This window comes from Bufo gargarizans, chromosome 1, assembly GCF_014858855.1.
Source record: "Bufo gargarizans isolate SCDJY-AF-19 chromosome 1, ASM1485885v1, whole genome shotgun sequence".
Taxonomy (NCBI): domain Eukaryota; kingdom Metazoa; phylum Chordata; class Amphibia; order Anura; family Bufonidae; genus Bufo; species Bufo gargarizans.
The window spans coordinates 527,883,238-527,955,326 of NC_058080.1; the positions used below are offsets into that span (position 1 = coordinate 527,883,238).

Here is a 72,089-nt window from a genome sequence, read left to right on the forward strand (position 1 = left end):
TGGCTATTTGTACTATGTCCAGTGGGCCAGAGCTGATCCACAGTAACAAAGCCTCACCGCTACTGCGGTAACAGTGATCAAACAGTTTAAGTGGACAAGTAGCTGGCTGTTTGTACTATGTCCAGTGCGACAGAGCTGATCCACAGTAACAAAACCTCACCACTTATGTGGTAACAGTGATCAAGCTGGGACTCTAATTGTGTCCAGTCCAAGTGCTGTCACCCCCGTATTAGATAGCTAGCATCCTTAACCACTTCTGCCCCGCTAGGTGAAACCCCCTTCATGACCAGAGCACTTTTTACACTTCGGCACTACACTATTTTCACTGTTTATCGCTCGGTCATGCAACTTACCATACAAATGAATTTTACCTCCTTTTCTTCTCACTAATAGAGCTTTCATTTGGTGGTATTTCATTGCTGCTGGCATTTTTACTTTTTTTGTTATTAATCAAAATGTAACGATTTTTTTGCAAAAAAATGACATTTTTGACTTTCAGCTGTAAAATTTTGCAAAAAAAACGACATCCATATATACATTTTTCGCCAAATTTATTTTTCTACATGTCTTTGATAAAAAAAAAATGGTTTGGGTAAAAGTTATAGCATTTACAAACTATGGTACAAAAATGTGAATTTCCGCTTTTTGAAACAGCTCTGACTTTCTGAGCACCTGTCATGATTCCTGAGGTTCTACAATGCCCAAACAGTAGAAAACCCCCACAAATGACCCCATTTCAGAAAGTAGACACCCTAAGGTATTCGCTGATGGGCATAGTGAGTTCATAGAACTTTTTATTTTTTGTCACAAGTTAGCGGAAAATGATGTCAAAGTCTCATATTGATTGCAAGGTACTTCTCACACATTTGGGCCCCTAAATTGCCAGGGCAGTATAACTACGCCACAAGTGACCCCATTTTGGAAAGAAGACACCCCAAGGTATTCCGTGAGGGGCATGGCGAGTTCCTAGAATTTTTTATTTTTTGTCACAAGTTAGCGGAAAATGATGATTTTTTTTTTTTTCTCTTTTTTCCTTACAAAGTCTCAAATTCCACTAACTTGCGACAAAAAATAAAAAATTCTAGGAACTCGCCATGCCCCTCACGGAATACCTTGGGGTGTCTTCTTTCCAAAATGGGGTCACTTGTGGCGTAGTTATACTGCCCTGGCAATTTAGGGGCCCATATGTGTGAGAAGTACTTTGCAATCAAAATCTGTAAAAAATGACCGGTGAAATCCGAAAGGTGCACTTTGGAATATGTGCCCCTTTGCCCACCTTGGCAGCAAAAAAGTGTGACACATCTGGTATCGCCGTACTCAGGAGAAGTTAGGGAATGTGTTTTGGGGTGTCATTTTACATATACCCATGCTGGGTGAGAGAAATATCTTGGCAAATGACAACTTTTCCCATTTTTTTATACAAAGTTGGTATTTGACCAAGATATTTTTCTCACCCAGCATGGGTATATGTAAAATGACACCACGAAACACATTCCCCAACTTCTCCTGAGTACGGCGATACCAGATGTGTGACACTTTTTTGCAGCCTAGATGCGCAAAGGGGCCCAAATTCCTTTTAGGAGGGCATTTTTAGACATTTGGATCCCAGACTTCTTCTCACGCTTTAGGGCCCCTAAAAAGCCAGGGCAGTATAAATACCCCACATGTGACCCCACTTTGGAAAGAAGACACCCCAAGGTATCCAATGAGGGGCATGGCAAGTTCCTAGAATTTTTTATTTTTTTGCATAAGTTAGCGGAAATTGATTATTTATTTTTTTTCTCACAAAGTCTCACTTTCCGCTAACTTAGGACAAAAATTTAAATCTTTCATGGACTCAATATGCCCCTCAGCAAATACCTTGGGGTGTCTTATTTCCAAAATGGGGTCAGTTGTGGGGTGTTTGTACTGCCCTGGCATTTGAGGGTCTCCGCAATCATTACATGTATGGCCAGCATTAGGAGTTTCTGCTATTCTCCTTATATTGAGCATACAGGTAATGAGATTTTTTTTTCCGTTCAGCCTCTGGGCTGAAAGAAAAAAATGAACGGCACAGATTTCTTCATTCGCATCGATCAATGTGGATGAAAAAATCTCTGCCAAAAAAAAAAAATTGAGGGGAAAGGCGTCTGCCAGGACATAGGAGCTCCGCCCTACATCCATACCCACTTAGCTCGTATGCCCTGGCAAACCAGATTTCTCCATTCACATCAATCGATGTGGATGAATAAATCATTGCAGAGATTTTTTATATTTTTTTTATATATATATATACAAAGTGCTTGCCAAAGCATAGGAACGCCGCCTCCTCCTCAGCTCGTATGCCTCGGCAAACGTATCTGTCACTGCAGAGGAGAAAATCCCGTCTTGCAGCGCCGCATACACCGACTTGCGTGTAATCTGACAGCAGCGCAATGCTTCTGTCAGAATGCACATCGGTGCTGCAGCTAGTAGATCGGTTGGTCAACCTGGAAGGTAAAAAAAGAAAAAAAAAAAAAAAAGAAAAAACCAGGCCGCAACGCAATAATTTTATTAACTTTGCAACAGAACATATAAACTTTAACTTTTTTAACTGAACATTAACGTGTTTGCTTACTGGTGTGTTTTTTTTTTTTTTTACCTTTATAGAACAAACCTCTCCTTCCCCATGGGTCAATGTGCAAAGCGCAAATCGCCCAAAGATGTGGCGAAGTGCGTTATGCACTTTGTCCCATGTGAAAGGAGACGTTTGCAGCAGCAGTGAGTGAATGGGCCCTAATAGCCCTGTGTGCCTGTCCTGGTGAGATGATCCCTATGCTAATAGTGTACCTGTGAGTGGTACTTCCGGAAAAACTCTCCAAAGCATAGGGCAGGGTGGTCCGGACAGTCAGGACAGAAATAGCGGGTGTCACGCCTTATTCCACTCCTGCTACAGACACGACATCTTTTTCGGGGTGACTGTTGGGTTGAGGTACCAGGAACGACATTGGGGAAATGTCGCTCGTGTAGACGGCTAACTACACTGGTGGTTGGGGCCACGGAACCTCCTGGATACAGGAGGTTCTCGATGATCTCTTCCTGAAATTTGAGGAAGGATCCAGTTCTCCCAGCCTTACTGTAGAGAACAAAACTATTGTACAGAGCCAATTGAATTAAATATACAGACACCTTCTTATACCAGCGTCTGGTGCGTCGGGAAACTAAATACGGAGACAACATCTGGTCATTGAAGTCGACCCCTCCCATGTGGAGGTTATAGTCGTGGACTGAGAGGGGCTTTTCAATGACACGGGTTGCTCGCTCAATTTGTATTGTCGTGTCTGCGTGAATGGAGGAGAGCATGTAAACGTCACGCTTGTCTCTCCATTTCACCGCGAGCAGTTCTTCGTTACACAGTGCGGCCCTCTGCCCCCTTGCAAGACGGGTGGTAACGAGCCGTTGGGGGAAGCCCGCGCGACTAGTTCGCGCGGTACCACAGGCGCCAATCCGTTCTAGAAACAAATGCCTAAAGAGGGCCACACTTGTGTAAAAATTGTCCACATAAAGATGGTACCCCTTGCCGAATAAGGGTGACACCAAGTCCCAAACTGTCTTCCCACTGCTCCCCAGGTAGTCAGGGCAACCGACCGGCTCCAGGGTCTGATCTTTTCCCTCATAGACCCGAAATTTGTGGGTATAGCCTGTGGCCCTTTCACAGAGCTTATACAATTTGACCCCATACCGGGCGCGCTTGCTTGGGATGTATTGTTTGAAGCCAAGGCGCCCGGTAAAATGTATCAGGGACTCGTCTATGCAGATGTTTTGCTCTGGGGTATAAATATCTGCAAATTTCTGGTTGAAATGGTCTATGAGGGGCCGAATTTTGTGGAGCCGGTCAAAAGCAGGGTGGCCCCTGGGACGGGAGGCGGTGTTGTCACTAAAGTGCAGGAACCGCAGGATGGCCTCAAAACGTGCCCTGGACATGGCAGCAGAGAACATGGGCATGTGATGAATTGGGTTCGTGGACCAATATGACCGCAATTCATGCTTTTTTGTCAGGCCCATGTTGAGGAGGAGGCCCAGAAAAGTTTTAAGTTCGGAAACTTGGACTGGTTTCCACCGGAAAGGCTGGGCATAAAAGCTTCCCGGGTTAGCGGTGATAAATTGTGTGGCATACCTGTTTGTTTCGGCCACAACTATGTCTAAAAGCTCCGCAGTCAAGAACAGCTCAAAAAATCCCAGGGCCGAACCGATCTGAGCCGTCTCAACCCGAACTCCAGACTGGGCAGTGAAAGGGAAAACTACAGGTGCGGCTGAAGTTGGGGACTGCCAATCAGGGTTTGCCAGCACCTCTGGGATTCTAGGGGCTCTACGGGCACGTCTTTGCGGTGGCTGCGACGGGGTCACTACTGCACGTGCCACCGTACCAGCTTCAACTGCCCTTCTGGTGCTCGCTACTTCACCAGGTTGTACGGCAGTGCTGGTACTAGGTCCAGGGAGGGCTGGGCTGCTGGTGTATGCCTCACCACGTAATCCGACAGCACCAGCCCCACTCTGCTGCTCTTGAAGCGGATCCTGCGCAACCTGCGGTCTAGCGACACGGGGCCGGGTACGCCTGGTGGTATCAGGGACCTCAGCCTCCTCGTCCGAACTTTGGGTCAGAGAGCCACTGCTTTCTACAGGTTCGTATTCTGACCCGCTGGATTCATCAGATGAGGGTTCCCACTCCTCATCCGACTGGGTCAGAAGCCTGTAAGCCTCTTCAGAGGAATACCCCCTGTTAGACATGTGGGCAACTAAATTTAGGGGTATTCCCTGAGACTACCCAAGAAAAAAAAAGCAAGCCTGTCTTACAAAGGGGAGGCTAGCGAAGTACCGGAGGCCGCTGCGGTTGATAAAAAATATCAAAACTGATTTTTTTATCGCCGCAGTGCGTGTAAAGTGAATGTGCAGTGATCAAAAAAAAATTTTTTTTTTGTCACTGCGGTGGGGCGGGTGTGGGCGAACGCACGTGTGGGCGACCGATCAGGCCTGATCGGGCAAACACTGCGTTTTGGGTGGAGGGCGAACTAAAGTGACACTAATACAATTATAGATCTGACCGTGATCAGTTTTGATCACTTCCAGATACTATAAAAGTACAAATGCTGATTAGCGATACGCGAATAACGGACTGCGTTGCGGTGGGCTGGGCGCTAACTGATCGCTAACTACCTAACCAAGGGACCTAAACTATACCTAAAACCTAACGGTCAATAACAGTGAAAAAAAAATGTGACAGTTTGCACTGATCACTTTTTTCTTTTCACTTGTGATTGACAGGGGTGATCAAAGGGGTGATCAAAGGGTTAATTGGGGTTCAGGGGGGTGATCAGGGGCTAAGTGTGTAGTGTTGGTGTACTAACTGTGAAGCCTGCTCCTCTGCTGGATCCAACCGACGAAAAGAACCAGCAGAGGAGCAGGCAGCCATATAACAGATCATATTTACTAATATGATCTGCTATCTGGCACTTTGATTGGATTTTTTAAAAATCAGCAACCTGCCAGCCACGATCATTGGCTGGCAGGTTGCTGACGAAATACTGCTGTGCGAAATGCCGGCGCGAACTGCGCATGCGCGCGCGCATATTCGCGTCATCTCGTGTCTCGCGAGATGACGCGTATATGCGTGACTGTGCGCAGCGCTGCCACCTCCGGAACGCACATGTGCGTTAGGCGGTCCGGAGGTGGTTAAAGAGGACCTTTCACTAGAATAAAACTTCTAAACTAACTATACAGACATGGAGAGTGGCGCCCAGGGATCTCCCTGCACTTACTGTTATACCTGTGCGCCGCTCCGTTCTCCCGTTATTGCCTCCGGTATCTTCATAGTTAGGCTCCACCCAGGGGAACCTGCCGGCGTCTCATTCTCCCATGCTGTAGCGCTGGCCAATCGCAGCGCTCAGCTCATAGCCTGAGAGAGAAAAAAGCCTGTGCACGCCCGCCTATCTCTGCTGTTTAAGTAGGGACTAGGGTGTGCTTAGGAGGGAGGCTTGGCTAACCTAATAGAGGCTGCATGCCCTAACAACATCATATAATAATGTTGATCACATAGATGGCAAAGCTAGTAAGTGCATCAATATCCAAAATAAACGTTGCAGGGACAAACTGCAGAAAGATAGAGATATAGCTACAGTATTATATATCAGATCACGTCATTAATGTTTGCAGAGAGAATAAGGGGGATAGCTGACAGCTAGATAAAATGGGTATAGCTGCTCTGTTCATTTAGACCCCTTGGTTGTTCCGTACAGAGTCGGAAAATCAATTACAACTCCTGGCATCGCTTATCCGGAGACTATGGGGGACAGTTGATGGATATATAAGGCTAGATGAAACAGGTATAGCTGCTCCGTTCATTTAGACCCTTCGGTTGTTCCGTACAGAGCCGAAAAATCCCTTCAAACTCCTTACATAGCAACCGCTTATCCGTATCACCTCACCTGGGTGAGTGAGTGACTCTCCCAAATCCCTGAAAGCTGATTACCCCTCCATGTTGGTCCAAAACATGTCTGGCAAGGGTGGTATCCCTTTTATTCCTGATATCACCCAGATGTTTACCGACACGTCGTCTTAACTCACGGATTGTCTTCCCCACATATTGCAGGCCACAGGAGCAGGTGACAAGGTATATAACTCCTGTGGTTCTGCAATTAATGAACGTTCTGATTTTTGCACACGATGATGCAGATCCCTGAGATCTGGGGCGGCTCACTGTGCTGTGACACGCCCCTCTCCGGTGATTGACAGCTTCAGTCCAGCCTCCTTCCTCAGCACACCCTAGTCCCTACTTAAACAGCAGATATAGGCGGGTGTGCATGGCCATACTAGCGCCGGTGCTGCTGCACAACTCTCAGTGCAGCATCAATCGTCAGCTCTCTGTCTCTTAGGCTATTTAAACTACCTCTATCATTTATTCTCTATGAGCTCCTGATGAGCGGCCCGTCACAGGGCTATAAGAAACGCATCAAGCAGGGGGTATGATTATTAGCCATACTTAGAGCATAGCGGTAGCAAGGGTCCCGTGACATTATGGAATCTAATAAAGTACATGGTTCTCATCCTATGCTTTAGGGACGCTAGCTATCTAATACTAGCGCGACTGTTACCACATTAGCGGTGAGGTTTTGTTACTGTGGATCAGCTCTGGCTCACTGGACATAGTACAAATAGCCAGCTGACCTAAACTCTGGGGGTTGGAGAATTTTCCGCTATCACACCCCCCCCCCCCCTTCCCATCGATATACACTCACCAGAGCCTTTAGATTACTGCTTAATTATATCTTAAGTTAAAAATATCAACTGTATTCTGATAACTAGGTGGAGCCGTGGCATATTTGATAAACTCTAAGGTTTTTTCCCCTTACATTTTCTTTATTTGAACTTCGGCATTAGGTTGGTCGTATTGTATATTTGTTAAAAAATTTCTGCCGTGAAATCTATACCAAAGTAACACAAGTCACAATACAATCCAAACGAAAGGAATTAGTGGGTGTTCATTCAATGCAACCTACACAAATGATATCACAATGTCTCTCAAATAATATTCTAACAAAACTACTGCATAGCTCACAACATCAGGGAGCTTCTGATGTTCGTAGGAAAGTAATGACTGCAAGACTGCAGAACCTGACCACCTTTAGCAGTCACTTTTCCCAAGTCCTAAATAATAGCTCTTGGTACTCAGAAACTGAGTAGGGCAGAACTATATAACAACCAGACAGCTAGAAGGAAATATATATCATGTACATATCGGACAGGAAATTCAGAATAATAAACTCACTGATAAATTACAGCAACCTGGATGGGAAGCAATGGATGAGAAAGATGGAGTTGGTCAATGGAGCAGACGGCAGGAAAAAAAGGGATAGAGGTGGAGTGGGATGAAAATAGGTAAGCCTAGTAGAAACTGACCCTGAGCTGCTAAGTGTGACTAGATAGCAAGAAACAAAACCAAACAGGAACAGAAAGCTGAACCCACAACAAACACAACTACATTTCAGACAACAATAAAACCATAGAACCACGAATCCCAGAATGCATTCGAACAAATCAAATGGACAAACAACCGCACATAGTTTGTGCTATAGCCATCAAATAGTCACATAAGAGGTAAGATATCAATGTGGCTTGCAACATGATCAAAGCAAAATGAGGGCTACAAGCTCACTACCCGCCTCCCGTAACAGTAAGTGTCCAGCCCCAGAAAGGACATTTCCCCCTTACACACCCACAGGCACCTGCCGTTGAAGTCTGATAAGAATTTTCTGATAAAGTATTTCTTACAACCACAGTCATGAAAAGTATGTTTTAATACTAGCAACACAATTTAAATCTAGCAAAAATGCTGGATGCAATCTGGAGGCTAACATGGATGATTTAGGATTGAGAACTAAACACATGGAAATAAAATGTGGAATATTCTGCTGCTCAGAAAGAGCTTGTAAATGCTAAAAATTCCCCCAAAGATGAGGAAAAGTAGTTTCTACTAGAACTTTCTCCTACGACTAATGGGACTCATAGGTCAATTTGCTAGAATCTTCTACTATCTTTCCAACACAGCTAATCCCACTCCATAACAACACCATCAAATGTTGGCTGGTATTTAGCCTGCTATAACTATTATTTTAAACAACCTTCAATCAATTGCTCTTATTGATCAAGAACTAAATTTTTTCACTGTATAAATTCTATACCTTATTCCAACATGATTGCAAAGCCACGTATAGCATAAAAACTAACAGAATATTGCAAAAAAAATTTTTTAAAAAAAGCTTGCAAATTCATGCTTCGTACAAGATAAAAAAGTTTGAAATCAGAATAATAAAATAAGGGAGATCAAACTGGTGTAAAGTAGAACAGGCTTAGCTGCCTATAGTAACCAATGAGATTCCGCCTTTCATTTTTGGAAGTTCCTTTGGAAAATGAAAGGTGGAATCTGATTAGTTGCTATGAGCAACTAAGCCAGTTCTACTTTACACCAGTTTGATAAATCTCCCCCTAAATGTTCTATTCTGTTTATTCGCTTCATTCACGTGCAGATTGCACACTTCTCAATATAAGGCAGATTGCTAAGACATTTGAATTTCACCCTGGATGGATGGATGGATTGATGGATAGATAGCTAGATAGATAGATAGTCTGTGAGCTTCTGTAAGGGTAGAGCAACACGATCAGGATTCCTGTTACAGTTTTGGAAGCCAAAAACAGGAGTTATTAAATAAATAAATAAATAAAGAAGAGAAGTCATAGCTGTTCTCTTATTATATGATCCACTACTAATTTCGGCTTCCAAAACTGCATCAGGAAACCTGGCCACATGGCTGTACCCTAATATGGCAGACAATAATACATTTCTGTTAGTGAAAGAGGCCAAAAGCACCAATATCTGAGCTTTGAAGAGAAAGGCTTCACATAGGTGCTATACATAAGTGTCTAATAGCACTGTGAAGTGTTCTTCACTAGAGATGCACTTTAAGGCTGATTCCACATCATAATTTTATATTTTTGTTTATTTTTCATACATATAATATGGGCATTCAGCTCTAGTGCACACTGTTCTCATTCTCATTATTTAAAAAAAAAATTTGATTAAGGAAATCCTTATAAAGCCCTATTTGGGTATTCTAAATCAATAGACACGTCAAGACCCCTTCCTTTAATCAATTGCATGGAGAGTGCCAACATAGAGTAGCTCTTACTCTGGAAGATCTGGCATATGTATGTTGAACATGTACAGCCCATGAACACTGCAGGAGAAATGAAGATTTGCTATATATGTCCAATAGCAAAATCAGCGGATCAACTCATCTTAAAGAAAAAGGAAGAAGTCTGATCTCTGATGTTGTCCTTAATCTGGCCAGGCTAACTCTATGGCAACTGTAAATTGTAAACCCTTACAGACAGGGTCCTCTCTCCCTCTGTACCAGTCTGTCATTTAGTTAGTTCATGTCTGTTGTACTTGTTTTTGTATTAAATAATGTATAGAAATTATTATAAATTATGTACAGCAAGTTGAAATGAATGATGTTTTGAAATAAATAATAACTGTAAGGGCAATTTGTTGGCTGCAATAAAAATGCTATTTAAGAGATCTTGGATTGTTGTCAAGAATAGTAAAATGGGTCACTAAAGTAATAAATGTAAAGGAAAGTATTAAAATTTCATAACTAATGAGGTTATTTAATGTTGTATCAGGAACTGTACTGGTTATATTGCAGTGACTCCTCATGCAAATAGCACTTATTATAATATACTAATGTTTAGGCTACATTCACATCTGCATTGGAGGCTCTATTCAGAGCCTCCATCACAGAATTTGTCAAAAATAGCAGGACTTTTTTTCTCCGCTAAAAAAGTGCTCTCCTAAATGGAAACCAAACACATCCCATTATACTCAATGGGATCTGTTCGGCTCCATTTCTGTCAGTTATGTTCCAAATCCGGCACTTCAATTGTTTTTGTTGGGAAATAAGCACTGATATGAGAGAGTCCCGAAATAAGCACAAAACATCCTGTACTCTTGCTGCAACTTATTTTTCTGTGAAGAATAAAGATGTATGTGGAAAGTTCCAGTGAATACCATCTTTTGTGCTTATTTTGGGACTACGTGTGGACTGTTTTTGAGATAGATCACCATTGCAGGTCCAAGCAGGCCCATTCTCCACCATACTTTTCTCATGATTCATGGACACTGCTCCCCAGTGCAAGTAGTGCTATCCATTATTTTTATTGTCCATGTGTTTGAACTCATGTGAAAGAGGCCTTAATATGACTCTTTGAAAATTCCAAGCATTTACATGACACACTCAGTAAATTTGAGTCAAACTGAACCTTTGTCTGATACTATCTCTATTGTTTCTATCTCTACTTAGTATTTTAACTGTGCATGGTAGTATTGTTCATAATGGACTGTGACTCTAATTGAAGAATTCCCTGTAACATGACTTATTAAAGCATAAATAATTAATGAAAATACTAAAAAGCCATAATGAGATCTGTCAACAGCAACTTGCTGGATTGTTGACCGTTTATAATTAGTAATCAGTTTAAACAGTAAAAAAATGTAATGTAGGAATGTCATAAAGCTTTAAACTTTTACCATTGCTGGAGCTTCACTTTAGATATTGTGGGGTTTCGCTCTGGTATGTAAAACAGCAACTCTTTAATAGGTTATTTTTTCAGCCTTTTATGCAGGTCTCCTAGCAAGGGACACTCCCCCTGGGGCCCTTGTAGAAGACTGTGACAGTTTATATTTTAGCCAATCACATGCATTTACAGTATTGAAACCGTCCCAGCAATTGTACACAAAACCCCCTTCCCTCTGTCTGTAATGCAATCAACAAAATACAATGAGCATTGTCTTTGACGCAATTAACTAACACACTGGCATTGTCTGAGACGCAATCAACAAAATACAATTGACAATAACACAAAGGCTACAACCCACATAGAATCCTCCCCTTTACCTGTAATATAATCATGGTACACCATGGTTAACATAATTATCACAGGCAGGAGAATACACAATGTCCTCTGTCCTGGAGACAATCGAGTTGTAATTCAATTATCTCTCAGGACAGGGGGCAATCACCAATACACACAGAGAGACAATGGAACAGACCTCACTACTCAACGTATGCAATGTCCCACCCTTTACAATACACATAGACATTTAACATCCCAACATAGCACGAATTAGTTGTAAAAGTCTCTTGGGCCTAGCTGTACTCATGACTTTTCTGTCCAAAACTGTTCCACAGATTTAAGATGTGCGTCTGTCTTCTACTTCAAAGTTAGTATGGGCCATATTCCTTGGGCAAGAGGCTGGCAACCAGGCCCCTCCAAAACCCAGTGGCGAGGTTGGTTTCGCCACAGGGAGAGGTTGCATTTTGGAGCAGGGACAGTTAGGAACACCAAACGCTAGCTAATAGGGACACAAAAGTCCTTTCACCATTGTCTCTCTGGTATAGGTGTGCTATCGATTGGTGTGATATAGAGGGGCGTGATATACTTTTAATATACTTTCTAACATAGAAATTATATTATAGTGTATTTGTATTGTTCAGCAGTTGTGTGCGGTTCTGCTGTGATAACGCAGCTAGATAGAGGGACAAACGCTATTGGAGCAACTAATTGCAACATGTGTAATATACCGGTTACCCAAAACAAATTGCTTGAGGCTGCAGAATTCCCCTTTTACACAAAATCCTGATTGAGTGGTGCTATATACCTGTTTCCGTCAAATACTGATTGAGGGGTGCTATATACCTTTTTTCACCAAATACTGATTGAGGGGTGCCATATGCCTTGTTCTACAAAAAAATGATTATGGGGTGCTATTGCTTTATACCTTCTTCCACCAAATACTGATTGAGGGCTGCGATACACCCGCTTCCACAAAATACTGATTGAGGAGTGCCATATACCTGTTTCCACCAAATACTGATTGAGGGGTGCTATATACCTGTTTCCGACAAATACTGATTGAGGGGTGCTATTTATCTGTTTTCGCCAAATACTGATTGAGGGGTGCTATATACCTGTTTCCACCAAATACTGATTGACGGGTGCCATATGCCTTCTTCCATTAAATACTGATTGAAGGGTGCTATTGCTTTATAGCTTCTTCCACCAAATACTGATTGAGGGATGCAATACACCTGCTTCCACAAAATACTGATTGAGGGGTTCCATATACCTGTTGCTGCCAAATACTGATTGAGGGATGCTATATACCTGTTTCCTCCAAATACTGATTTAGGGGTGCCATATACCTTCTTCCATAAATTACTGATTGAGGGGTGCTATTGATATATTTTTTTTCCCACCAAATACTGATCCAGGGCTGCGATATACCTTCTTCCACAAATACTGCTCTTCTCTACGGACTTAGTCAGAGGGTCATTTAAAAAAATACAGGCAGAGGAAGAGGTAGACTGTTCCGCAGGGATGGTAGGGGTCTGGCAGCTTCACCAGGCCGGAGCTTAAGTGGGAAGTTGGAGAAGGCGCGTGCGATAGCTTCAAAGGGCGCACCAGAGTTGGTTGAGTGGCTCACTCAGCCTACCGATTCTGCACCCTCCTCACTCTCTGCTGTGTGCACCCCCAAAGACACCACCACCACCATATCCCCTCCACTCGAGTCAGAGGAAATATTTTCACATCCATTCCCAGACCTTACAGATGCGCAGCCATTCTTGGCATTGGATGGAGAGGTAGCAATGGCCGCCACCCAGCGGTCTGATGACAGTACCCAGATCAGCCCAAGGAGGGTGGTCCCCGCTGTTGCTGCCTACTCCGCGATCTCTAATGTCAGTGTTGGTAAAGGTGATGATGATAACGTGTCGATGGATGTCACGTGGGTGCCCACAAAAGGGGAAGAGGAGGGTTCAGAAGGAGAGACGGAGCAGCAGATAGGGAGGAGAAGGAGGAGAGGCAGGCAGAACTCGCAGCGAACAGGAGGCAAAAGCAGACTGCAAATATATCTGGAGCGAGACATCCACCATGCACGGTCACATCTTGCACTCCCAGGACCGCAGCACATGGCTCTGCAGTGTGTCAGCTGCTGATAATAGTGTTGCCATCTGCAGCCTCTGCTGTCAACGCATAGGGACGACACCTAGGAACGACTGCCTTAAGAAGGAACTTGGCCTCCCATCACTGAGCCCAGTGGGAACTGCTAGCCCGCCAACTACTGCGATATATATTAGTGGACTCGGACACCTTTAGAAAATTAGTGGCCATTGGTACACCGCAATGGAAGGATATATTTCTCCCAGAAGGGCATCCCTGAACTATATGACCACGTTGAGCGGCAAGTTAATATATCTCTGGCACATAGTGTCGTTGCCAAGAAACATCTGACCACAGACACGTGGTCTAGCAAACACGGGCAGGGAAGGTACAGATGTAGCAGGGTTAGCCTCAAACTCTTAACTCAATTTTCTTAAATCATCGGGTTATCTTGAAACAAAAGCCATTGAAAATCAATTGAAGGTGTTTGCTTAGTTTAGATAACACATCTCAGAAATCTCAGAAAGCATGAGTGTAAACGCTACTACATCGGTACATAACTTTTACTACCCACTGGATGAACCCTCTGACGGCCGTCAAGCATGTAATCCTTAGTAGCAGTTTGGATTTACATCCCAATTAGTAACAATTTGGTGTTACTCCATGGATTGCATGCAGGCCTGCCTCTTCTTCTTCTCCTTCTACACCATTCTCCATCTCCTCTTTAGCTGACTCCTCCTTTTCCAGTGCTAACGCCTCTTCCACTGCACCCCCCAAGCTCCTCAGAACCTAACAACGTGCCAGGTGAGACATTGCCATGCTGTGCTGCGGCTGTTGTGCCTGGAAACCAAAAGCCACACTGGTCTGCACTTCTTTCAGCTCTGCAGTCACAGGCCGATCAGTGGCTAATCCCGCTTAATTTGACAGTTGGTAAAGTGGTGTGCGACAATGGTGCCAATCTGCTGAGTGCGCTGTAACAGGGGAAAATGACACAGGTGCCGTGCATGGCACACGTCCTGAACTTAGTCGTGCAGTAATTTGTTGCCAAATACCCCAGGGTCCATGACGTCTTGCGGCAGGCCAGAAAAATCTCTGCCCATTTTAGAAGATCTTACATGGCCATGGCTCGCCTTGCTGATGTTCAGACGCGACATCTCTTGCCTGTCAGATGTCTGATTTGTGAGTGCCCAATGCTCTGGAACTCCACCTTCTATATGCTTGATAGGCTGCTCCAGCAGAAATGTGCTGCTAACGACTACCTGTACGTACTCTGCGGCAGGACAGGTTCTGGGGAGCTTTTTTTTTTTTTTGTTTCACTGCGCCAGTGGCTGCTCATGCGCAACGCATACAGACTTCTGATGCCATTTGATGAGATCACCAAACTGGTCAGTCGCAGCCAGCAAAACAGGTACCAATTCTACCATGCCTGCAAAAAGTGAGCGGTTTATAGATGTGTTTACCATGCGTAAATTCACATGGTAAACCTGCTCTGGCTTTCGCCGCCCTGGCTGTTGTACCTTGTAGTTTACATCTCAAATTTTCTCGAGTACCTTGCAGGGCCCCTGCCACCTTGCCAGGAACTTACTATCCACAGTCGGCACCATCACCTGGGTTAAATATTCGGACCCAAGCCTGCCGATTATAGACCCAACTGGGCTGGCTGAGCTGCCCCTCATATGCTCCCTAACAAGAGGCAACACTGTCTCTATCTGATCTTGCATCTGTACTCAATGACACTTTTATGTGGAGTGGGTTGTTGTTCCTACGCCTTTTTGGCCACGTCCAAGAGACCAAGAGGGTGTCTGCCATATAGCAGTTTGAAGAGCGAGAACCTAGTAGAGGCCTGGGGTACCTCTCGCACTGCGAAAATGAGATATGGCAGAAGGAGCTCCCAGTCCTTCCCATCTTTAGCCACCACTCTTTTCAACATATTTATTTATGTTTGGTTAAACCATTCTACCAGACCGTCCGTCTGCGGATGGTAAACGGACGTCAGTAGCTGTTTTTTGTACAGTAACCTACAGAGTTCCCTCATCACCTTGGACATAAAAGGGGTCCATTGATCGGTCATAACCTCCTTAGGTAGTCCTACTTTGTTAAACATCTCCATTAACTCCTTAGCTATGAGTTTGGCCGAGGTATGTCGCAGTGGCACCGCCTCCAGGTACCGAGTGGCGAAGTCTAGAATGACTAAGATGTGTTGATGCCCTCTAGCGGACTTCGGTACTGGGTCTATGAGGTCCATAGTTATTCGGTCAAAAGGTACTTCGATAATCGGGAGAGGTACTAGGGGACTATGGAAATGTGGCTGGAGGCTAGTTATCTCCCACGTCAGGCAAGACTTACAAAACTCTTCTACTTCTTTGAATATGCTGGGCCAGTAAAACCGCTGTAGAATACAATCCTGAGTTTTCTGCAGCCCCAGGTGACCCCCAAGAACGTGTTGGTGGGCTAGATCTAACACAAGCTTTCGATAAGCCTTGGGGACCACCAATTGTTCAATAGGTTCACCCTGTAGTTGGTTTACCCGATACAACATATCATGATTGACCCACAAAACGGGGAAACACGGGGAAACAGGTTGTTGTGGTTCACCATCTACTATTAACACATTTTTCCAGGCTCGGGATATGGTTGGGTCCCGACGTTGGGTAGTACCAAAATTATCCCCAGGGACATTGGGGTCTGCCAATTCAAGTCCTCCACGTCTCCCACCATCACACTTAGCGGGGTTGTCTCCCCCTATTCCACTGTAGTGACAGTCACCCCCTACTGCTGGCCCTTCGGTCTCAGGTTCCCAGGGTTCTGGTCTTCCCCCTGAGCCAGGCCACTCTGCTAGGGTTACCCCTGTCTCATGGGTATTAGTCACTCTCATAGCAGGCCACAGTGCTAGAGAGGCAGGCGCTGGATGACTGGTCTGCGGGGGTCATCTTAGGAATTGCGGCATGGACTGCTTTTTGGGTATCGTGGACTTTTCTCCTGCTGTCTGCAAAGCCATCACATGTTGTAGCAGCAACTGGTTAGTCTCCTGCTGATGCTTATTAGCCTCGCATTGCTGCAGGTTTGTCTCTCGCTGCTGCAGATTAGCCTCCATGAGGGCCTTCACAACAGCCTCCATTTTGTCGTGGGGCACTGTTTGTAATACAGCTGGTTTAATGTACGACATACAATAGTGCCTGAAAAATGCAGAAACCAAAAATATCGGTGTTCACACCAGCCTCACTGCACTTATCCACATCCTCCACCAATTGTGGGGTTTCGCTCTGGTCACTGAATGAATATAATTAATTAGTGCCTCAGAAAAGTGCCTCAGTACTTTAGTTTGTAATAATGCTTATTGCTTGATATGTTTAGGATTTTTCCACTCATATCATATGAGTAAACTAATGTCTGCCAATGGTAAGGAAATGTGTATGTTTGTTTTTGGAAACTAATAAGTAAATTCAACACAAGTCATTTCCAGATTATACACAGGAAGCTTAAGAATTAGTTATGCCAAACCACAGATTCATGAATATCAGAAAGCGTGTTGCACAGTACCTTCATTTTACCGGAAGATTGAATATCTGTGCAGGAGCATGAATGAAAGGCTGGCTAGGGATACGTTTACCCAGGAGAAGGACTGGATTATCAAATTTTTCTTCAAATATATACTCTCAGTAAAAAAAATGGTGTCCAAATTTAGAACAAAATACATTTCACGAAAGCAGTTGGCTTCCATAATTTAGATGTCCCGAAATAATTTGATGTTACCTGTCACCTGTTTAAATCTGCCCAACCCTTTAAATTTACAGTACCAGTTTAAAAAATATAATAAAGACATTAAAGGGGTTGTCTCAATTCCTACAATGATATTTATCTTGCATTAAAAGTTATGATAATCAACTTGCCAATATAGTCTTTAATTCTATATTGCCTCCTTTCCAGGATATCTTTCTGTTTGTAGAATGCTTGCTGTTAGGGGCAGTGGCGTAACGACCGGAGATGCAGGGGAAGCGACTGCTTCGGTGCCCAGGATCTCCCAGCACTTACTATTATATCTGGGCGCAGCTCCGTTCGCCCGCTGTGGCCCCCGTTACCGTCTTCCGCACTGTACGATAATTACTACTATTGAAGCAGGGAGGAGGAGACTGCCCTTTTTCTCAATAGGCGTTCCTTTTCCCTGGCTGTAGCGCTGGCCAATCGCAGCGCAGACCACCAGGGTTTAAAAAAACTCACCTTCTCCCTGGCTGTGACGCTCTGTGCTGCGATTGGACAGCGCTACAGCCATGGAGAAGGAACGCCCATTGAGAAAAAGGGCAGTCTCCTCCTGGCCCTCATGTGTGCCCTCCCCGGCCCTTGTCTGCGCCACTGGCCCTTATCTGTGCCCCCCCCCCACTGGTCTTTGTCTGCACCCCTGGCCCCTGTGTGCGCCTCCCTGGCCCTTGTCTCGGCCCCCTTGGCCCCTGTCTGCGCACCCCTGCTTGCTGTTCTGCCATCTACTACTGCTTATTTTGTTACTCATATATGCAGAGGGTGTGCGCTTAAATGTGGCATAATAGGCACTAGTACATGTCGGAACAGCGGGCTGAAAGGGGAGGCTGCCATGTACTGAAAGCTATAGACAGTATCACCCCCCCTTCCCAATGTTTTATATAAAGATAAATAAATAAATAAAAAGTCTTCACTATTAAAATATAAAAATACTGAAAACATGGTTTTGGTGACCAACTACCCTTCCCCCACAACACACACACACGCACCAAACAAAAAAAATTGAATAAGGGCCCATGCACACGACCATATGCCCTCTGAGACATTCGGTCCTTCAGCTGCCTGGAGCGGCATTGATCGGGTGCACGATGACTTTCTTACCCTCATCTTACATTTTCTTCCTCTTGGGCTAATAGTATATTACAAAAGATTTGTTTCTATCTTCTAGATTTCATTGCTTGGAACAGTGCGTTGGAAGAACTTGAAGAGGAGAAGAGCACGTCAGTGAAGACTGTAGTCCAGTGAGAAAGATTCCAACAAGGGTGAGTACGGCTGGCTTCAGTGTGTGGACCCGAGTGTCTCCTTCTCAGCCACTACATCTTGGTAAAATTAGAGGAGGAGAAGGATGGACTTCCGTGGTATCCGGCACTGGCCTCCAAGATACACCAAGTGGGACTTAGAATGTGCAGGGTGTTGAAGGAGGGCAGCAGCAGACTACTAAGAGAATCTCCTTAACCCCTTAAGGAACCAGGAGAAGAATGCTCGTCCTAAATCGCCGGCACTTAGCGCTCGATGACGAGTGTTCTCGTCCTGAAGTCATTCCTCCCCCCGTGTGCGGTCCCGCGATCAGCGGCAGATATCCAGCTGTTACTGACAGCCGGATCCCTGCTGCATCCGCCAGCATTGACGATAACGCTGATGCCAGTGGATTAACCCCTCATATGCCGCGGCACATGGGGGGTTTGCGCTCCCTCACCTCATCCATCGGTCCCCGCACTGCTGTGGCGGGGACTCGATGGTTGCCATGGCAGCCCCAAGCCAAGCATGTACGGAGGCCTAAGAGGCCCAGCCCCAAGGCTGGGTCTCCTAAGCAACTGTTAGCTTCTTACAGTGTAAGACACTAACAGTTAAATACAGCACAATACAGATGTATCATGCTGCATTGAAACAGGGATCAGACCCTGTAATGTTGAAGTCTCAGAGTGGGACAAATGATAAAGTGAAAAAAAAAAGTTAATAAAATTAAAGTTTACATTTTTTTTTTAAGTTTCAAGTAAAAAAAAAAAGAAGCGTCCTTTTCCAAAAATAAAGTAAAAAACATTGTAAAAAATAGGGAAAAGACATATAGAAATATTAGGTATCATCTCGTCCGTATCAACCAGCCCTATAAACATATCACATGACCTAACCCCTTAGATGAACACCGTAATAAAAAAAAACTGTGCTAAATAAACAATTTTTTGTCACCTTACATCATAAAAAGTACAACAGCAAGCGATCAAAAAGGTGTACGCCAACCAAAATAGTACCAATCTAACCATCACCTTATCCCGCAAAAAATGAGCCCCTACCTGAGACAATCGCTGAAAAAATTAAATAAATATGGCTCAGAATATGGAGACACTAAAACATGATTTTTTTTGTTTAAAAAATGATATTATTGTGTAAAACTTACATAAATAAAAAAAGTATACATATTAGGTATCGCCGCGTCCGTATCGACCGGCTCTATAAAAATATATGACATGACCTAACCCCTCAGGTGAACACTGTAAAAAGATAAAAATAAAAATGGTGTAAAAAAAAAGCAATTTTTTGTCATTAAACATCACAAAAAGTGTAATAGCAAGCGATCAAAAAGTCATAATAAAAGGACAGCATGCCCTAGGCCAGAATCAGTGTTTTGCTTTTTTTTTTATAAAACCGATTTTAAAATGGGTATTAGAAGTCGGCTTCGGTACTGACTGGTACCTTGGTTCTCACTCCTTTATTCCTGGAGAACTACAAAAGCAAGTGCAGCCATTATAGAAAGTTACTTCCTCCTTGCTCCCCATTATTAGTTCTCTACCTAACAGTGGTGGTTCAAATTGTCATTCTCGACCTGGATAACATTAGTTGTTTTCATTTAATCAGTTTGCTGGGATTCCAATCATCTGAACATATCTGAAATAGACCAGTAAAGAAACATCAGCACTGATATTCCTGGCAGATTTCTATATACGTTATATAATTCTGACCAATGAGGAACACAGAAGATCTGCCATATTTTCCAGGGATACAGATACAAATATAAATGACTAATTACATGAATATATCAGCAGTATCAGAGTATGACTAACAGGATAGAAATTTTAAAGGAAAAATCCATTACAGATTTGCCACAGAATTACCAGCAAAAGCCATGGCAAAATCTATATGTCTACCATGGATTGAGTTGGAAAGCAGATTTGCCTTGGATTTTACCCTATTCATTGCAAAGGGTCAAATCTGCATTGCAAATCTGTAAAGTAAGATGACATGCTATTGATTTGAATCCTCAATGTACAGGGTGGGCCATTTATATGGATACACCTTAAAAAAATGGGAATGGTTGATGATATTAACTTCCTGTTTGTGGCACATTAGTATGTGTGAGGGAAGAAACTTTTCAAGATGGGTGGTGACCATGGCGGCCATTTTGAAGTCGGTCTTTTGAATCCAACTTTTGTTTTTTCAATAGGAAGAGGGTCATGTGACACATCAAACTTATTGAGAATTTCACAAGAAAAACGTAACTTTATTCTTTCAAGAGTTATTTACAAGTACTGACCACTTATAAAATGTGTTCAATGTGCTGACCATTGTGTTGGATTGTCAATGCAACCCTCTTCTCCCACTCTTCACACACTGATAGCAACACAGCAGGAGAAATGCTAGCTTCCAGTATCCGTAGTTTCAGGTGCTGCACATCTCGTATCTTCACAGCATATGCTGTCAGAAATTCCCAATAAGTTTGATTTGTCACATGATCCTCTTCTTATTGAAAAAACAAAAGTTGGATTCAAAATGGCCGACTTCAAAATGGCCACCATGGTCACCACCCATCTTGAAAAGTTTCCCCCCTCACATATACTAATGTGCCACAAAGAGGAAGTTAATATCACCAACCATTCCCATTTTATTAAGGTGTATGCATATAAATGGCCCACCCTGTAGATCAATTTCCATATGGGTTTGTTGTGTGAATGAGATTTGTTAAAATCTCATTCACTTTGCTGCTACTGTTAAGCACTTTAGATTGAAAACATTCCTTTTAAACTACAGGAGTACAATATTAAGATGTAAATAATATTTTTGCACTGTGTTAGTGTAACGGGGAGCCAGCGACACGCTCTATCCCTGCAGTGCCGCCAGCATCCCATTCGTATGGAGGAGCGAGAATGCGGCCGGCTTCACCATCTCTATGGTAAGAAGGGGGCGGAGAGGACTCGGCCGCGCACGCCTCTTCAGCGTGACCGGTGTCCTTCGTCCCCTAGACAACGGGCAGGGGAAGAACTGAGCGCCAATGTCAATGAGTCGGCACTCAAGTGTATTGATGTGCTGGATATGGGTCACAAGATGCTGGCCATGTCACAAAGGTTTTGGGGTGAGATGGACCGCAAAGTGAAGGCAAAAGGGCCAACAAGTGCTAAGCATCTCTAGGAACTCCTTCAAGACTGTTGGAAGACCATTTCAGGTGACTACCTCTTGAAGCTCATCAAGAGAATGCCAAGAGTGTGCAAAGCAGTAATCAAAGCAAAAGGTGGCTACTTTGAAGAACCTAGAATCTGACATAATTTCAGTTGTTTCACACTATTTTGTTATGTATATAATTCCACATGTGTTAATTCATAGTTTTGATGCCTTCAGTGTGAATCTACAATTTTCATAGTCATGAAAATAAAGAAAACTCTTTGAATGAGAAGGTGTGTCCAAACTTTTGGTCTGTACTGTATATATACAACAGTACCTAAGAATAATGAGGTAAAGGAGACAAGTGATTTAAAGCAGATCAATGCGAGTAGAAGGGTAAACAGTTGAAGCAGTAAATTGTTAAAACAGGAGGTATAGATAAGGTGTGTGGAAATGTTATTGTCTAGTTTCATGTCCCAGTTTTCAGGGCGGCGCAGGACACCACTCTTGAAGTCAGACCAGTGCGACCAGGTGGTCGGTTGGATTGCAGCAGATAATGCTTCCAGTCGCTTAAGTATCACCCTGTCTTCCACCAAGTTTAGACTCAGTAGCCAGGAGTCTGGTCAAGACAATTCTCACCCTGATCCTACTTCCTCCCACCATGTACAGTCTGGCCAAACAAGTGATCCCACACTCGGATATTCCCAGGACCTCTTTTCATCGCCATTACTTGATTTGGCCCTCTCAACAAGCACACTTGAAGAGGGACATGAGATCTTGTGCCCTGATTCCCAACCTATTGAGCATCCATAGTCACAAGAAAATGATGGTGGGGAATGGCAATTAGTGTTTAATGAGGTGGATGATGATGAGACACAGTTGCCAATAAGTCAACGGCAATTACTGTCTCAAGAGGTTGATGAAGAGGATGAGACACAGTTGTCAATCACTGAGGTTGTGGTTAGGTCAACAAATTAGGAGGATTGACCCAACCTGGGAAGGTGGAAATCTGAGCGAGGACAGCAGTACAAAGGAAGGGGGGGGATCTGCAACACCGCAACAGGCTGGAAGAGGCATTGGGGTGGCAAAAGGGAGAAGGCGGGCCACAACAAAAAGGCCAGCAACTGTTTCCCGTAGCACCCCCTTGCAGAAATATTCCTTGCCAAGGAGTAGATGTTCCTCAGTATGCCGCTTTTTTTTTTTAGCAAAGTGCTGATGAAAAAAAAAAGTAGTTTTCAACTCCAGGAGAAGTATAAAGTGGGATCAGCATGCATGTGAGTACTTGCATCCCTGGATCCGATGAAAGCTGTAATGGCACCGGATGGGGTTAAAAGCAGAGTGTGCTTGGCGTGCGTGCTGTACCTGCGCTCCCTGGACTTTATGTGGCTGTCATGGCCCATAAAAGGTAGGAACTAGTGTTAGGGACCACTCATGAAGGCGACCTTGACGTGGTGAGTGGCTTATTACGCTTTGGCCAAAATGTACACCAATGCCTTATTCAACATCCAGCATAAAGGCAGGGCAGAGTGCTGGTTGCAGTGTGCAATTGCATTTTGTGTTTTTACATTTATATCTCTATTTCGCCACAGCAATCTGCACCTGCTAGGGGTTGTGCGGGCTGAAATTTTCCATATTTTTCTCTTTGTAGTACGTATTGGAGGCGTGGCGATCTCCAAGCAGTCAAGCACACCTGTCCAGTTAATCTGCCCCCTGGAGGCTGGTTTTAAAGTCAGTATAAAACTGAGTCTGCTTATACAGCACCTACCAGTAGCCATTAGGCTCCAGGAGAAGTATAAAGTGGGCTCAGCATGCATGTGAGTACTTGCATCCCTGGATCCGATGAAAGCTGTAATGGCACCGGACGGGGTTAAAAGCAGAGTGTGCTTGGCGTGCATGCTGTACCTGCGCTCCCTGGACTTTATGTGGCTGTCATGGCCCATAAAAGGTAGGAACTAGTGTTAGGGACCACTCATGAAGGCGACCTTGATGTGGTGAGTGGCTTATTACGCTTTGGCCAAAATGTACACCAATGCCTTATTCAACATCCAGCATAAAGGCAGGGCAGAGTGCTGGTTGCAGTGTGCGATTGCATTTTGTGTTTTTACATTTAGTTTTCAACTTGTGCCATACGAAAATGAGTTGGGGTGTGAACACTAGCAACCTCACCACCAGCATGATCCGCCACATGGCATCCAAGCACTGTAATAAGTAGGACGAACGCCTGGGTCCACAATCTATGTCTGCGGTTCACACTACTGCCTCCTCTTCCCCTATGTTACGTGCTGACCAATCCCCTATCAAAGGCACAGGCCCGGATGCACCTGGAACTTTGCAAGTACCATCAGCGACCACATCCATTTCCGTGTCCCAACGCAGCGTCAAAATGTCCTTACCCCAGGCTTTTGAACGCAAATTAAAATACCCAGCCAACCACTCACAGGCCATAGCACTAAATGTGCAGCTTTCCAAATTACTGGCCCTGGAAATGTTGCCATTTAGGCTTGTGGACACTGAGGCCTTCTGCAGCCTGATGTCGGCGGCCGTCCCGCGTTACGCAGTCCCCAGCCGCCACTATTTTTCAAGGTGTGCCATGCCCGCCTTACACCAACATGTGTCCCGTAACATAACATGTGCCCTGACCAACGCAGTGACTGGGAAGGTCCACTTAACCATGGACACATGGACAATTGCATTCGGCCACGGACGCTACGTCTCCCTGACGGCACACTAGGTGAATGTGGAGGCCGGGAGCGAGTCATACCCTGGGATGGCAAAGGTGCTACCGACTCCAAGAATTGCGGGCCCTACGTCGATAAGGGTTTCCGCCACCACCTACATTAGTGGCTCCAAACCCCACTTCTCCTCCTCCTCCACTTCCACCTCTTTATCCGCTTTCAGCACCACTCAGTCATCAGTCGGAAGCTCGAAGCAGTGTACCAATGCAGTGGGGAAGCGGCAACAGGCAATGCTTAAGCTGATATGCTTAGGGAGCAAACAGCACACCATCGCAGAGCTATGTCAGGTGATAAGAGACCAGACTGAGCTGTGGCTCTCAACACTCAACCTACAACTAGGCATGGTTGTGTCTGACAATGGCCGTAACTTGGTGGCGGCTTTAGAGCTCAGCAAGCTCACGCACATCCCATGCCTATCCCACGTGTATAAACTTGTGGTTCAGCGGTTTCTCAAAACCTACCCCAATTTTCCTGAGCTACTGGTGAAGGTGCGCCAGGTGTGTGCACATTTCCCCAAGTCATCAACTGCTTCAGCCGGTCTGTCAATGCTGCAGCAGCCCATGAAATTTCCAGCTCTCCGGCTGTTGTGCGACGTGAGCACGCACTGGAACTCCACATTCCACATGTATGCCAGGTTTTGTGAGCAGCAGAGGGCCGTAGTGGAATACCAGCTGCAACATGGTTGTCACCTTCCACTATTCACAAGCGAGGAGTAAGCATGGATGTCTGACCTCTGCGAGGTTTTAACTTTGAGGAATCAACACAGATGGTAAACGGCGATAACGCTATTATCAGCATAACCATCCCACTTCTGTGTCTACTCAAACACTCACTGCTCACAATTAAGGACAAGGCTTTGCATGTGGTAGAGGTGTAAATGGGGGAAGACATTGCACAGGGTGATAGCCAGACCACCCTCAGTTCAAACTTCTCATCTCTCATTCCTCTGGTGGAGAGGATAAGCAAAATGGTGCAATACCTGAAGATCCTTGTTGAAAAATTGCTCAAAAAATTTCCATGTTACAATGCTGGTGGTAGAGTCAGTAGTTCCTTGGCCAACCGAGGAGGGGAGACAATGGGAACACACAGCAGTTCCAACAGATACAGGGCAACACTGTCCAAAGCCTGGGACAGTTTCATGACACCCCGCCAGCACCCTCACCCTGATGCGTGGCCTAGTGTCACAAGGAGGGAAACATTTGGGAAGATGGTGAAGCAAAACATAGCAGATCATGTCAGCGTCCTCAATGATCCCTCAGTGCCTTACAACTACTTGGTGTCCAAGCTGGCTCTTGCTCCAAATGTTTTTGAGGGTCACCAGCAGGCCATCAATCATAATTTTTCAAAGCTGTGTATGATTCCCTCCTTACTGTGTAAGAAAGGGTGTATTGTAGTGCCGGTTCCTTGTAATTTTTGGCAGCCCTTTCACTTAGTGCATAGGCTTTATGAGTGTAGGAGTCCGACTACCTGAACATTTGAACCACAATGTGAATGAGGCCCTCCTTTATGTGATATACAGGTTGTATCAGAGTGCCTCTTCCTTGTAATTTGTGGCAGCACTTGCACTTTATATACAAGTAAGTATACAAGAAAGAATTTTTCCTAACAATTTTTCATTTAAAATCTATTTTATCTTTGGTTTTTTGCGTATTATTGTCAGTCTATAAAAGTGGCGTACTACTCGGACAACATAGTATCCAGCAGCGACCTAGGAGTCCAAGATGCAGCCAGACATCCTCCCCATGCTGTTCCCGAACCATTTTGGTGGTGTTTCCATCAATTCCTGACCTTTTCCTATGAACAAGGCACCCTCCCTTCTTCAGAGCAGGAGGTGCCTGGTTTAATGCTCGGGTTCTCCCATCGACTTCCATTATACTCGGGTGCTCGATAGAGCACCCGGGCATCCCGATGTGTTCGGCCAGAGTCCCTAAGCACTATGGTGCTTGATCAACACTATTAGTTATTAAAAGATGTCAGCTACTGTAAAATCTCTTTTTTTATATCAATATTACATGGGAATTTATACAAAATAGAGGTCCTTCCCTGCCAAGGATCAGTTATAATGTAATGGACACCATAGTTAATATATTGCTATAATTTTATGTTTTAATATAAATTGGAACATTTTCTTACTAGTGGTAACATGATAATGATGAAGCCCTTAGATAGAAATGGCCAACTCAAATTTGCATTTGAATAATGGTACATTTATGACTAACTAGACTTTAATAACCAGTTTACTGCCAGGGGGCTATCAATGCAGTCAATAAGCTCTAATGCCACAGCAATTGGTTGTGCTGATCATGCTTTTCCATTAATTTAATGTTGACTTCATTTCACTGTGCCCCTAAGCAATGATACAGTGCTTGCTTATGCATTATGCACACTGGTATTTATTCCCAGGTATTACTTAGTGTCTCCTATAACATCAATTTTTAGCATTCTGCAATTATAGCAGGTAACCATTTGTAACCTTTTTCTAATTTATGATCGACTACCTATCTATCTATGGAAACAATTCTGCAGCACTCCCAAGAGGTGTAGTGATGTTGTTTGTTCACCCCTGCATTGGTGAATAAAGGGCATCATTACCAAACCTCTTGGGAGTGCTGCAGTCATTTTTGCCTATATTTTTAAACGATTGTCACATTTACAACTGCTGACACACTGCACACATTTGAATACTACAGTGCTGCTTACATCTCTATCTATACATATCTGTATATGTCATGTATGTATGGTTTTATTTGTGCACATAAACTATATAAGCTAAAGTATTGGGACACCTACATATTACTTCTACAGGAGTTTTTATGACTTCCCATTGGAGTGTGTCTTTGGGAATTTTTGCCCATTCATCCACAAGAACATTTGTGAGGTCAGACACTGATGTTAAATTAGAGGGCCTGATTCACAGTCTTCGTTCAAGTCAACCCAAAAGGTGCTTGATGGCTCTGTGTGGGCCAGTTAAGTTCTTTCACGTTAAACTCACCAAGCCATGCCATTATGGACCTTCCTTTGTGCACTGATGCACAGTTATGCTAGAACAGAAAAGGGACTTCTCTAAACTGTTCCCACAAGGTTGGAAGCATACAATTGTCCAAATTGTTTTGGTAGGCTGAAGCATTAAGACTTTTTTACTGGAAGTCGGAGGCTTGGGCCAACCACTGAAAAACAAGCAGATACCAGTACCCATCCTGCACCAAGCCTTACAGTTAGCACTATGCCGTCAGGCAGGTAGTGTAACCCAGATTCATCCATGTGATCTGTCATTTCACACAACACTTTTCTACTGCTCCAGAGTCCAGTGGCAGCATGCTTTACACCACTCCATCTGATGCTTGTCCTTATGCTTGGTGATGCAAAGCTTGCATACAGCTGCTCAGTTCTGGAAATCCATGCCATCATGCTCCTGGCACTTACTGTGTGCACTGTAAGCGTTTTTCTGCATACACATTAAGTGTATATCAGTAATTTGATATGATCAATACCTAGAGATGAGCGAATTTCTCAAAAATTTGATTAGGACGGTTCACCGAATTTACCAAAAAAGGTTTGATGCATATTTATTTGTGATGAATCGCATTAAAAAACAGCTATTTCCTGGCTGCAGAGAGCCTGCATAGGGGTGTAGAACACTGTGCCTTGCAGTAACACGCATAGGGAATGTGCTGTGGTAGTGAAACAATACTGTGAGTCAGTATGACATGCAGATGACAGGTGTCGCTCTTAAAATCACTTCACACTTCACTTATTTTATCAGTTATGGGGCCAAAATGGATGTACTTACATATGAACTAAATACACCCCAAAACTGTTTGTAACAGAATGCATTATCGGCCAAGAATCAAGGAGGAATGGATGTAGTTATATAGAAAATAAATATACCTCAAAACAGTTTGTAACAGAACGAAATATCACTCCAGAAACAAGGAGGAATGGAAGTAAATATATGTAATATAAATACACCCCAAAACTGTTTGTATCCGATTGCAATTTCACCCCAGAATCAATGAGGAAAGGATGTACTTATATATCAAATAATACACCCCAAAACTGATTGTATCAGACTGCAATTTCACTCCAGAACCAAGCAGGAATGGAAGTACTTATATTTAAAATAATACACCCCAAAACTATTTGTAACAGAACCCAATATCACCCCAGAATCAAGGAGGAATGGATGTACTTATATGTAAAATAAATACACCCCAAAACTATATCAGACTGCAATTTCACCATAGAATCAAAATAGAATGGATGTACTTATTTAGAAAATAAAAAATAAAAAAACTGTTTGTATCAGACTGCTATTTCACCCCAGAATCAAGGAGGCCTGGATATATCAACTAAATATCAACTAAATCAAGTAACCCCAATTAGTGTAGCAAGGTGTAACAGAATAGCTTCTATTACCCAGGCTATACACTGTGCAATCCGTCCCTGTTCTCTCTCTACAGTGTGATAATGCCTCCCTATCTTTCCTTACATTATAAATAAACTTTCCCTGAACTGCTGCTTTTATTTATTTATTAATAGATTCTTTCCTAAACACTGTCCCTAGCGCCTGCCACGTCTCACTCTGCACTAAGTTCACTGTAAAATGGTGGAGACCAAGCAGGCTGGGACTTTTTATAGGGCTGTGACATCACAGGGGCTGACTATCTGCTGATTGGCTGACTGGCTGCATGCATGGCATTGTTGGTGATCCTTATTCCCAGGCTTCTTACTTCCTCATTCTAACATGTGCAGCAGACATTTTAGAAAAAAAATTGATTCATTGCCAAAACTACATTTTTATGCCCGTGTTAGTGAACACGTTTCTGCATCAGACCGTGTATTTCAAATACATTGTACTGCAAAAATGTAATTATAATACCCATTATTAAATGCATTACTGCATCATACGATGTAGTTAAACTGCATTTACTGCAAAAATGGCATTTTTACCCGTGTTAGTAAACGCAATACTGCATCATATCATGCAGTTCAAATACATTTTACTGCAGAAATTGCATTGTTATAGCCAAGTTAGTGAACAAATTACAATATCATACCATTTAGTTCAAAGATATTTACTGCAAAAATTGCATTCTTATACCCATGTTAGTAAATGCATTACTGCAATAGACTGTGCAGTTCAAACACAGTTTTAGTAATCGTCAATACCAGTGTGCAGCCTGTTTATAGAAGGGAAGGGGCATTTAATTGCACCTTTGCCTTTAAATTACAGAAAAAATACACTTGTATTTTTACTAGAACCATTTAATAATCTGTGTACCAAAGCCATGACTTTTCATAAATAGGCCTCATAATAAAAAGTCTGGAAAATGGAAGAGTGTAAAACAAAAGACCAATGTCTCACAATCTAAGAGTCAAAATGTGGATAGTAGCAGCAGTAGTAGCATCAGTCATCTGGTCAGTAGTAGGCCACAGTTCTCCATGACTTCTGATAGCTGCCACATTATTATTGAAGACAAAGAGAAGGATGAGATTGTGGATTGGAAGCTCGCCCCTCTCAATCATAACTGGATGGTGTGGATGTATCCTGTGTGTCTGACACTGTACCTCAGAGTCAGGGGTCACAGCATTTCTTCTCCTCCTTACAACCCCAAATAATTATTTTAGTTGTATCCTCTCTAGCTTCACTGTCCCCTCCTAGTGAGGCACCTTCTTTTTTCCTAAGAAGAGGCAAAAAAACATCCATGTGCTGTGGAAGATATTCAATATAATCTCCCAGTTGATGACTTGTATGAGCATAGTCAGTGTTTGGACTGACATGAAGAGGAGGTTGAGGTGGAGGCAGTGTACCTTATACATAGCTATGTTGGTGGTGGTGGTTTTAGTAGTGGCACTTGTAGTGGTGATGGCATTTGGGCCAGTGGTATTGACAGTGTGACTTGGGGCAAGTAGTTGTGAAGGTGCAAATGAGCCCACAATGACATATCACAGTTTAATAAGCAACGGTAAAGGTAGCTCATCAGAGACGCCTGTAACATACTCAGTAGTGTTGAGCGTGAATATTCGAATCGCGAATTTTAATTGCGAATATCTCCACTTAGAGAATTAGTGAATATTTAGAATATAGTGCTATATATTCGTTTTTACGAATAGTGTTGAATATTCTAATCGCAAATTTATCGCAAATATATTACATTGACAACACTGGCCATGATGAGCAATCATCTCAGTGGTGGGGGGGTGAAGCCAGAATGAACTTCCTAGGGCTCGCTGGTGGGAATGGAAAGCTTTATGCTTGCTTGCTTGCTAATGTAATGACAGGTGTATCCTTACCATTATGCAATCTAGTGATTACTGATTACTGTATACTGCAGTGCGGCAACTTTAATGCACCTTTATGCAGGGGCTGTTGCTGGTATGGGGTTTGGCTGGATAGGTGGGGGCACAATATGCTGGCATACCCACTTCTACAACCCCATCACTCTTCTGCCCTACAGGTGGGAGCCCTTCTTCTGCCATCTGCTTTTCCTCCTTTTCCACATCATCTCATATTGATGAGAATATGTCAGGAACATCCAGCCCCTCCTATCTCTACATCTTGCTGACTTTACTAGGAAGTAAAGCCAGAAAAAGATGAAGATGGTCATCATAAGGCCTGGCCCCCCTATAGGGGTTCAGACTAGATGATATTGGCTGGTACGCTGGGCACTGGAATAATAAAAGCTTATTGGTATTGAATTCTTATATTAGTCATTTTTACAGGGCTGTGACATCATATAAAATCATTTTTATAGGGCTGTGACATCACAGGGAATGCTATCTGAGGATTTGTTGGTTGCACAGCATTATGGGTGATCTTGTGTTCCTGGGCTTGTCTCTTCTACACTTACTTTCGCTTTGTAAGACGTGCAACCCCCATTTTAGGAAAAGCTGATTTGTTACCACAAATCACTAGGAAATTTGATTTGTTGCAAATTAATGTTTTTCTAAACTTCAGACCGAATTCTGCTTCAAATGCTTTGCTTCGCTCAACACTAGTCTATCTTTTTTTTTTAAACTGCTACTTTGTATAAAATGTTTTATGTTATTCAACCTGAAACCTCTTTGAAATCCCTGCCACTAGGACCCTGGGCAAAAATTTACTTGGGCCCTCTGGATCCCGCCTTCCCACACCTTAGCAGGCAATCATGCCCCCCACCACAACACAAACAAAAAAAATCCACACACCTGGTACAGTACAGTGAATGATTGTAAATACTTCCAGTTCTGAAGACTCTAGCGGCTCAGGATCAGTGCTCTGGGCTCAGGCTGGAAGTGGGCACCGCTCTGCAGGAATGAGACCAGGGCTCGGCTCACCCTAGTGTTACAGTGCACCCCAACACCCCACAGTATGCAGTATAGCACCCTATAGTATACAGCACCACACAGCATGCAATATAGCACCCCACACTATACAGTACCCCACAGTATATAGTAGAGCAGTATAGCAGCCCACAGTATACAGCACCCCACAGTATACAACACCTCACAGTATACAGTAGAGCTATATAGCACCTCATCGGATACAGCACCCCAAACTATACACAATACAGCCCCCCACACTATACAGTACAGCAGTATTGCACTCCACACTATACAGTAATAACGCATCTATGGTCTATTCAGACCCTAAATTCCCTATAGGGGTCCCTAACTGAAAATAAAAATATTTCTTTATTAGTTATTATTTTAAAATAGATGAACCAAACTATATGAACTATAGAAAACTATTAAAATTATCAGTGTCTGATGGAGGGTACAATTGGAGTGTATAAATGTATTTGCCTTTGTCACATGTAGCCACTATGGAGTGCAGTGCCTCCCATTCATTTATATGGGGTATAGCTACACTTACAAGCCTCTGCTGTTACTTTGTTTGTGCATTCATACAATGTGATGGCAGATTGGGCGCTCCTATTAAAGGGTTTCTACCACTTCGTTTTCACATATTTAGCTGTCAGACACTAGCGATCCGCTAGTGTCTGCTCTGCCCAACCATCCTAATATAATTGCTTTTGGGGCAGCCGTTTTGCTAAAAAAAGAACTTTTATTAATATGCTAATGAGCCTCTAGGTGCTATGGGGGCGTCATTAGCACCTAGAGGCTCCGTCTACCTTCAGAAACTGCCGCCACCCAGCACGTCCCTCCAGCCCGCCCATCTCCTCCTGAATGCGATCCTCCTTGTGAGCGTATGTATTCTGCGCATGCGCAGTGAATGTCTGACCGCTTCCTTGCTGAGACATCTCCACTGCGCCTGCGCGATGACGCCATAGTGCTCCGAGGAACAGGCGCAGTGGAGATGTCTGAGCAGGGAAGCTGTCAGACATTCTATGCGCATGCGCCGAATACAGGCGCTCACAAGGAGGATCGCATTCAGGAGGAGATGGGCGGGCTGGAGGGACGCGCTGGGTGGCGGCAGTTTCTGAAGGTAGACGGAGCCTCTAGGTGCTAATGACGCCCCCATAGCACCTAGAGGCTCATTAGCATATTAATAAAAGTTCTTTTTTTAGCAAAACGGCTGCCCCAAAAGCAATTATATTAGGATGGCTGGGCAGAGCAGACACTAGCGGATCGCTAGTGTCTGACAGCTAAATATGTGAAACCGAAGTGGTAGAAACCCTTTAAGATCCTTTTATCGTTCGGCCTTTATATTCAGGCTGGACAACAGTGAAACAATGTTGCTAGGTTTGTGTGTACTTTTGAAGCTGCCACTAGTCTGCTCAATTCACTTGTCTCTAGGCTACACTCTACACTTTTGTGCTACTGACTGCTCTATTTCATCCATAGAAGTCACTGTTCGCGCTAAACCGCTCATGTGGCATGCTCAATTCCACTCCTCAATGTCTGGTGCTGTCTCTGCAGCGTACTCTTTTATTACTAGTCCCTAACATTTCAGGCACTGTTTAAAATACAGGACGTCATACCACCCCTCCCGACATGTTTCGCCACGCTCGGTGGCTTCGTCAGGGGATGTGGGGTATGTGGACGCCGCGCGCATGTCTCGACCCTCCTAAATAACTTTCTAGGTCCCGCCCACCTATCCCAAGTTTCCCTACAGCCAATCACTGTGGGCGCTCCGGTAAGGTCCTCAAGTCAAAGCACATGATGTCTCTCTGACGCACAACCTGTGCACTATTCTCCTCCCCCTTAGTGACTCACTGCTGACGTCACATTTGTTTCGTCAGATGACTAATGGGGCGGTACCCACCAGGGCAGTACCCGGTAAGGTCCTCAAGTCAAAGCACATGATGTCTCCCTGACGCACATGCTGTGCGCTATTCTCCTCCCCCTTTGTGACTCACTGCTGACGTCACACTTGTTTCGTCAGATGACTAATGGGGCAGTACCCACCAAAGCGAATTAGGTGAGATCGTCACTTCTCTCCACCTTTTGTTCGCCCAACCCCATCTCCTTCTCCTTAATTACACTTTTAACCCATCCATGTCCCTCACTGACATACTATATTTAATGCATGCCACCTTACTATATACACCATTAGGTGCAGAATTAGTCTGCAATTTACATTCTGTATGAGGGGGACGGACAAGCAGCGTTTTTGGAGTATGGGGTTTAACACTCTGTCAGTCACAATGGATTAATGTTTTAATATTAATTATATTTTCAATATAACATATGGAGTCCCCACTATTTTTAAGGATATGTCCACAAGGGCTCCACAGACATCTGACCTGTATTTGGACCCATTCTCGGAGCTGCCTATATCAGTTGTCCACCATACTTTATACATGACCAAGAGAGCTCTTTTGCTCTAATTCATATATATCCATCCATGCGTATGATGCTACGGCTGTCTCTTTTAATATGGATTAGGTGGTATTTTGATAATCGGGCCGCAATAATTCCTCAATTAAACTGGGGTCTGAGATGCAATTTTTCCTAGTTTATTGCTTCAATTTTTTATATCACAAATTATTTTAGTTTGCAATCAAGTATGTATATTTCCTTAAATTGTGCTATGTCAGATAAAGGCCGTATATGCGAAACCCTCATTTAGGCCGCCCGGACTCATAGTTTGTAATCTGTGTATCCATCTGGCCTCCTCCTGCAGAAGCTTTATGTCCAAATTCCCACTCCTAGGTCCCAGGGTTTTTCTCTCCAATCCCCAGAACTTAAGGACTTCCAAATTACCACCATGTACATATGTTATATGCCTGTAGAGTGACTTATCTTTACCCGTGTTGATGGTGCTGATGTGACCAGATATTCTACGCCTCAATTCCTGAGTGGTTTTACCCACATATAACTTGGGGCAGTTGCATGATGCAATGTAAATAATGCCACTGCTTCGGCAATTAAAGAACTCTCTGATCACATTAATACGTCCATCCATGGGGTTTTTAAATTGTTTTACTTTAGGTAGGAATTTGCAAAAGGTACAATTCCCACAGGGGAAGGATCCAGTGATACTGGATTTCAGCCAGCTTGTGTTTGTCATTTGTCTTTCAGGTAGGAAGCTATGGACGAGTTTGTCCCTCAGATTTGGTTCTCTCCTATACGTCACACTGGGGTATGATGGTAATACGTCTCGCAGTTGCTCATCACTGGTAAGTACCTGCCAATGTTTCTTAAGAATCTTCATCACCTGTTGGTTGCCACAATCATAAGTTCCTATGCATCTGATCCTTTTGTCTTTTCCTTCTCTCTTCTGATTGGTTTTATATTCCTGAGATAGTAATTCATCCCTATTTGTGCTTTTAGCACGATTGAATGCCTTCTTAAGGCATTTGCGTGGGTAACCCCTGCTCCTAAATCTATTATAGAGCTCATCTGCCTCTTTCTTAAAAGTCTCTTCGGTGGCACAATTCCTTCTGGCTCTCAAATATTGCCCCGTTGGTATTCCTTTTCTTAATGCCACTGGGTGCCAGCTCGTCCAGTGCAGGAGACTGTTTGTAGAGGTAGGTTTTCGAAAGATCTCTGTAAGGATTTGCCCATCTGCATCCTTCTGGATCAACAGGTCCAGGAAGCATATTTGATTTGGATGAATTTCGGAGGTAAAGTGCATTCCAATGTCGTTGTGGTTGAGTCTATCCACAAAGGTGATGAATTCATCCTTCTCCCCCTCCCAGAAAATCAAAACATCGTCGATGAATCGTCCCCAAAATAAAACGTGACTGGTGAATGGTGCCATGTTATCTGTAAAGACTACAGTGTCTTCCCACCACCCCAAAAATAAATTTGCGAATGTCGGTGCACAGGGAGTCCCCATAGCGGTACCCTTCATCTGTTGATAAAAGGTACCGCTACAGAGAAAATAATTGTGAGTTAAAATAAATCTTAATAGTGATAAAATGAAATCATTGTGTTCCTGAAAATTTGTGCTCTTGGTGTCCAGAAAGTGCTTTGTAGCCCGGATGCCCAGTTCATGATCTATATTGCTATAGAGGGCCTCTACGTCTAAGCTTGCCAGGTATGTGGACGAAGATAGGGAAATTCCCCTTATTTTCGTTAGTACGTCAGTGGTGTCTTTAATGTACGAAGGGAGAGATGACACAAAAGGCCTCAATATTTCATCCACATACTCACTGGCAGGTTGGCTTAGGGAGTCGTTACCCGAAACTATCGGGCGTCCCGGTATTGGGTGCTTCCTCTTGTGCACCTTAGGTAGTGCATAAAAGGTAGGAATAGTGGGGCTTTTATTGTATAAGAAATCCAACTCATCCTTGGATATTAAATTATTTACTCTGGCTGTTGTCAAGATCTTTTTAAGATCTGCCAAATATCTCTTGGTTGGATTCTCCAATAAAATATGATAGATTTCTTTATCCCCCCAATAGTTTGTTGACCATGCTCTCATAGTCCTTCCTATTTTGGATGACTTCTATGGATGAAATAGAGCAGTCAGTAGCACAAAAGTGTAGAGTGTAGCCTAGAGACAAGTGAATTGAGCAGACTAGTGGCAGCTTCAAAAGTACACACAAACCTAGCAACATTGTTTCACTGTTGTCCAGCCTGAATATAAAGGCCGAACGATAAAAGGATCTTAATAGGAGCGCCCAATCTGCCATCACATTGTATGAATGCACAAACAAAGTAACAGCAGAGGCTTGTAAGTGCAGCTATACCCCATATAAATGAATGGGAGGCACTGCACTCCATAGTGGCTACATGTGACAAAGGCAAATACATTTATACACTCCAATTGTACCCTCCATCAGACACTGATAATTTTAATAGTTTTCTATAGTTGTTTGGTTCATCTATTTTAATATAATAACTAATAAAGAAATATTTTTATTTTCAGTTAGGGACCCCTACAGGGAATTTAGGGTCTGAATAGACCATAGATGCGTTATTACTAATAATATCCCGAGGGTTCCTAAAAGGGACTTTATTTAATAAACTGTTTAATACAGGGGTTACCCCCCACTTACATTAAGTTCCAACCTTGGAAAATCTATTCCATCTCCAATATTGTGCTATGGCGGGATTTCTAGCCCAAGGCATTAGCAAAGATATATTTAACCTAGAAGCCACACAGGTGTTCTCACAACAGGCAATTCCCTTGAGCAGTACGGACATTGTTACAGGTTTCAAAAATCTCAGTAAGACCTATAAGCAATATTATCGATCCTGGTGGGAAATAGCCAGTCTTGAGACATACTTGAATCAGAAAATAGTGTATAGAGGCCTGAGAAGCACCCTGAGACCTAACGTCCATACTGAGGATCCTGATTACATCAAAGGGTGGGAGGAAATCCAAACAGAGAGCTCTTTGAAGCTCATGAGATTTATGGTTGAGTATGAGAAAAAGTGCCTGGAACGTACAGCAGAGCAATTAAATCAGGAAGTTAAAGAGATACTCACCTTTGGACTACATCCGGATTTTAAAAATCAGGAGTCAAAATTGCAGAAGGATCTGGAAATCCTAAAAGAGGAAATAAAAGAGAGGAAACATCATAAATATATCCGGGACAGGCTGGATTTTGACACCAATCGCGTTTACAGTTGGAGAAATAGGCAAAACAACCCAATTAGACGTGCAAGATATACGGATTACTCAGAATCTGATACATCTGGCACTGAGAGTACAAACAATCAAGACCCTAGAAATAGGGGGGGGGGGGATTAAAAGAAAGGTGCGACACAACAGATTCAGAAATCAGAAAAAAACGGGTAATCCCAAAACAGACACATTAGAATGTGCCCAACCACAAGCAAGTGGTACATCTTCCTTTTTGGGTGGTTTTGCATTTTCCAACCTAAATATGGGGACTCAGAACAAGATAGATCAAGTGGCCTCCGTGAGATCCAAAGTACCTCCTGTTGCATCGACCCCCTTGGAAACCACAGCATTGGTACCCACACATGGAAATACAGGTGGCACAAATGCAGTGGCATCACAAAATCAAGGTCCAATTGCGGCTGGACCATCAAACCTGTATGGTACACCACCTATTGCCCCTCTTTTTTTAGGACAGAGCAATGTCCAACAGAGGGACAGAGAAAAGTGGGGATACAATATGAAGTAGCCCAGAGTGGAAATATTGAATCGACCCAGATTATAAACCTTTCATCACAGAATCTCACAGAAACACAAATTACTGTATTAGAGAAAGGTCTTACGTTCACGCCAGTACCGAATTTTGATAAATTCAACTGGATAAAAGATATCAATTTATTTGCACTGAAAATTGGCATTGCATAAGCAATTCTCAAGCACAAACATAGAAACTGGTAAACTTATCCAGAAAGAGCAGCAAGCTCTAGATATATTGGAGAGTCTATACTTGGAAAGTGAAGGTGCCAGTGTAGAGATCATGCCCCCATTAACGGACCTCAAACCAAGGTCCAAATGGACTCCCCCCTTCTCACAGTTTCAAAAAATTGACACATTTGTGCAGTTGGTATCCCATGACATAAATAAGGTCAGAATAAACAGGGACTTGAGCCCTGGGAACCTAACCAAGGAAGAACTTGAGTCATTGGATGAGTTAAAAACCAACAAAGACATAATAGTGAAACCAAGTGATAAGGGGGGCAACATAGTCATCCAAAATAGGAAGGACTATGAGAGCATGGTCAACAAACTATTGGGGGATAAAGAAATCTATCATATTTTATTGGAGAATCAACCAAGAGATATTTGGCAGATCTTAAAAAGATCTTGACAACAGCCAGAGTAAATAATTTAATATCCAAGGATGAGTTGGATTTCTTATACAATAAAAGCCCCACTATTCCTACCTTTTATGCACTACCTAAGGTGCACAAGAGGAAGCACCCAATACCGGGACGCCCGATAGTTTCGGGTAACGACTCCCTAAGCCAACCTGCCAGTGAGTATGTGGATGAAATATTGAGGCCTTTTGTGTCATCTCTCCCTTCGTACATTAAAGACACCACTGACGTACTAACGAAAATAAGGGGAATTTCCCTATCTTCGTCCACATACCTGGCAAGCTTAGACGTAGAGGCCCTCTATAGCAATATAGATCATGAACTGGGCATCCGGGCTACAAAGCACTTTCTGGACACCAAGAACACAAATTTTCAGGAACACAATGATTTCATTTTATCACTATTAAGATTTATTTTAACTCACAATTATTTTCTCTGTAGCGGTACCTTTTATCAACAGATGAAGGGTACCGCTATGGGGACTCCCTGTGCACCGACATTCGCAAATTTATTTTTGGGGTGGTGGGAAGACACTGTAGTCTTTACAGATAACATGGCACCATTCACCAGTCACGTTTTATTTTGGGGACGATTCATCGACGATGTTTTGATTTTCTGGGAGGGGGAGAAGGATGAATTCATCACCTTTGTGGATAGACTCAACCACAACGACATTGGAATGCACTTTACCTCCGAAATTCATCCAAATCAAATATGCTTCCTGGACCTGTTGATCCAGAAGGATGCAGATGGGCAAATCCTTACAGAGATCTTTCGAAAACCTACCTCTACAAACAGTCTCCTGCACTGGACGAGCTGGCACCCAGTGGCATTAAGAAAAGGAATACCAACGGGGCAATATTTGAGAGCCAGAAGGAATTGTGCCACCGAAGAGACTTTTAAGAAAGAGGCAGATGAGCTCTATAATAGATTTAGGAGCAGGGGTTACCCACGCAAATGCCTTAAGAAGGCATTCAATCGTGCTAAAAGCACAAATAGGGATGAATTACTATCTCAGGAATATAAAACCAATCAGAAGAGAGAAGGAAAAGACAAAAGGATCAGATGCATAGGAACTTATGATTGTGGCAACCAACAGGTGATGAAGATTCTTAAGAAACATTGGCAGGTACTTACCAGTGATGAGCAACTGCGAGACGTATTACCATCATACCCCAGTGTGACGTATAGGAGAGGACCAAATCTGAGGGACAAACTCGTCCATAGCTTCCTACCTGAAAGACAAATGACAAACACAAGCTGGCTGAAATCCAGTATCACTGGATCCTTCCCCTGTGGGAACTGTACCTTTTGCAAATTCCTACCTAAAGTAAAACAATTTAAAAACCCCATGGATGGACGTACTTATGTGATCAGAGAGTTCTTTAATTGCCGAAGCAGTGGCATTATTTACATTGCATCATGCAACTGCCCCAAGTTATATGTGGGTAAAACCACTCAGGAATTGAGGCGTAGAATATCTGGTCACATCAGCACCATCAACACGGGTAAAGATAAGTCACTCTACAGGCATATAACATATGTACATGGTGGTAATTTGGAAGTCCTTAAGTTCTGGGGATTGGAGAGAAAAACCCTGGGACCTAGGAGTGGGAATTTGGACATAAAGCTTCTGCAGGAGGAGGCCAGATGGATACACAGATTACAAACTATGAGTCCGGGCGGCCTAAATGAGGGTTTCTCATATACGGCCTTTATCTGACATAGCACAATTTAAGGAAATATACATACTTGATTGCAAACTAAAATAATTTGTGATATAAAAAAATTGAAGCAATAAACTAGGAAAAATTGCATCTCAGACCCCAGTTTAATTGAGGAATTATTGCGGCCCGATTATCAAAATACCACCTAATCCATATTAAAAGAGACAGCCGTAGCATCATACGCATGGATGGATATATATGAATTAGAGCAAAAGAGCTCTCTTGGTCATATATAAAGTATGGTGGACAACTGATATAGGCAGCTCCGAGAATGGGTCCAAATACAGGTCAGATGTCTGTGGAGCCCTTGTGGACATATCCTTAAAAATAGTGGGGACTCCATATGTTATATTGAAAATATAATTAATATTAAAACATTAATCCATTGTGACTGACAGAGTGTTAAACCCCATACTCCAAAAACGCTGCTTGTCCGTCCCCCTCATACAGAATGTAAATTGCAGACTAATTCTGCACCTAATGGTGTATATAGTAAGGTGGCATGCATTAAATATAGTATGTCAGTGAGGGACATGGATGGGTTAAAAGTGTAATTAAGGAGAAGGAGATGGGGTTGGGCGAACAAAAGGTGGAGAGAAGTGACGATCTCACCTAATTCGCTTTGGTGGGTACTGCCCCATTAGTCATCTGACGAAACAAGTGTGACGTCAGCAGTGAGTCACAAAGGGGGAGGAGAATAGCGCACAGCATGTGCGTCAGGGAGACATCATGTGCTTTGACTTGAGGACCTTACCGGGTACTGCCCTGGTGGGTACCGCCCCATTAGTCATCTGACAAAACAAATGTGACGTCAGCAATGAGTCACTAAGGGGGAGGAGAATAGTGCACAGGTTGTGCGTCAGAGAGACATCATGTGCTTTGACTTGAGGACCTTACCGGGTACCGCCCTGGTGGGTACCGCCCCATTAGTCATCTGAAGAAACAAATGTGACGTCAGCAGTGAGTCATCAAGGGGGAGGAGAATAGTGCACAGGATGTGCGTCAGAGAGACATCATGTGCTTTGACTTGAGGACCTTACCGGAGCGCCCACAGTGATTGGCTGTAGGGAAACTTGGGATAGGTGGGCGGGACCTAGAAAGTTATTTAGGAGGGTCGAGACATGCGCGCGGCGTCCACATACCCCACATCCCCTGACGAAGCCACCGAGCGTGGCGAAATATGTCGGGAGGGGTGGTATGACGTCCTGTATTTTAAACAGTGCCTGAAATGTTAGGGACTAGTAATAAAAGAGTACGCTGCAGAGACAGCACCAGACATTGAGGAGTGGAATTGAGCATGCCACATGAGCGGTTTAGCGCGAACAGTGACTTCTATGGATGAAATAGAGCAGTCAGTAGCACAAAAGTGTAGAGTGTAGCCTAGAGACAAGTGAATTGAGCAGACTAGTGGCAGCTTCAAAAGTACACACAAACCTAGCAACATTGTTTCACTGTTGTCCAGCCTGAATATAAAGGCCGAACGATAAAAGGATCTTAATAGGAGCGCCCAATCTGCCATCACATTGTATGAATGCACAAACAAAGTAACAGCAGAGGCTTGTAAGTGCAGCTATACCCCATATAAATGAATGGGAGGCACTGCACTCCATAGTGGCTACATGTGACAAAGGCAAATACATTTATACACTCCAATTGTACCCTCCATCAGACACTGATAATTTTAATAGTTTTCTATAGTTGTTTGGTTCATCTATTTTAAAATAATAACTAATAAAGAAATATTTTTATTTTCAGTTAGGGACCCCTACAGGGAATTTAGGGTCTGAATAGACCATAGATGCGTTATTACTAATAATATCCCGAGGGTTCCTAAATGGGACTTTATTTAATAAACCACACTATACAGCACCCACAGCATGCAGTATACAGACCCCCACAGTATAGAGTACAGCAGTATAGCACTCCACAATATACAGCACCTACAGTATACAGTATACAGCCCCCCACACTATACAGGCCCCCACACTATACAGGCCCCCCACAGTATACAGGCCCCCCACAGTATACAGACCCCCACACAGTATACAGCCCCCACACAGTATATAGCCCCCCACACTATACAGGCCCCCACACAGTATACAGCCCCCACACTATACAGCCCCCCACACAGTATACAGCCCCCCACACGGTATACAGCCCCCTACACAGTATACAGGCCCCCCACAGTATACATCCCCTTCACAATATACAGGCCCCCCACAGTATACAGGCCCCCACAGAATACAGGCCCCCCACAGTATACAGTCCCACAGAGTATACAGGCCCCCCACAGTATACAGCCCCCCACACAGTATACAGACCCCCACAGTATACAGCCCCCCCCCACAGTATACAACCCCCCCACAATATACAGCCCCCCCCCCACAGTATACAGGCCCCCCACAGTATACAGGCCCCCCACAGTATACAGACCCCCCACAGTATACAGGCCCCCACAGTATACAGGCCCCCCACAGTATACAGCCACCCACACAATATACAGGCCCCCACACAGTATACAGCACCCCACTATACAGTAGTTTACAGTATATTAGCATAATAGCTCCTGTCACCTTTTTCTGATGTAATCTTCACAAAAAAAAGCTCCACAGTTAAGGCAAACTTCTCCTGCAACACTCCTGGTAGGACCTGTGATGACCTCATAGTTATATGACCAGTAATATTGCTAGGTTACTGGTCACATGGTCATGATGTCATCTAAGGTCCTAGATCACAGCTCTAACACAGTACGATGCCTGGACTCAGTGCCGGCAGGCATGGCAGCATGTGTAGCTGACAGCCTGACACCTGGAGTAGTGGCTAGCAGGGCTCAAGAGGCAGCTGCCTTGGGCCCCCCAGGAGCAACTGGGCCCGGGGCAGCTGCCCCTTTTGCCCCTTGGTAAAGATGGCCCTGCATATACACATGGTAAATAGACACCAGGCTTCTCAGAAAATGCAATCTCTGGAACTTGTAATTATACAGCAGAGGAGCCAAAGCTATAGCATCTATGAGGATCCCTTTCTCAATGAAAGGATAGTAAGTGCTACCCCAGTCCCCAAACTACCCCCAGCCCCCTGTTTCTCCAATTTCTCCAACATAAAGAGCCATTTGAGAAGCTCAAAAGCTTATGGCTGGATGTTACAGTGCAGACAATAATGACATGCAGGCAGCATGAAGCACAGACACAACAAGTCCCTGTCCTACAGGATCCTTTACTTACAGCTCTCCTCTGCCTAACAAGCCACAATGAGTGGTGAAGCTCAGGAGGTCAGGGCTGGAAATGACAGGCAGCATAGAGCACAAACACAAGCCCTTGACCTGCACAATCTCTCACTCATAACACTGCTCTGCCTCACAGCCCTGTGGAGTGGTGGAGCCCGGGAGGCACGATTAGAGATGAGCAAATTTTTTTAAAGTTTGATTTGAATGATTAGCCGAATTTCACAAAAAAATTTGCTTCCTGATGAAGTACTTCATAACGAAGCGCATATTTTTTTAAAGTAGCGGGTGCAATGATAAGGAGCGACGATAGCACCGCCCCCCATCTTTGTAACCCTCAGATGCCATGTTTATACATGATCGGGGCATCTGAGTGTAAAATTAACAAACAAATAAAAAAAAAAAATTTAACTTACCGCCTCCATTTGCTTGCGACAGGCCGACCGACGCCATCTTGCTTGAAGATCTCGGCCAAAATCCTGTGCAGTGCGAATTACGTCATCACGCCGGAGTCACGCCAGGATTTCGTCTGAGATCTTCAAGCAAGATGTACGCTTGCAGCCCTTTGCGAGCAAATTGAGGAGGTAAGTTTGAATTTTTTTGTTTTTTATTCTATTTCAGGTTAAATCGATTCACTGACACGAAGCTCAAGGAAATTCTGTTTCTGGGGGAATCAAATTTATCCTTAAATTCGGATCGAATCATACTTTGTGGGATTTAATTTGCTCATCTCTAGTCACGATGTTAGCCTATAAAGCTAACTATGAAAACCTAGAAACCTGTAATCTTAGGCTATATCGGGCTCTTCTGAAGCTGCGTACAGTAAATTGACAGAAGTTACCCTAGAAAGTCAATGAGGTCCTCTCCTGTCCATTGTGTCTATAGCCCATGTGGCTTCCATAAAGTAATTTTCTCAATGCTTTCTAAATGCATTTAAGAACTGTTCAGGCAAGATGGCCACCTCTATAATCATGTTCAGAAAATAGAATAAATAAATCTGTAATAAAAAAATAAAAACAAATTAGAAAACAAAATATTTGTATTCTACCTGGTTTTAACTAGCAGACAATATGTGCAGGTTATATTCACTTGTCTTTAGAGGATTATAGTTTATATTCTAAAGTAACCAGTGATCGTTAGGTCTAAAGTTTGTAAGGGAGTTGGAGAATATATTATCTACCGTGCAGAAGATAGGAGATATGCTTCAATGCTTTCATTCTTGATGTCCAGTCAAAAGAGAGAAGCACATATGTTGCATTGCTTAGTTTCTAATGGTGGGAGGACATTGTATTTTCTTTTGCTTTTACCAATGACAGGCTCTTTTAAATAGTGGTGTATAATGGGCTGCAGAATTATTCTCTAAGCTGTTAATTTCAGATGGTGCTAAATGCTATCATGTGTAATTTTTGAATGAGAAGCTTGTGGGCTCCTCTAGACATAGTGGTACAGTCACAACTGCAAAATGTTTTGCTACTACCTTCAGAGTTTGACTCCTTTATGGAGCTAGCATGGCTGTTAATCAGAAAGATCTGCACATTATGACAGGGCAATCAACAGGATATCATGGTGCAACAATTTCAATGAGGTTTTACTGCTGTGTACCTGGTTTACTTGAATTTTTATGTGGCCAGGGATTTTGTACCCTATTAGTATTGCAGGCATGAAATAAAAGACAAGGTCATCATATGTAGTGTTATTTACCTGCAGTTTAGATCTTCACTGTTTAATACAGTGAAATAAATGATTTACTGTACTAGCCTATACCTAAGCTCATGTTAATGAATATAAAAATATGACCAGGAATTTAATAAGATTTCTTTTATTTAATGACATGGTCTGTATTTCTTAAGCAAGTAACTCTTGCAGCCTTAATGTTACTGTGCCAGGAAATACAAGAGTAACATGCCTTAACTCAATCTTTTCCTGCAAAATATTTGACATCAATATTTGCTGTACAAATACAGAGTCAATAATATAAAACCTACAATTATGCTTCTAAATCAAAGCATAACAACTGAGCAATCAAACAGATTACACCTATTTACAAAGATGTTTCCAAGTTAATTTTCCAATGAATTGATTAAGAAGAGTTTATTTCTTCAAAGTAAATACAGGGCAGTTATAAAATTATGAATGTATTTTGCTAAGGCAAATTATTATTTATTCAGCTGGAAGTTTTTGAATAGAAAGAGTTTTACAGTATTACTTGAGATGTGTTTGGTAGCCTGTCCTCCATGTGTAATACTTAGAGAACATGTAAACAGAGTAACTCTTTTTCCATTGGGCACAATTGTGAACCCTTGATGAATGATGAATTCTTTTTTAATATCCACTGCACTGTGGTATATTCAAATCAGATTATTCAAATTCATCATACACTATTAGATTATTTTCTTCAAGCAAAAATACAGAACTTACAATTCACAGTTTCCCTGTTTGTGTCTCAATCCACTTAAATCAAGGTATAATGGTTTAGTATAACAATTGAATTTGCCGTTTTTGCATTTTCGTTTTTTACTCCCTGCTTTCTCTGAGCTATAACTTTTAATTTTTTCATTCACATAGGGCTTGTTTTTTGTGGGACAAGTTGCACTTCCCAATGGCACCATTTAATATTTCATATGACTTAGGCTACTCTCACACTGCCGTTTCTGGGTCCGCTTATGAGATCCGTTTCAAGGCTCTCACAAACGGCCCAAAATGGATCAGTTTAGCCCCAATGCATTCTGAATGAATAAGGATCCGTTCAGAATGCATCAGTTTGGCTCTGTTCCGCCTCCATTCCGCTCTGGAGGCGGACACCAAAACGCTGCTTGACATGCAGAGCCAAATGGATCCGTCCTGACTTACAATGTAAGTCAATGGGGACAGATCAGTTTACATTGACATAATATGGTGCAATTGTAAATGGATCCGTCCCCCATTGACTTTCAATGTAAGTCAGGATGGATCCGTCTGACTTACACTTAGACTTAGACTTTTTACATAGTAATGCAGACGGATCCGTTCTGAACAGATACCAGCGTTTGCATTATAGGTGCGGATCCGTCTGTGCAGATACCAGATGGATACGCACCTAAACGCAGGTGTGAAAGTAGCCTTAGGCCTCTTTCACATTACCGTTTTTTTGTCAGTTTTGCGGGCCATCTTTTGAATTCCGTATACGGTCCGTATACGGAACCATTCATTTCAATGGGTCCGCAAAAAAAACTGAATGTACTCCGTATGCATTCCGTTTCCGTGTTTCCGTATCTCCGTTCTATGCAAAGATAGAACAATTCCTATATTTGGCCACAAATCACGTTCCGTGGCTCCATTAAAGTCAATAGGTCCACAAATAAAAAAGGAATGCATACGGAAATGCATCCGTATGTCTTCCATATTCATTTCTGTTTTTTGCGGAACCGTCTATTGAAAATGTTATGCACAGTCCAACTTGTTCTATGTGATTACTGTATACTGTATATGCCATACGGAAAAACAGACCGGAAAAACAGAACGGAAACAAAAAACGGAACAGCTGATCCGTGAAAAACGGACTGCAAAACACTGAAATAGCCATACAGTAGTGTGAAAGAGGCCTTAGTGGGAGGCTGGGAAAAAAAAATCTAAATAAAAAAATACACAATTCCGCAATATTTTTATGGGTTTCAGTTTTAAGACAATGCGATGCGATACCACATTTGTATAGTTTTTCTTGTTTTTTTATATTTTTATATTTTTTTTTATTGCCATATTCTGACCCATGTAACTTTTTAATATTTACATCTATAGAACTAAGTGATGGCTCATTTTTTCAAAGAAATGTAGTTTGCTAAAAAAAAAAAAAAAATTAGGAATGAAGCAATAAAAAACCCTTCAAATTAGATATTTAGATTTTATTTTTTCTGTTATGGCATTCACCATACAGGATAAATGGATAAATGTTCATATTTTAATAGTATGGGCATTTTGGGACACAGTGGTGCAAACAATCTTTATTTTTTATTATTTATTTATATTATGGGGAGAGTATTCAATTTTTTTATATTTTTAAGAACTTTTTTTACACTAATATTAAGTATCTTTAGGGGAATTGAACTTGGATCATTGGATCTCTTCTACCTAATGCAAAGAACTAACATTGCAGCCTACGGGAGATTTGATATGGCAAGCTTTGGCAAACAGCAACCGAATGGCAAACAGCAACCCAATCCCTGTGCTGAGGAGCCATTTGGGCCCCGGGTGCACAGTGTGCCAGGAACATTTATCTTAGGTGCCGAAGATTCAATTGACCATGGCATCTGAAGAGTTAAATATTCGTGATCAGCACCTGGAGGCTATGGTGCGCGCTTGTAAGGTCTTATGTTCAAAGACCTGTCTTCTGCCAAAAATCCACCTTGATTACACAGAACAGACTTGTAGGAGAAGGTTTGTAGCATACTCATCATTCTGAACAAAAATATTCCTCTCTTGGTGCAAGTGCAGACTCCCTAATCCACCTAACCTGTACATATGCCAAAGAGAATAGTTGTGGCCCTCTCCACAACAGAACTAGTCATCCATAGTCCACACTGGAAAACTGGTAAAACATGTGACATAGTTGGAAATTAGATCCCTGGAAGGATAGTCCAGTCTATGTAAAAGTGTTCAGCTCTGTATCCAGATATGGACCCTCTATTTCTGGCATTATTGGGAGATATTTTATTAATTAAATTACCTGGTATGCGGACACTTAATGATCACAATTAATGTACAAGAGCTTTTGGACATTGAATCCAAACCCATGGGTTTTGATGTCAAGTTGGGCCTCATTTTAAGGCAATAACAATCTTGACTTTTCAAGAAAGACATTCCAATAGGTGTCTATGATATTTTGTGCCAATTCAGCCATATGAGCATTTATAAGGTCAGTCACTGATTTTGGACAAGAATGTTTAGTTCTCAAAAGGTTTAAATTAATTTCAAAGAAATTTGATGAGGATGAGACCACTGTAGACCACTCGAGTTCATCCTCTCCAAAGTCATCACACTATGGGAGAAAGTTTCAAATATTGGCATATGTCCCATTGCAAGCAAAAATGTTACACTACACATCCCAGTTTTCTAAAAAGGGTCAGGAAGGAGTTGTACTACCCGGCACAACAAAATTAACGATACTTTCACCAGAAAACTGGCATTAAATACAACAGAATCTATGTCACCATGGTGATGGACCATGTGATGGGTCATGTGATGGACCATGTGACGAGCGTAGTGACGTCATCAAAGGTCCTTTACCCAGGTCCTGAAGAAGGAAGAGGAGATCCGCTATGCGACCAAGTGCATGGGGAGAGTTAAATTTGTTTATTATTTTTTAACCCCTCCATCCCCAATTTACTTAGCATTATGTATTAAGAATGCTATTATTTTCCCTTATAACTATTTTATAAAGGAAAATAATTAAGATCGGGTCCCCATCCCGATCGTCTCCTTAGCAACCATGAGTGAAAAAATGCACAATATAGAGCATGCTGCGATTTTCACGCAACGCACAAGTGATGCGGGAAAATCACCGCTCATGTGCACAGCCCCATAAAAAAATTAATGGGTCCAGATTCAGTGCGGGTGCAATGCAATCACCTCACGCATTGCACCCATGCAAAAAATTTGTCCATGTGAAAGAGGCCTAAGGGGACCCAATATAAAAATTTATTTAATGATTGTGGCACAGAGTGATGTCACACATTATTTGGATTGCATCACTAAATATTCCAATGCCCATAACAATATATGCATAAATAAATCATACCTTCAACAAAATGATTCCTCAGCAGAGGACTGAATAAGTGGAAGTAATACATTAGAAACAGTAGTGTGATTATTTTCTCAGCTTTCCACTGCAAAAGCAAAAGATAAAAAAAATTGTAGTGAATAAAAGGCTTGAAAAAACTCCAATACCAAATCAAAGCTTGCTTCTTGTGTTTAGTTTTTTGTCTCGCTTGATTTTGATCATCATGTTCTTGTTTTTTAATTCACTAATATAACAAATTATTGCATTGCAGATACGTTTATGTCTGCAAGTTCAAATTAATTGTATACAATTGCATACTACATATTAGGCATCATATATATATTTTTTTTTTTTTGCAATATCTGACCAATTCACAAATGTTATATATATATATATATATATATATATATATGGAATGCATAATTTGGGATTTGTTACATCCTATACAATTAATTTTGAACAATCTGGGTTTTATGTGCTTCAGTGGTTAACGCATACCGAGGCATTGAAAATAAAATTATTGAGAACGCCAGAGTCAAAACAGGTTTAAGACTAGACTAGGTTGTCTAAAAGTGCATATTACTTCTGACTAAATTGTTTTCCTTATCTAGCAGTTTGTTCTAAGAAGTCAAGCTTAGCCTTAAAACGAACCCAATAAGTCTTTCAGTTTGACTGGAAACTCCACATTTTTCCTTTTTAGAAACATGTCACAGACATTCCTCCGTTTCATTACTCTATGTTGCTTCTACTTTCCCTTGTATTAAACGGCAAGCAGGGAAAGCAATATCACTACTCATTCCAGCACTTTCAGAGGCTTGAAAACCAGCCTCTATCTGGAATTGGGCCCAGACTGTCTGGACATTGCTCAGCAGCAGAAAGACCTATTGTTTGGTTTGGCAGGTAACTTATTTTTCCCAGAGCCAAAAAAAGGCTGGACCAAATTACAGCCAGTGACCCTGGAAATGGGAGGAAGGCCCAGTCTTGCACCCCCCCTCCATTTTTCTCTGTGAAAGTTAATCAGTAGACTATGTTATATTTTTCTGTTTACATTATCAAACTCAGCCTCTCTGGTGCTAAAAGTATGGAGATTGTAAAAGCAAAAGACCATATTTCAGACCAAGTTCTCTGCATAATGTCACTAGCATTTATTCCAGCCACAACCAGAAAGGAAAGAAAATACACAGTACATCAGACAATTCTCTGTTTAGAGGACATGTCTTGAAAATGCTAAACATATCTCACATGTAAAAGAAAAGAAAAGGTATTGGACCGGTTTTTTAACTTTGGCTTAAAAATTTGATTGTACTAGTCATGTTGCCTAAACAAAATGCACACAGCAAACAACCTAAAGTTGCATAAAGTCATGATGTAGTAAGGTTATGAAGCTATTAAAATGTACTGATCAGCAAAAATAAATAACTGTAATTTATATCAATATTACGGGTTCCTTGGGATTTTGATACTGATAGCCTATCCTCAGGGCCAAGGAGTAAGAACCCTGCCTATCAGCTAGGCCATGTGGCATCACGTTCATTGGTCACATGACCTAGGCACAGCTTTGTCCCATTGAAGTGAATGGGGCTGACCTGCAATACCAAAAACACGTTTTTGTGTTTGGTTAGCTGTGAATAGACTAATCGGAGCTCTCGTGAGTGCTGCAGCTTCCTCAAGCAGCTAATCGGCAGGGGATGGGGAGTTGGACTCCTGCTGATCTCATATTGATGATCTATCCTGAGGATAGGACATCAATATGAAAGTCCTGGAGAACCCTAAAGTACTGCAATACATTTGCAAAATCTTCTGAAGTATTTGAAATAGTATTATAGTACTTATAGTACTACAGTTTATTATGGTCAAAATTTCAAAGAAGTACCCAATGTAATTTCATTTATGAATAGGAGTCAAGTAGGATCTGGTCTCCATATAGTCCTAAGATCCTTGATCTATAAACCAAGAAGGGAATTAAAGAGGTTGTCCAGGCTTTTTAATATTGATGCCCTATCCTCAGGATAGGTCATCAATATCAGTTTGGTGCGGGTCTGAAATTGGCACCCCCTCCGATCAGCTCTACGGGGAGATGGCGTGTGTAGATCGCATGTGCCGTCTCCCTTCTCTCTTCCTGCGCACTGCTGCTGTTCCATAAACATACAGCAGCAGACAGGAAGAAAGAATGTAAACGGCATTTGTGCACTGCGCACACTGTCTCCTCATACAGCTTATCGGTGGGGGTGCTCGTAGTCAGAAATAGCTTGGCAAAAGACAACTTTTCCCATTTTTTTATACAAAGTTGGCATTTGACCAAGATATTTTTCTCACCCAGCATGGGTATATGTAAAATGACACCCCAAAACACATTCCCCAACTTCTCCTGACTACGGTGATACCAGATGTGTTTACAGGAAAATGGGCCACAGCACTCTATTCATAAAATGGCAAGGGTGGGTGCACGTCCAGGTTGTGTTCTAAAGCTCCACCTCCAGAACTATAAATATCACAAATATTTAGGACAGCACTCCTTGGGTAGTGAAAAGATAATGATTTTATTTCATGTTATTTCAGCCGGAATAGGTGGTATGTCAGTTGCAACGTTTCAGGCTTAATAATCGCCCTTCATCAGGCACTCTGAGGACCACACTGTGTATACAGCCGGCGCTCTACCAGATGTGTGACACTTTTTTGCAGCCAAGGTGGGCAAAGGGGCACACATTCCAAAGTGCACCTTTCGGATTTCGCAGGCCATTTTTTACACATTTTGATTGCAAAGTACTTCTCACACATTTGGGCCCCTAAATTGCCAAGGCAGTATAACTACCCCACAAGTGACCCCATTTTGGAAAGAAGACACCCCAAGGTATTCCGTGAGGGGCACAGCGAGTTCCTAGAATTTTTTATTTTTTGTCACAAGTTAGCGGAAAATGATGATTTTTTTTTTCCTTACAAAGTCTCATATTCCACTAACTTGCGACAAAAAATAAAAAATTCTAGGAACTCGCCATGCCCCTCACGGAATACCTCGGGGTGTCTTCTTTCCAAAATGGGGTCACTTGTGGCGTAGTTATACTGCCCTGGCAATTTAGGGGCCCATATGTGTGAGAAGTAGGTTGCAATCAAAGTCTGTAAAAAAATGACTGGTGAAATCCGAAAGGTGCACTTTGGAATGTGTGCCCCTTTGCCCACCTAGGCTGCAAAAAAGTGTGACACATCTGGTATCGCCGTACTCAGGAGAAGTTGGGGAATGTGTTTTGGGGTGTCATTTTACATATACCCATGCTGGGTGAGAGAAATATCTTGGCAAAAGACAACTTTTCCCATTTTTTTTATACAAAGTTGGCATTTGACCAAGATATTTATCTCACCCAGCATGGGTATATGTAAAATGACACCCCAAAACACATTCCCCAACTTTTCCTGAGTACGGCGATACCACATGTGTAACACTTTTTTGCAGCCTAGATGCGCAAAGGTGCCCAAATTCCTTTTAGGAGGGCATTTTTAGACATTTGGATCCCAGACTTCTTCTCACGCTTTAGGGCCCCTAAAAAGCCAGGGCAGTATAAATACCCCACATGTGACCCCACTTTGGAAAGAAGACACCCCAAGGTATTCAATGAAGGGCCTGGCAAGTTCATAGAATTTTTTTTTTTGGGCATAAGTTAGCGGAAATAGATTTTTTTTTTTTTCTCACAAAGTCTCACTTTCCGCTAACTTAGGACAAAAATTTTAATCTTTCATGGACTCAAAATGCCCCTCAGCAAATACCTTGGGGGTGTCTTCTTTCTAAAATGGGGTCAGTTGTGGGGTGTTTGTACTGCCCTGGCATTTGAGGGTCTCCGCAATCATTACATGTATGGCCAGCATTAGGAGTTTCTGCTATTCTCCTTATATTGAGCATACAGGTAATGAGATTTTTTTTTCCGTTCAGCACAGATTTCTTCATTCGCATCGATCAATGTGGATGAAAAAATCTCTGCCAAAAAAAAAAAAGGGGGGGAAAGGCGTCTGCCAGGACATAGGAGCTCCGCCCTACATCCATACCCACTTAGCTCGTATGCCCTGGCAAACCAGATTTCTCCATTCACATCAATCGATGTGGATGAATAAATCATTGCCGGGATTTTTTTTGATTTTTTTTTTTTATATACAAAGTGTTTGCCAAAGCATAGGAACGCCGCCTCCTCCTCAGCTCGTACGCCTTGGCAAACGTATCTGTTACTGCAGACTAGAAATCTCGTCTTGCAGCGCCGCATGCACCGACTTGCGTGTAATCTGACAGCAGCACAATGCTTCTGTCAGAATGCACATCAGTGCTGCAGCTAGTCGATTGGTTGGTCCACCTGGAAGGTAAAAAAAAAAAAAAAAGAAAGAAAAAACCAGGCCGCAACGCAATAATTTTATAATTTTATTAACTTTGGAACAGAATATATAAACTTTAACTTTTTGAACTAAACATTAACCTTTTTGCTTACTGGTGTTTTTTTTTTTTATATTTTTTTTTTTACCTTTATAGAACAAACCTCTCCTTCCCCATGGGTCAATGTGCAAAGCGCAAATCGCCCAAAGATGTGGCGAAGTGCGTTATGCACTTTGTCCCAGGTGAAAGGAAAGGTTTGCAGCAGCTGTGAGTGAATGGGCCCTAATAGCCCTGTGTGCCTGTCCTGGTGAGATGATCCCTATGCTAGGTGTACCTGTGTGTGGTACTTCCGGAAACACTCTCCAAAGCATAGGGCAGGGTGGTCAGGACAGTCAGGACAGAAATAGCGGGTGTCACGCCTTATTCCACTCCTGCTACAGACACGACATCTTTTTCGGGGTGACTGTTGGGTTGAGGTTAGGGATGAGCGAACTCGAACTGTATAGTTCGGGTTCGTGCCGAATTTTGGGGTGTCCGTGACACGGACCCGAACCCGGACATTTTCGTAAAAGTCCGGGTTCAGGTTCGGTGTTCGTCGCTTTCTTGGCGCTTTTGTGACGCTTTCTTGGTGCTTTTTGAAAGGCTGCAAAGCAGCCAATCAACAAGTGTCATACTACTTGCCCCAAGAGGCCATCACAGCCATGCCTACTATTGGCATGGCTGTGATTGGCCAGAGCACCATGTGACACAGCCTCTATTTAAGCTGGAGTCACATAGCGCCGCCCGTCACTCTGCTCTGATTAGCGTAGGGAGAGGTTGCGGCTGCGACAGTAGGGCGAGATTAGGCAGATTAACTCCTCCAAAGGACTTGATTATTGATCGATCTGCAGCTGTGGGTCATTGAGCTGCTGATACTCAATTGCTCACTGTTTTTAGGATGCCCAGACCGTTTGTCAGTCACATTTTTCTGGGGTGATCGGCGGCCATTTTGTGTCTTGTGGTGCGCCAGAACAAGCTGCGACCAAGTGCATTTAACCCTCAATGGTGTGGTTGTTTTTTGGCTAAAGCCTACATCAGGGTGAAGCTGTCACACCAAGTGCATTTAACCAGCAATAGTCTGTTTATTTTTTGGCCATATACTACATCAGGGGCAAGCTGCGCCTGTCACCAAGTGCATTTAACCCTCAATGGTGTGGTTGTTTTTTGGCTAAAGCCTACATCAGGGTGAAGCTGTCACACCAAGTGCATTTAACCAGCAATAGTCTGCTTATTTTTTGGCCATATACTACATCAGGGGCAAGCTGCGCCCGTCACCAAGTGCATTTAACCCTCAGTAGTGTGGTTGGTCAAGCTATCACACCAAGTGCATTTAACCAGCAATAGTCTGTTCATTTTTTGGCCATATACTAAATCAGGGGCAAGCTGCGCCCGTCACCAAGTGCATTTAACCAGCAATAGTCTGTTCATTTTTTGGCCATATACTACATCAGGGGCAAGCTGCGCCCGTCACCAAGTGCATTTAACCCTCAGTAGTGTGGTTGGTCAAGCTATCACACCAAGTGCATTTAACCAGCAATAGTCTGTTCATTTTTTGGCCATATACTAAATCAGGGGCAAGCTGCGCCCGTCACCAAGTGCATTTAACCAGCAATAGTCTGTTCATTTTTTGGCCATATACTACATCAGGGGCAAGCTGCGCCCGTCACCAAGTGCATTTAACCCTCAGTAGTGTGGTTGGTCAAGCTATCACACCAAGTGCATTTAACCAGCAATAGTCTGTTCATTTTTTGGCCATATACTAAATCAGGGGCAAGCTGCGCCCGTCACCAAGTGCATTTAACCCTCAGTAGTGTGGTTGGTCAAGCTATCACACCAAGTGCATTTAACCAGCAATAGTCTGTTCATTTTTTGGCCATATACTAAATCAGGGGCAAGCTGCGCCTGTCACCAAGTGCATTTAACCAGCAATAGTCTGTTCATTTTTTGGCCATATACTACATCAGGGGCAAGCTGCGCCCGTCACCAAGTGCATTTAACCCTCAGTAGTGTGGTTGGTCAAGCTGTGACACCAAGTGCATTTAACCAGCAATGGTCTGTTCATTTTTTGGCCATATACTACATCAGGGGCAAGCTGCGCCCGTCACCAAGTGCATTTAACCCTCAGTAGTGTGGTTGGTCAAGCTATCACACCAAGTGCATTTAACCAGCAATAGTCTGTTCATTTTTTGGCCATATACTAAATCAGGGGCAAGCTGCGCCCGTCACCAAGTGCATTTAACCAGCAATAGTCTGTTCATTTTTTGGCCATATACTACATCAGGGGCAAGCTGCGCCCGTCACCAAGTGCATTTAACCCTCAGTAGTGTGGTTGGTCAAGCTATCACACCAAGTGCATTTAACCAGCAATAGTCTGTTCATTTTTTGGCCATATACTAAATCAGGGGCAAGCTGCGCCCGTCACCAAGTGCATTTAACCAGCAATAGTCTGTTCATTTTTTGGCCATATACTACATCAGGGGCAAGCTGCGCCCGTCACCAAGTACATTTAACCCTCAGTAGTGTGGTTCATCAAGCTGTGACACCAAGTGCATTTAACCAGCAATAGTCTGTTTATTTTTTGGCCATATACTACATCAGGGGCAAGCTGCGCCCGTCACCAAGTGCATTTAACCAGCAATAGTGTGGTTATTTTTTGGCCATATCCCAGTCTAATTCTGTCACTAAATCCATACCGGTCACCCAGCGCCTAAATACTAGGCCTCAAATTTATATCCCGCTAAATCTGTCGTTACCGCTGTACTGTTGTGGCTGGGCAAGTTATTTAGTGTCAGTCAAAGCACATTTTTTGTTCAGGGTTGAAATACAATTCCCAATTTAGCAATTTCATAATTTAGTGGTTTCTGCTATATCAGAGCTATTTGAAATCTATCCCTAAAAGGGTATATAATATTCAAGGTGCACATAGGGTCATTCAGAATAACTTCACACACACGCTACTGTGCATTTCCAAGTCTAATTCTGTCACTAAATCCATACCGGTCACCCAGCGCCTAAATACTAGGCCTCAAATTTATATCCCGCTAAATCTGTCGTTACCGCTGTACTGTTGTGGCTGGGCAAGTTATTTAGTGTCCGTCAAAGCACATTTTTTGTTCAGGGTTGAAATACAATTCCCAATTTAGCAATTTCATAATTTAGTGGTTTCTGCTATATCAGAGCTATTTGAAATCTATCCCTAAAAGGGTATATAATATTCAAGGTGCACATAGGGTCATTCAGAATAACTTCACACACACGCTACTGTGCATTTCCAAGTCCAATTCTGTTAGTAAATCCATACCGGTCACCCAGCGCCTAAATACTAGGCCTCAAATTTATATCCCGCTAAATCTCTCGTTACCGCTGTCCTGTTGTGGCTGGGAAAGTTATTTAGTGTCCGTCAAAGCACATTTTTTGTTCTGGGTTGAAATCCAATCCCAATTTAGCAATTTCATAATTTAGTGGTTTCTGCTATATCAGAGCTATTTGAAATCTATCCCTAAAAGGGTATATAATATTCAAGGTGCACATAGGGTCATTCAGAATAACTTCACACACACGCTACTGTGCATTTCCAAGTCTAATTCTGTTAGTAAATCCATACCGGTCACCCAGCGCCTAAATACTAGGCCTCAAATTTATATCCCGCTGAATTTGAATACAATACATTGGGCCAAATAATATTTTTGTTGTTGTGGTGAACCATAACAATGAGGAAAACATCTAGTCAGGGACGCGGACGTGGACATGGTCGTTGTGGTGTTAGTGGACCCTCTGGTGCTGGGAGAGGACGTGGCCGTTCTGCCACATCCACACGTCCTAGTGTACCAACTACCTCAGGTCCCAGTAGCCGCCAGAATTTACAGCGATATATGGTGGGGCCCAATGCCGTTCTAAGGATGGTAAGGCCTGAGCAGGTACAGGCATTAGTCAATTGGGTGGCCGACAGTGTATCCAGCACGTTCACATTATCTCCCACCCAGTCTTCTGCAGAAAGCGCACAGATGGCGCCTGAAAACCAACCCCATCAGTCTGTCACATCACCCCCATGCATACCAGGGAAACTGTCTCAGCCTCAAGTTATGCAGCAGTCTCTTATGCTGTTTGAAGACTTCGCTGGCAGGGTTTCCCAAGGGCATCCACCTAGCCCTTCCCCAGCGGTGAAAGACATAGAATGCACTGACGCACAACCACTTATGTTTCCTGATGATGAGGACATGGGAATACCACCTCAGCATGTCTCTGATGATGACGAAACACAGGTGCCAACTGCTGCGTCTTTCTGCAGTGTGCAGACTGAACAGGAGGTCAGGGATCAAGACTGGATGGAAGACGATGCAGGGGACGATGAGGTCCTAGACCCCACATGGAATGAAGGTCGTGCCACTGACTTTCACAGTTCGGAGGAAGAGGCAGTGGTGAGACCGAGCCAACATCGTAGCAAAAGAGGGAGCAGTGGGCAAAAGCAGAACACCCGCCGCCAAGAGACTCCGCCTGCTACTGACCGCCGCCATCTGGGACCGAGCACCGCAAAGGCAGCTTCAAGGAGTTCCCTGGCATGGCACTTCTTCAAACAATGTGCTGACGACAAGACCCGAGTGGATTGCACGCTGTGCCATCAGAGCCTGAAGCGAGGCATTAACGTTCTGAACCTGAGCACAACCTGCATGACCAGGCACCTGCATGCAAAGCATGAACTGCAGTGGAGTAAACACCTTAAAACCAAGGAAGTCACTCAGGCTCCCCCGGCTACCTCTTCTGCTGCTGCCGCCTCGGTCTCTTCTGCTGCTGCCGCCTCGGCCTCTTCCTCCGCCTCTGGAGGAACGTTGGCACCTGCCGCCCAGCAAACAGGGGATGTACCACCAACACCACCACCACCACCTCCGTCACCAAGCGTCTCAACCATGTCACACGGCAGCGTTCAGCTCTCCATCTTACAAACATTTGAGAGAAAGCGTAAATTCCCACCTAGCCACCCTCGATCCCTGGCCCTGAATGCCAGCATTTCTAAACTACTGGCCTATGAAATGCTGTCATTTAGGCTGGTGGACACAGACAGCTTCAAACAGCTCATGTCGCTTGCTGTCCCACAGTATGTTGTTCCCAGCCGCCACTACTTCTCCAAGAGAGCCGTGCCTTCCCTGCACAACCAAGTATCCAATAAAATCAAGTGTGCACTGCGCAACTCCATCTGTAGCAAGGTCCACCTAACCACAGATACGTGGACCAGTAAGCACGGCCAGGGACGCTATATCTCCCTAACTGCACACTGGGTAAATGTAGTGGCAGCTGGGCCCCAGGCGGAGAGCTGTTTGGCGCACGTCCTTCCGCCGCCAAGGATCGCAGGGCAACATTCTTTGCCTCCTGTTGCCACCTCCTCCTTCTCGGCTTCCTCCTCCTCTTCTTCCACCTGCTCATCCAGTCAGCCACACACCTTCACCACCAACTGCAGCACAGCCCGGGGTAAACGTCAGCAGGCCATTCTGAAACTCATATGTTTGGGGGACAGGCCCCACACCGCACAGGAGTTGTGGCGGGGTATAGAACAACAGACCGACGAGTGGTTGCTGCCGGTGAGCCTCAAGCCCGGCCTGGTGGTGTGTGATAATGGGCGAAATCTCGTTGCAGCTCTGGGACTAGCCAATTTGACGCACATCCCTTGCTTGGCGCATGTGCTGAATTTGGTGGTGCAGAAGTTCATTCACAACTACCCCGACATGTCAGAGCTGCTGCATAAAGTGCGGGCCGTCTGTTCGCGCTTCCGGCGTTCACATCCTGCTGCTGCTCGCCTGTCTGCTCTACAGCGTAACTTCGGCCTTCCCGCTCACCGCCTCATATGCGACGTGCCCACCAGGTGGAACTCCACCTTGCACATGCTGGACAGACTGTGCGAGCAGCAGCAGGCCATAGTGGAGTTTCAGCTGCAGCACGCACGGGTCAGTCGCACTACAGAACAGCACCACTTCACCACCAATGACTGGGCCTCCATGCGAGACCTGTGTGCCCTGTTGCGCTGTTTCGAGTACTCCACCAACATGGCCAGTGGCGATGACGCCGTTATCAGCGTTACAATACCACTTCTATGTCTCCTTGAGAAAACACTTAGGGCGATGATGGAAGAGGAGGTGGCCCAGGAGGAGGAGGAGGAGGAGGAAGAGGGGTCATTTTTAGCACTTTCAGGCCAGTCTCTTCGAAGTGACTCAGAGGGAGGTTTTTGGCAACAGCAGAGGCCAGGTACAAATGTGGCCAGCCAGGGCCCACTACTGGAGGACGAGGAGGACGAGGATGAGGAGGAGGTGGAGGAGGATGAGGATGAAGCATGGTCACAGCGGGGTGGCACCCAACGCAGCTCGGGTCCATCACTGGTGCGTGGCTGGGGGGAAAGGCAGGACGATGACGATACGCCTCCCACAGAGGACAGCTTGTCCTTACCCCTGGGCAGCCTGGCACACATGAGCGACTACATGCTGCAGTGCCTGCGCAACGACAGCAGAGTTGCCCACATTTTAACCTGTGCGGACTACTGGGTTGCCACCCTGCTGGATCCACGCTACAAAGACAATGTGCCCACCTTACTTCCTGCACTGGAGCGTGATAGGAAGATGCGCGAGTACAAGCGCACGTTGGTAGACGCGCTACTGAGAGCATTCCCAAATGTCACAGGGGAACAAGTGGAAGCCCAAGGAAAAGGCAGAGGAGGAGCAAGAGGTCGCCAAGGCAGCTGTGTCAATGCCAGCTCCTCTGAGGGCAGGGTTAGCATGGCAGAGATGTGGAAAACTTTTGTCAACACGCCACAGCTAACTGCACCACCACCTGATACGCAACGTGTTAGCAGGAGGCAACATTTCACTAACATGGTGGAACAGTACATGTGCACACCCCTCCACGTACTGACTGATGGTTCGGCCCCATTCAACTTCTGGGTCTCTAAATTGTCCACGTGGCCAGAGCTAGCCTTTTATGCCTTGGAGGTGCTGGCCTGCCCGGCGGCAAGCGTTTTGTCTGAACGTGTATTCAGCACGGCAGGGGGCGTCATTACAGAGAAACGCAGCCGCCTGTCTACAGCCAATGTGGACAAGCTGACGTTCATAAAAATGAACCAGGCATGGATCCCACAGGATCTGTCCGTCCCTTGTCCAGATTAGACATTAACTACCTCCCCTTAACCATATATTATTGTACTCCAGGGCACTTCCTCATTCAATCCTATTTTTATTTTCATTTTACCATTATATTGCGAGGCTACCCAAAGTTGAATGAACCTCTCCTCTGTCTGGGTGCCGGGGCCTAAATATATGCCAATGGACTGTTCCAATGTTGGGTGACGTGAAGCCTGATTCTCTGCTATGACATGCAGACTGATTCTCTGCTGACATGAAGCCAGAACCTCTGTTACGGGACCTCTCTCCTCTGCCTGGGTGCTGGGCCTAAATTTATGAAAATGGACTCTTACAGTGGTGGGTGACGTGAAGCCTGATTCTCTGCTATGATATGAAGACTGATTCTCTGCTGACATGAAGCCAGATTGTCTGTTACGGGACCTCTCTCCTCTGCCTGGGTGCTGGGCCTAAATATATGCCAATGGACTGGTGCAGTGGTGGCTGACGTGAAGCCTCATTCTCTGCTATGACATGCAGACTAATTCTCTGCTGACATGAAGCCAGATTGTCTGTTACGGGACCTCTCTCCTCTGCCTGTGTGCTGGGCCTAAATATATGCCAATGGACTGTTGCAGTGGTGGCTGACGTGAAGCCGTATTCTCTGCTATGACATGCAGACTAATTCTCTGCTGACATGAAGCCAGATTGTCTGTTACGGGACCTCTCTCCCCTGCCTGTGTGCTGGGCCTAAATATATGCCAATGGACTGTTGCAGTGGTGGCTGACGTGAAGCCTCATTCTCTGCTATGACATGCAGACTGATTCTCTGCTGACATGAAGCCAGATCCTCTGTTACGGGACCTCTCTCCTCTGCCTGGGTGCTGGGCCTAAATATATGCCAATGGACTGTTGCAGTGGTGGCTGACGTGAAGCCTCATTCTCTGCTATGACATGCAGACTAATTCTCTGCTGACATGAAGCCAGATTGTCTGTTACGGGACCTCTCTCCTCTGCCTGGGTGCTGGGCCTAAACTTATGAAAATGGACTCTTACAGTGGTGGCTGATGTGAAGCCTCATTCTCTGCTATGACATGCAGACTGATTCTCTGCTGACATGAAGCCAGATTGTCTGTTACGGGACCTCTCTCCTCTGCCTGGGTGCTGGGCCTAAATATATGCCAATGGACTGTTGCAGTGGTGGCTGACGTGAAGCCTCATTCTCTGCTATGACATGCAGACTAATTCTCTGCTGACATGAAGCCAGATCCTCTGTTACGGGACCTCTCTCCTCTGCCTGGGTGCTGGGCCTAAACTTATGAAAATGGACTCTTACAGTGGTGGCTGACGTGAAGCCTGATTCTCTGCTATGACATGAAGACTGATTCTCTGCTGACATGAAGCCAGATCCTCTGTTACGGGACCTCTCTCCTCTGCCTGGGTGCTGGGCCTAAACTTATGAAAATGGACTCTTACAGTGGTGGGTGACGTGAAGCTTCATTCTCTGCTATGACATGCAGACTAATTCTCTGCTGACATGAAGCCAGATTGTCTGTTACGGGACCTCTCTCCTCTGCCTGTGTGCTGGGCCTAAATATATGCCAATGGACTGTTGCAGTGGTGGCTGACGTGAAGCCTCATTCTCTGCTATGACATGCAGACTAATTCTCTGCTGACATGAAGCCAGATCCTCTGTTACAGGACCTCTCTCCTCTGCCTGGGTGCTGGGCCTAAACTTATGAAAATGGACTCTTACAGTGGTGGGTGACGTGAAGCCTCATTCTCTGCTATGACATGCAGACTAATTCTCTGCTGACATGAAGCCAGATTGTCTGTTACGGGACCTCTCTCCTCTGCCTGGGTGCTGGGCCTAAATTTATGACAATGGACTGTTGCAGTGGTGGCTGACGTGAAGCCTGATTCTCTGCTATGACATGCAGACTGATTCTCTGCTGACATGAAGCCAGATTGTCTGTTACGGGACCTCTCTCCTCTGCCTGGGTGCTGGGCCTAAATTTATGCCAATGGACTGGTGCAGTGGTAGCTGACGTGAAGCCTCATTCTCTGCTATGACATGCAGACTAATTCTCTGCTGACATGAAGCCAGATTGTCTGTTACGGGACCTCTCTCCTCTGCCTGTGTGCTGGGCCTAAATATATGCCAATGGACTGTTGCTGTGGTGGCTGACGTGAAGCCGCATTCTCTGCTATGACATGCAGACTAATTCTCTGCTGACATGAAGCCAGATTGTCTGTTACGGGACCTCTCTCCTCTGCCTGTGTGCTGGGCCTAAATATATGCCAATGGACTGTTGCAGTGGTGGCTGACGTGAAGCCTCATTCTCTGCTATGACATGCAGACTGATTCTCTGCTGACATGAAGCCAGATTGTCTGTAACGGGACCTCTCTCCTCTGCCTGGGTGCTGGGCCTAAATATATGCCAATGGACTGTTGCAGTGGTGGCTGACGTGAAGCCTCATTCTCTGCTATGACATGCAGACTAATTCTCTGCTGACATGAAGCCAGATTGTCTGTTACGGGACCTCTCTCCTCTGCCTGGGTGCTGGGCCTAAACTTATGAAAATGGACTCTTACAGTGGTGGCTGACGTGAAGCCTCATTCTCTGCTATGACATGCAGACTGATTCTCTGCTGACATGAAGCCAGATTGTCTGTTACGGGACCTCTCTCCTCTGCCTGGGTGCTGGGCCTAAATATATGCCAATGGACTGTTGCAGTGGTGGCTGACGTGAAGCCTCATTCTCTGCTATGACATGCAGACTAATTCTCTGCTGACATGAAGCCAGATTGTCTGTTACGGGACCTCTCTCCTCTGCCTGGGTGCTGGGCCTAAACTTATGAAAATGGACTCTTACAGTGGTGGCTGACGTGAAGCCTGATTCTCTGCTATGACATGAAGACTGATTCTCTGCTGACATGAAGCCAGATCCTCTGTTACGGGACCTCTCTCCTCTGCCTGGGTGCTGGGCCTAAACTTATGAAAATGGACTCTTACAGTGGTGGGTGACGTGAAGCCTCATTCTCTGCTATGACATGCAGACTAATTCTCTGCTGACATGAAGCCAGATTGTCTGTTACGGGACCTCTCTCCTCTGCCTGGGTGCTGGGCCTAAATTTATGACAATGGACTGTTGCAGTGGTGGGTGACGTGAAGCCTGATTCTCTGCTATGACATGCAGACTGATTCTCTGCTGACATGAAGCCAGATTGTCTGTTACGGGACCTCTCTCCTCTGCCTGTGTGCTGGGCCTAAATATATGCCAATGGACTGTTGCAGTGGTGGCTGACGTGAAGCCTCATTCTCTGCTATGACATGCAGACTAATTCTCTGCTGACATGAAGCCAGATCCTCTGTTACGGGACCTCTCTCCTCTGCCTGGGTGCTGGGCCTAAATTTATGAAAATGGACTCTTACAGTGGTGGGTGACGTGAAGCCTGATTCTCTGCTATGACATGAAGACTGATTCTCTGCTGACATGAAGCCAGATTGTCTGTTACGGGACCTCTCTCCTCTGCCTGGGTGCTGGGCCTAAATATATGCCAATGGACTGTTGCAGTGGTGGCTGACGTGAAGGCTCATTCTCTGCTATGACATGCAGACTAATTCTCTGCTGACATGAAGCCAGATTCTCTGTTACGGGACCTCTCTCCTCTGCCTGGGTTCCGGGGCCTAAATATCTGAGAATGGACTGTTCCAGTGGTGGGTGACGGGAAGCCAGATTCTCTGCTATGGGACCTCTCTCCAATTGATTTTGGTAAATTTTTATTTATTTAATTTTTATTTTAATTCATTTCCCTATCCACATTTGTTTGCAGGGGATTTACCTACATGTTGCTGCCTTTTGCAGCCCTCTAGCCCTTTCGTGGGCTGTTTTACAGCCTTTTTAGTGCCGAAAGGTTCGGGTCCCTATTGACTTCAATGGGGTTCGGGTTCGGGACGAAGTTCGGATCGGGTTCGGATCCCGAAACCCGAACATTTTCGGGAAGTTCGGCCGAACTTCTCGAACCCGAACATCCAGGTGTTCGCTCAACTCTAGTTGAGGTACCAGGAACGACATTGGGGAAATGTCGCTCGTGTAGACGGCTAACTACACTGGTGGATGGGGCCACGGAACCTCCTGGGTACAGGAGGTTCTTGATGATCTCTTCCTGAAATTTGAGGAAGGATCCAGTTCTCCCAGCCTTACTGTAGAGAACAAAACTATTATACAGAGCCAATTGAATTAAATATACAGACACCTTCTTATACCAGCGTCTGGTTCTGCGGGAAACTAAATACGGAGACAACATCTGGTCATTGAAGTCCACCCCTCCCATGTGAAGGTTATAGTCGTGGACTGAGAGGGGCTTTTCAATGACACGGGTTGCTCGCTCAATTTGTATTGTCGTGTCTGCGTGAATGGAGGAGAGCATGTAAACGTCACGCTTGTCTCTCCATTTCACCGCGAGCAGTTCTTCGTTACACAGTGCGGCCCTTTGCCCCTTTGCAAGACGGGTGGTAACGAGCCGTTGGGGGAAGCCCGCGCGACTAGTTCGCGTGGTGCCACAGGCGCCAATCCGTTCTAGAAACAAATGCCTAAAGAGGGCCACACTTGTGTAGAAATTGTCCTCATAAAGATGGTACCCCTTGCCGAATAAGGGTGACACCAAGTCCCAGACTGTCTTCCCACTGCTCCCCAGGTAGTCAGGGCAACCGACCGGCTCCAGGGTCTGATCTTTTCCCTCATAGATCCGAAATTAGTGGGTATAGCCTGTGGCCCTTTCACAGAGCTTATACAATTTGACCCCATACTGGGCGCGCTTGCTTGGGATGTATTGTTTGAAGCCAAGGCGCCCGGTAAAATGTATCAGGGACTCGTCTACGCAGATGTTTTGCTCTGGGGTATACATATCTGCAAATTTCAGGTTGAAATGGTCTATGAGGGGCCGAATTTTGTGGAGCCGGTCAAAAGCAGGGTGGCCTCTGGGACGGGAGGCGGTGTTGTCGCTAAAGTGCAGGAAACGCAGGATGGCCTCAAAACGTGCCCTGGACATAGCAGCAGAGAACATGGGCATGTGATGAATTGGGTTTGTGGACCAATATGACCGCAATTCATGCTTTTTAGTTAGACCCATGTTGAGGAGAAGGCCCAGAAAAGTTTTAATTTAGGAAACTTGGACTGGTTTCCACCGGAAAGGCTGGGCATAATAGCTTCCCGGGTTGGCGGTTATAAATTGTGTGGCATACCTGTTTGTTTCGGCCACAACTATGTCTAAGAGCTCCACAGTCAAGAACAGCTCAAAAAATCCCAGGGCCGAAACGATCTGAGCTGTCTCAACCCGAACTTCAGACTGGGCAGTGAAAGGGAAAACTACAGGTGCGGCTGAAGTTGGGGACTGCCAATCAGGGTTTGCCAGCACCTCAGGGATTCTAGGGGCTCTACGGGCACGTCTTTGCGGTGGCTGCGACGGGGTCACTACTGCTCGTGCCACCGTACCAGCTTCAACTGCTCTTCTGGTGCTCGCCACTTCACCAGGTTGTACGGCAGTGCTGGTACTAGGTCCAGGGAGGGCTGCGCTGCTGGTGTATGCCTCACCACGTAATCCGACAGCTGCAGCCCCACTCTGCTGCTCTTGAAGCGGATCCTGCGCAACCTGTGGTCTAGCGACACGGGGCCGGGTACGCCTGGTGCTATCAGGGACCTCAGCCTCCTCGTCCGAACTTTGGGTCAGAGAGCCACTGCTTTCTACAGGTTCGTATTCTGACCCGCTAGATTCATCAGATGAGGGTTCCCATTCCTCATCCGATTGGGTCAGAAGCCTGTAGGCCTCTTCAGAAGAATACCCCCTGTTTGACATTTGGGCAACTAAATTTAGGGGTATTCCCTGAGACTACCCAAGAAAAAAAGCAAGCCTGTCTTACAAAGGGGAGGCTAGCGAAGTACCGGAGGCCGCTGCAGTTGATAAAAAATATCAAAACTGATTTTTTTATCGCCGCAGTGCGTGTAAAGTGAATGTGCAGTGATCAAAAAAAATATTTTTTGGGTCACTGCGGTGGGGCGGGTGTGGGCGAATGCACGTGTGGGCGACCGATCAGGCCTGATCGGGCAAACACTGCGTTTTGGGTGGAGGGAGAACTAAAGTGACACTAATACAATTATAGATCTGACCGTGATCAGTTTTGATCACTTCCAGATACTATAAAAGTACAAATGCTGATTAGCGATACGCTAATCAGCGTTTCAGTGACTGCGGTGCGGTGGGCTGGGCGCTAACCGATCCCTAAACTACCTAACCAAGGGGCCTAAACTATCCTAAAACCTAACGGTCAATACCAGTGAAAAAAAAAAGTGACAGTTTGCACTGATCACTTTTTTCCTTTCACTAGTGATTGACAGGGGCGATCAAAGGGGTGATCAAAGGGTTAATTGGGGTGCAGGAGGTGATCTGGGGCTAAGTATGTAGTGTTGGTGCTACTCACTGTGAAGCCTGCTCCTCTGCTGGATCCAACCGACGAAAAGGACCAGCAGAGGAGCAGGGCAGCCATATAACAGATCATATTTACTAATATGATCTGTTATGTGGCACTTGATTGTTTTTTTTAAAAATCATCAGCTTGCCAGCCGCGATCATTGGCTGGCAAGCTGATGACGCGACCCCCCATGACGAAATGCCGGCCCGAACTGCGCATGCGCGGGCCGGCAAAGCGTGTCATCTCGTGTCTCGCGAGATGACGCGTATATGCATCAGTCTGCGCAGCGCTGCCGCCTCCGGACCGCACATCTGCGTTAGGCGGTCCGGAGGCGGTTAAAAAGAAGGAACGCACCGGTGAGCTCAGCAACACTAAAAGACCAGGAAGACCACGGAGAACAACTGTGGTGGATAATCGAGGAATTATTTCCCTGGTGAAGAAAACACCCTTCACAACAGTTGGCCAGATCAAGAACATTCTCCAGGAAGTAGGTGTATGTGTGTCAAAGTCAACAATCAAGAGAAGACTTCACCAGAGTGAATACAGAGGGTTCACTACAACATGTAAACCATTGGTGAGCCTCACAAACAGGAAGGCCAGATTACAGTTTGCCATACGACATCTAAAAAAGTCTTCACAGTTCTGGAACAACATCCTATGGACAGATGAGACCAAGATCAACTTGTACCAGAGTGATGGAAGAGAAGAGTATGGAGAAGGAAAGGAACTGCTCATGATCCTAAGCATACCACCTCATCCGTGAAGCATGGTGGTGGTAGTGTTATGGCGTGGGCATGTATGGCTGCCAATGGAACTGGTTCTCTTGTATTTATTGATGATGTGACTGCTGACAAAAGCAGCAGGATGAATTCTGAAGTGTTTCGGGCAATTTTATCTGCTCATATTCAGCCAAATGCTTAGAACTCATTGGACGGCGCTTCACAGTGCAGATGGACAATGACCCAAAGCATACTGCAAAAGCAACCAAAGAGTTTTTTAAGGGAAATAAGTGGAATGTTATGCAATGGCCAAGTAAATCACCTGACCTGAATCCGATTGAGCATGCATTTCACTTGCTAAAGACGAAACTGAAGGGGAAATGCCCCAAGAACAAGCAGGAACTGAAGACAGTTGCAGTAGAGGCCTGGCAGAGCATCATCAGGAATGAAATCCAGCGTATATTGATGTCTATGCGTTCCAGACTTGAGGCTGTAATTGACTGCAAAGGATTTGCAACCAAGTATTAAAAAGTGAAGTTTGATTTATGATTATAATTCTGTCCCATTACTTTTGGTCCCTTAACAAGTGGGAGGCACATATGCAAACTGTTGTAATTCCTACACCGTTCACCTGATTTGGATGTAAATACCTTCAAATTAAAGCTGACAGTCTGCAGTTAAGCACATCTTGTTTTTTTCATTTCAAATACATTGTGGTGGTGTATAGAGCCAAAAATGTTAGAATTGTGTCGATGTCCCAATATTTATGGACCTGACTCTATATGAAAACATCCTATTGGGGTGTCATTATCATCTGTCTAGTAAACATCTCCTAAGTATTAGGTATCTTGCCAACTGTGCTTTGTACACTTTGGTCCCCTAATGGATCGTTAAAAGAGGGGAAATGCTTGAGGACCTATTTTTAAGTATATATTTATGTCTGCGAAATAGGGTCTAAGTGGAGTGGAATGGGGGAACCCTTTTCAGGGCAGTAACTTCACAATTATGTAGAAGAGTTAAAATAGGGTAACAAGTAAGAAAGGCATGACCCATTGTTCGCAACTGTAGCCCCTGAAAACATCTTCTGGGCAAACCAAGCCATATTCATCACCAGCATGAAGGATTAGTCCCATGCAAGCTACACTTATGTAAATTAAACCAACAATCTCTATAATCGTAATCATTTGGATCTGTGACATACATTACTGGATATTTTTGTTCATATACACTAGAATACCTCCTTATGTGATATCACCTTTCCTGGTTAATATATAATTGGCAACAGCCCAGTGGTATATAGGTAATGTTATCCAGCTCACCTGGTCGGCGTGTAATATCCCGTGTGCACGGAGTCAAGCCAGCAAGTTCCTGGGCGTAGACAAAGTGAAATAGAAAAAAACGATTCCGGCACCTATTTTTCTTCCCAAAAAATCTTCCTCTTTATTCAATCACATCATATGCGGGACAGTATCACAAACAAGCTGTTTACACGTTTCGGAGAACTTCTCCTTAGTCGTAACAAAGTGGTCTGCGAGTCTAAAGAAATTTAAAGACCCACGTTCCCTCCCCCATCTACTGGGTGGTGGTAACATGACGTCACAAATCAATCAGCTCGCAGCCCAGTGGTGTCTGGAGTTCGTGATTTGAATATACTTGGTTTTATAAATCAGGGCTTAGGTCTATCTATAGACCAGATCCTACCTGAAAACTAATGGTATGACTACCTATTTAAAATAATGCATTGAAGGATATATTTTATCTTTGTTTACATATATTTTTGAGTGGTTATACCATGACAAATATTCAACTTTTTTTTTCAAATTGCTACCTGGATCTGATTACTTTTCTAACTGCCTAGTGTTTGTTCTTTTCCTTATTTCTATGTCCACCCCAGTAACATTGCTGAGGTGGAAGCAGATGCTCAGTTCCATCCTTCAACTACCACTAGCCATAACTAGTTTTAGAAGCTGTGACAGTAACATGGAGAGAAAACAAAAGAAAAGACACACCCCTGAGTTGCCAGCTAGAAATAAATCTAGAAGAGCAATTGGAGCAATGTATGAGGAGAGCCATGGATTCTTATGAAGCATAAGGCTTGTTCTAGCTTTGCAAGAAAGACATTGTCATTTACTGTATGATGTCTGGTTTTAATGTTTTATATTAAGCATAGGGTAACTCCTTTAAGAATGGGGTGGTGCTTCATGCCTGCCGCTATCCAAGACAGGCACAGGCACTGCATAACTCACTTAGTTTCCACCTGGCTGTCAGATTCCAGTGTTCCACACTGCAGGCCACAGCCTGGCTGAAAGGCCTCTTCCTGTGTGTGTATTAGAGAGACTTTTCACTGCAGCACTGCAAGGGTTAAGTCCCTTTTTGATCCTATGCTCAACTGCTTGACTAATGAACTAATCAACTCTCTTATATGTAGCTGTGCTGCTGACCTCCCTCCCTTTCCTGAGCAATTGCTCTCTATAGATCTTGCTAGGTCTATCTACTGTAGCTTGCTAGAGTCTGTTGAGAGCTATAATCCGTTTGTCTTCCTTTGTACCAATCACTGTTTTTTTTCATGGTTCCTGATCCTCTGCCACCTTATCTGACCTGTGCATGTCCACTGTGCTGCTCCTATTCCTCCTGCCTTGACCTTTAGATAGTTTCATGAATTTGCACAAACTCTGCCAGCCCTGACTTTTGCCTGTTTGCTGATTATGTGTATTGTCTATTCTGCTGGATCAGCAGCGAACCACAGTAAGCCTATTCCAAGAGGAAGCAGCCTGGTGGCTCCCCTGTAGCAAGGGCCAGATCCCAGTATGGGGATTAAAGGGTAAAAACAGGGGACCGCCAAGATAACACCAGGACCATCCTAAAGTCAAACCAATTGGATAGCACAGTGGATCCACATGTACTGTCCTTAAAGGGATTTTCCTAGATTTGTATACTGATAACCTATCCTCTGAATAGGTCATCAGTATCTGATCGGTGGGGGTCCGACGACCGGGACCCCCACAGATCAGCTGTTTGAGTAGGCACCAGCATTCCTTTGAGTGCATGGTCTTTCCGCAGCTTACCAACCACAAGCCGTACTTTGTATAATGGCTGTGGTTGATATCATGTTCTGATGCATTGACTTGAATAGGGCTGAGCTGCTCCTAGGCTATATGACAGATGAATATGTCTTTACTAGTCTAGGAAGATCTGATAGAAGCTGCTGCCTTCTTAAACAGCTGATTGGCAGGAGTCCTGGATGTCGGATCTCCACAGATCAGATACTGATGACCGATCCACAGGATAAGCCATCAGCAAAATAATTTAACTTTAAAAATACATACAATTATATACTGTGCATTTCTCTCCGTTTTTCATGCGCTTGTGCCACCCCAAATCTATTTGACATTTCCCAGAAGACTCCTTCACTTTGACTCATATCCTCAGGATAGGTCATTAATATCAGATAGGCGCAGGGCTGACTGCCACCACCCCTGCCAATCAGATGCTTAAAAAGAATGCAGCACTCTTCTCTTCACTGTTTGCCTGTTTGCTGCCTTCTCTTCACTGTTTACCTGCAGCGCTTCTGCCCGACAAGTAGTACATTAGCCCTTCAACAGAAAGGAGCTGTACCATTTAAGTGAATGGGGAAGGAGGAGTTGTAATTACACCTGCACACCGCTGCAATTGTGATGGCAAATAGGTAAATAGTGAAGGGAAGGCAACGCTAGTACGTGCGCTAGTACAAACAGCTGATCAGTGGGGCAATCAGCCCTTCACCGAATTGATATTCACTGTGTAAAGGAAGGCTGGAAATTGGAACTCTTTGATAGCAAAATAAAAATAAATAAATAAATATATATTACAACATAAAAATTAACACTGAAATTTTATGTGTACCCGCATAAAATCACAGTATGAGCACTGTTGCTGACTGTATCAAAATTTCACAATCAGGTGGACATCTATCCCCAGCCACTATATTTGTTACTGTAGTTTAGTTAACCCATTATGATTTTTTCTAAAATTATTAACACATTTCCTACCCTATCATATATAGTAAGTATGGCAGCAACGCAATTAGCCATTGTTGCAGGGAGCTACTACATATACTGTTTGTTTGCAGTTTTAGTCTAATGTCTGGCAACTTGGTACAATAGGTTAAATGATGATATAATATACTGATTGGTAAGCATCATTGGTTAATCTGTATTATTATTGTA

The 72,089-nt window shown here is 44.1% G+C and overlaps 1 long non-coding RNA gene across 1 annotated transcript; it reads right to left on the bottom strand.

The window, feature by feature from the left end:
- Nucleotides 1-19,915: 19,915 nt before the first annotated feature.
- LOC122933906 lies at nucleotides 19,916-49,987 on the bottom strand. The gene is made up of 5 exons (XR_006388569.1): nucleotides 49,858-49,987; nucleotides 49,225-49,312; nucleotides 39,645-39,742; nucleotides 37,194-37,254; nucleotides 19,916-20,145 (listed from the first exon to the last, which is right to left on the bottom strand). It is a non-coding gene; the product is annotated as an uncharacterized LOC122933906 (long non-coding RNA).
- Nucleotides 49,988-72,089: the final 22,102 nt, after the last annotated feature.